We start from the raw sequence: 72089 nt of genomic DNA, 5'->3' as shown, positions 1-72089 counted from the left end.
GCTCGGGTGCTCCAGGGGTCAAGTGCAAGGAAGCGCCGCGGCACAGCCCCCAGCCTCCCAGAGCCCAAATAATGCACTGCACAAGTGTGTGGTGCATTACTGAGAGCCCCCAAGTGCACCCGCTGCAGCTGCAAGCAGCTGGGGCAGACACACAATCACTTAGCCTGGTTTGGGGCACGCTCATGCCCAAAACCCGGGTTAAGTGGCAGGCTAATTAAGAGGGCTCACCACCACGCTGACACCTGGAGCTACATGGCTCCCGGCGGTTCTCACATGCAGCAAAAACCAGGCTGGGCTTTCCTAGCCTAGTTTTCACTACCCATGAGAATAGCTTCACTGAAGGCTGAAAATGTTGCAATGCTGCCAGCTATTTTCCATCTCTAGGAGTGTAATGTAAAGGAGAGGTTTACCACTGCCATCTCCTGTGCAGTACGAGGTGATGCCTTTCAGCATCTTCCTATATCACTGCTCCTTGACAGAGGTGTTTCTCTGGGTTATTAACATACCAGCAGGGATTCCAACCAGCAACCTCTGGCTTGCTAGTCAAGTCATTTCCCTGTGGCACCATTAGGAGGCTAATTCTAGGGCTGTAGATGTTGTCAAAGATCACAACAAGAATTTGTGCCCCTCCCCACCCAAAGGTACTAACCAACCAAGCTAGCATCTGCCCTATGTCATCTACAATTGCAAAAAAAACTAAGCTATTTTCTCTCTTTAGAAAAAACACCTGCCATGGTTAATTCTCTCCATCCTTTTCTACACACAGAAAACCTGTGCTGGATGAGACGAGATGAGATGAGATTGAGGAGCCAAAGAGCATCTATCTATCTATATATTTATTTCACTAAGACGGTCCATGCGTGGATGAAGGGGAATGTGTCGCTGAAATCTTGCGAGAGCCATGGAACTCTCACAAGGAACTCTTGCAGAGAGGCAGGGCGAGAAGCAAACTGGCCCAGAAGGTTGTGGGGTGGGTGGCGAGGGGGCGGGGGTGGCGGTGAGTGAGATGGAGGCAGGGGGAGAAGCAAGCAAGAGGTGAAGGGAGACCCGAGGGAGAGCAAACTGGCCCAGAAGGTTGCTGAGTGGGCGGCGGTGATTGAGATGGAGGCAGGGGGAGAAGCAAGCGAGAGGTGGACAGAGACCCAAGGGAGAGCAAACTGGCCCAGAAGGTGGCGAGGGGGAGGCAGCATTGGGAGGCGGAGCCACGCCGCACCCGGTGGGGAAGGAAAGCACTGCTGGGCTGGCGGGCGGAGAAGGAAAGGTGAGAGCAGGAGGGTAGCAGAGCTGCGCCACTGAGAGGAGCCTGGCTGGGCAGGTAGCGGAGCCATGCCATGCCCGGCGGGGAAGGAAAGCACTCCTGGCGGGCAGAGAGGGAAAGGTGAGAGGAGGGGAAGGAAAGCGCGGTGACAAACTAGTGGCAAAGATGCTATGCGCCAGATCTGCTAGTTCATTGGTTAATGGTCCTGATCAAGCATTTAATACTTTCAGTCATAAGGAGTAATATAAAAGTTTTTTTCTTTCCTTTTTATCCCAAATGTGTTTGGTGAGTGCAGTGTTTTGATTAATCCATTCCTTGTTCCAGGCCAGCTTTTGAATAGGCTTTAGTTACTTGTATTTCAGTCCTGGTGTAGAGGCGGGGCTAACAAACAGCCGGCAGCAAGAGCACAGAAGAGCAGTCTGTATTTCATTAAACTATTAATATTCCTGGTTCCACTCCAGTGCCTTGTCCTTGCATACCACAACTCTATCCCTTGGATTCTTCACTGAGCACCTGGAAGACAGAAATGGTTTTGAACATAACTGGAGAAGATGTGTTGTGTTCTCCTCCTCTTTGCAAGATAGCAATCAAAGTTTTACAAGATATAAAAAGGCAGCTGAGTGTCAAACGAAAGAGAAAGATTCTGTTCCAGGCCGGTTGTACTGCAGCTGGCTTGTTTGTGTCCTGCAGGTACGCCAAGGATGAATTTGACAAGGTTCTCACCCCCACAAAAAGGGGGGAAAAATATAAGAAAAAGGGAACAAAGTTAAGCAGATGGGAAGTGATGTTGACCTAGAATTTTCAATAGGCAGTTGTGAAGTGTGAACATCACTAGCAAAATGTGTCACTGGATGCTGTACAGCAGCATTACAGATGTTGACTATTTCTTCCCTGTTATGCTGCTTTATTCGTGTGGCTAAATGACAGATTTGGCACTCGGTGGGGTGGCCTCCAATTGTATTGCTTTGATATGTATGTATTTCAGCAAACACCACTAGAATTACCTTGCAAAAGCAGCCAGTGATAACTTTACCTGAAGATAAAGCTCAGAGACTCTATTAAAAACCAACAAGAAATAAAATACAGGCAATAAACAATATGCCTGAGACCCTACATATTTGCCTGTGTGTCCCGCTCATGGACTTAAGAACAAAAAGAAGAGTTCTGCTGAATCAGACCTTGAGTCCATCTAGTTCTTTCTTTCTTTCTTTCTTTCTTTCTTTCTTTCTTTCTTTCTTTCTTTCTTTCTTTCTTTCTTTCTCTATGTAAACTGCTTTGGAAACTTTTCTTGAAAAGCAGTATATAAATATTTGTTGTAGTGGCAGTAGTAGTTAAGCATCCTAGTTCCAACAGGGACTAGCCAGATTTTCCAGAAAGCTAACATGCTGACAAAGCTCACTATATCTGGGTTCAGACACAACCATTGGGGACTCATAATATACATCTCAAAACAAACATTTGAAGCCCTGAATTCTTTTCTGGTTTTGATTAAAATCAGGCGTGATTGTGCTTAGGGCATTCACCTCTTCAGATGAATGCCCTAAGTGTGAAGAGAGCTGGCAGAAAAAGTCCTGCAGATGCGGCATGTGCCATGTGCCAAAGATGTGCTATGATTGATGTGCCATCAATGCCAGAGACACTCCAGGGGTGGAATTTCCGACCAGCCTTACCTGCTGTAAGCATGTACAGTGGGTTTGATTTTTATTTTTTTTAAGAACACCTGAACAGGGTTCAGCACTCACATGAGTGTGCACAGGTACAATTATTCACATATTGTGTTGAACATATATAGGAACATAGCCACCATATACCGAGTCAGACCATTGGTCCATCTAGCTCAATATTGTCTATACAGACTGGCAGCGGCTTCTCCAAGGTTGCAGGCAGGAATCTCTCTCAGCCCTATCTTGGAGATGCCAGGGAGGGAACTTGGAACCTAGATGCTCTTCCCAGAGCAGCTCCATCCTCTAAGGGGAATATCTTACAATGCTCACACATCTAGTTTCCCATTCATATGCAACTAGGGTGGACCCTGCTAAGCAAAGGGGACAAGTCATGCTTGCTACCACATGACCAGCTCTCCAGTAGTACACTTCCTATCGATTTGCATTTGAGGGGCCTGTACCCAGTTCAAATTTTAAAATGAGCTCAGGCACAGTTTTTCACACAAACACATGTACCGGTGTACAGACATCTTGTACAACATAATGTCTGAATAGGGTTAGTGATTCTGAGGCAAGGCTGGTTTAGGGTAGGATGTTCCTATATTCTTTCTCTTTAGGAAGACAGCCAATGGCTGGTCTCACTGGTCAGGGCCATACTAGAACTTTAAGATCTCTAAGGCTGCTGTAGTGCAATGACTTACCAGAAGGGGCAGCAGTGTATTGAACCTCAGCCTAGGCACTGCAGAACCTGACACAGGTTAAAGCTGGTCAAATAATTCCCTCCAGCACCACATATTGGAGTGAGTCAGCAGTTCCTGATGGTCAGCTGCTCAGATTAGCTATCTTTCTGGATTTATAAAAGGACTGCTGCCCTGTGCTCTGTGCCTCAGTTGCCAGAAGCCTTGTAGGGAGATGACTTTAACACCTGCTTCCCAGAGACAGTGGCTGCCCAGAGGTGGGAGCCTGTGTGGTTGCTGTCTGCTGTTGTCAGCTTGCCAGCCTGTGTGCCCCCTAGCGTGTGGGGCTGTGGCTGCCCTGCAGGTGAGTCTATGTGGGATCGGCGCCAGAGGGGGTGAGTCAGCAGTTCCTGAGGGTCAGCTGCTCAGATTAGCCATCTTTCTGGGCTTATAAAAGGACTGCTGCCCTGTGGTGACGGGCCCACCACTGGCAGGGTTGCCACCGAAGGGGCGACACCAAAGGGGGTCGCCCCTCTGGGGGAGCCACTTCTGGGGGCAATGAAGGCGAGGGCCTGGTGTTTTGGGATCCTGGGTGTTCCAGATGTGTCTTGGTTTGTCTGGGGATGGGGAGACAAGGGGTGTGTCCACTGACTGTGGGATGGCTATTCCAGTGGTGGTATGGAATAGATGAAGTAAAGTTGGCAGGTCAGTGCATCATTACGGGGAAGGGAAGTCAGAAATCTATTAGCTGTTTCCCCTTCCGGCTGCCCTGCCAGCTCTTTGACCTTGGGGAGCAGTGTCAACCTCCCACAGACTCTCACCTTGCTCCTCTGTAATGCCAGGTCTGTCCAGAGTAAGTTGGAAACCATCCATGATCTGATTCTGGATGAAGGGGCAGACCTGTTATGTATTACAGAGACTTGGTTGCGGGAGGCTGGTGGCCCAGTCTGGTCCCAGCTTCTCCCTCCAGGGTACTCTGTTGAGGAGCAGGTGCAGGGACGTGTGCGAGGAGGTGGAGCGGCTGCAGTGTTTAAGAATAACCTCTCCCTGACCAGGATCCCTGTGGAAGTGTCTGACCATATTGGATGTGTGTACCTAGGTTTTGGAGTCCAGAGATAGATTGGGACTTCTCTTGGTGTACCGATCGCCCCGCTGCCCAATGGAGTCGCTAACTGAGCTGACGGACTTGGTCTCGGGTTTGGTGTTGGAGTCCCCCAGGCTTGTGGTGCTGGGGGACTTCAATGTCCACTATGGGACCAATTTGTCTGGGGCGGCTCAGGAGTTCATAGCAGCCACGACGACTATGGGCCTATCCCAAAGGTGTGGCCACACCATAGTTTTGTATAAGGGCATGATAATATTAGCAGTTTTATTTTCAATCCCCTTCCTCATGATCCCAAATTGGCCTTTCCACAGAAGCCTCACATTGAGTTGACACTTTCAATGAGCTGTCCACCATGACCCCAAGATCCTTCTCCTGGTCAGTCATCGACAGCTCAGATCCCATCAGTGTATACTTGAAGATAGGGGGTTTCGTCCCAATGTGCATCACTTTACACTTGCCAACACTGAACCGCATTTGCCACTTTGTCACCCACTCACCCAGTTTAGAACAATCCTTTTGGAGCTCCTCACAATCCGTTTTGGATTTCACGACCCGAAAGAGTTTGGTACCATCTGCATATGTGGCCACCTCGCTGCTTACCCCTGCTTCTAGATCATTTATGAATAAATTAAAAAGCACCGGTCCCAGTACAGATCCCTGGGGGAACCTACTTCTTACTTCCCTCCATTGTGAAAACTCTCCATTTATACCTACCCTCTGTCTCCTGTCCTTCAACCAGTTAGCAATCCACACATGTACTTGTCCCCTTATCCCATGACTGCTAAGTTTCCTCAGGAGTCTTTGATGAGGAACTTTGTCAAAAGCTTTTTGGAAGTCCAGGTATACTATGTCAGCTGGATCACCTTGATCCACACACTTGTTGACACTCTCAAGATCTCCAAAAGGTTGGTGAGGCAAGATGCGGAAGCCATGCTGGTTCTCTCCCTGCAGGGCCTGTTCTTCTATGTGCTTTACAATTTTATTCTTGAGGATGTTTTCCATCAATTTTCCTGGAACGGATGTTAGGCTAACTGGCCTGTAATTTCCTGGATCACCCCTGGATCCCTTTTTTAAAATCGGTGTTACATTTGCTACTCTCCAGTCCTCTGGTACAGAGCCTGATTGCAGGGATAAGTTATCTATTTTAGCAAGAAGGTCGGCAATTTCACATTTGAGTTCTTTGAGTACTCTTGGGTGGATGCCAGCACTGGCGATTTGTTAGTTTTTAGTTTTTTCAGACAGTTTAGAACAGGGGTGGGGAACCTTGGCCCTCCAGCTGTTTTTGAACTACAACTCTCATCATCCCCAGCCACAATAATTGTGGCTGGGGGTGGTGGGAGTTGTAGTTCAAAAACAGCTGGAGGGCCAAGGTTCCCCACCCTGGTTTAGAACATCATCTCTTGTCATTTCTATCTGACTCAGTTCTTTAGCCTCCATCCCTAAAAAGCCTGGTTCAGGAACAAATATATGTTCAGTATCCTCTGCCATGAAGACGGGTGCAAAGAACTCATCTAGCTTCTCTGCAACCTCAACATCCTCCTTGATAATCCCTTTCACTCCCTAATGGCCCAACCGCCTCCCTGGTGGGTTTCCTGCTTCCTAAACATTTCAGTATTCCAAAATATTAAAATGAGTACTGCACTGCCTTGCAGATGGGGGCGGGGGGGTGGGCCAGACAGTCCAAATGAACAGAAGAAATGAAGGTGTGCAATGAATCCTCATAGGGATTCATTATGAGGAAAATTTATTATATACCAAATACTTGAAAAATAATGGCCACACATTTTGCTCCATAACTCCAGTCCTACAAGGGCTAGAGCTTAGCTTTTTTTAAAAAAAAAAAAGTGAAAGCTGGGGACTGTGTTAGGGTTAGGATATGGCAACTTTGAATCCCCATTGTTTCCTATGGCTGAAATTTTCAAAATCAGTAAAAACTAAAAAAAAAAATCATTAAAAATCAACCAAGTGTCCCACTGCCTTGAAATTTGGGTGGTAGGTGACAACCATGGGGACCTACCACCACCCAAATTTGGAGCCCCTAGGACCTTGTTAAGCAGTCCAAATTGGTCCAAATCTGAATCAAAGCAAAGCAAATACAAGTCAAATCTGGGGTGATTTGTGGGGGCGGGTAGATTTGGATAAAAAACAAATCAGAGGTGATTTGTTTTGGGCACAAATCAAATCAAAAAATCAATTTGTGCACATCCCTAGTGTTCAGTGCACTTAGAGGCAAACACAGGTTTACTGCTGCTAGTAGTAGTTGTAGTTGTAGTTATATACCACTATTCAACAAAAGTTCTCAACAGCTTACAAATAATGTATTAAGATGGTTCCCTGTCCCAAAGAGGCTCACAGTCTAAAAAGAAATGTGACACCAGCAACAGCCCCTGGCCTGGAGAGATGCTCTGCTGGGGATGAATAGGCCAGTTGCTATCTAAAAATATAAGAATCATTACTTTGAAAGGTGCCTCTTTGCCTAGTTATCGAGGAATCCCTCCATGGGGCATGAAATGGCCTCTTGCACTTACTCAGTTATACAGGGAACAAGATTTTGCTCTCTCAGAGCATTTCATAGTACCCTATTTTACACACACACACACACACACACACACACACACACACACACACACACATTTCCAGCCACTATAGAAAAGTTCTAGAGTCAACGTACAGTTTGGCACCTTCCACCAGAACAGTTAGCGGGGAAACCAGTTCCTGTATTTCTCTCTGTATTTCTTGTGCTCTGCAGCAGGGTCAGCTGTCCCAGATACAGAGTAAATTATGCACATCAGATGCAATGCATGCATGGAGGAAGGGCGAGTCAAATAAAAGTGAAGATATCACCTTTCCATCAGCATGCTGACAGGCAAGGTAGCCACCAGATTCCTCAGAGCGGAGAACTGCTGGACAAGAATGCCATCTGCAGGCAGTAGCTGACAAATACTAATACCTCTTGACTATAGCGTTTCTGGAAGGCAGTGCATAAGGAGCCTTCCACATGGCATGTTAATATGTGTTTCATATGCTAATGGGTAGTTCATTAAAAATAAACAAATACAAAAGGCGGGGGGGGGCCTCCCAATGACTTTCAGGAAGAATCAAAGACTAGAGTCCCTAATATACTAAATCTTTCGATGGAGTAACCAAGAGAGGATCATTATCATTACGGTGCTGTGCTCTGCATGCATATTTTATGAGGGAACTTTTTGTGTGTGGGCTTCAGAGGTTAGCAGTGCATTCCAAATCCTCTGCTGCTTGATTTAACTGAATGCAAAGCCCAATGGCATTTGTTAAAATCAGAAAAGGGGGGAAATGCTATTAGGAGTAACCCCCAATTGTAATGTATTTTCAGTCTTGCCTGTATAGAGCACTGCTATATGTATTAGGAATAAATGAGAAACATCCCTACTGGTCATACAAAGTTTAAATACTAGCATATGATATAGATGTAAAAGGATTTTTAAATCACAGAGAGAGAGACTCAAAACAAGCTATTTTGGGTCTCATTTTAGAAACTCATAGAAGTTCTATAGGGCAAGTTTAATTGGCACACATTAAAAAGCAACATGTTGCCAATACTGGAGGGGCCAAAGAGCTCGCAAAGTACTCAAAATGCAAAAGTACTGAGCTGTTAACTAAAATATGTAATTTAGCACCCAAATCCAGGGGACAGAAAGACAGCTAATGCTCCAAATGAAACATTAAAAACTGAAATAAAATGATCTATGCATGCTGTTCCTTACTTGATGGCTACAGATTCAGAGCCGGGCTATACATTACACTCACCACTGAAACACTGCCAAAAAATGGGTTACTAGTTTTGAATTGTCTCTTTCCTCACTATCTATATATTTAATTCTCCTGGGTGTGCCTTGGAATTCAAGGAAGCCTTTTCACTATTTGACAAGGATGGAGATGGTACTATAACAACGAAAGAATTGGGGACAGTGGAGGCAAGCGGCGGCAGCGGGCCCAGCCACGGAGGCGGCCGGAGACTGGGGCAGAATGCGGGGGAAGAGGTAACTGCCAGCCCCGAAGTGTGCACAGATGCTCTGTGCAGGGTCAGCTAGTAATATTTAAAACTGCTTGAGATGCAAGTGATGCAGTGTACTATCACCATCTTTGTGAGCACAAACTTAGGTCAGTAATTTCCATCTGTTCGTCTAGAGCAGGCCTGCTCAACTTTGCCCCCCCACACACACACTGTTTTTGGACTACAACTCCCATAATCCCCAGCCTCAAGGGCAATAGCCAGTGATTATGGGAGTTGTAGGCCAACATCTGCAGGAGGGCCAAAATTGAGCAGGACTGATCTAGAGCTTGGACCAATTTACATGTTTGTTTGATTGATTGATTGATTGATTGATTGATTGATTGATTGATTGATTGATACTGCCCTTCCTAAAGTGGCTCAGGGTGGTTTATGTTAAGTACATATAGTAGTTTGACCTTGTATGCTTATTTTATTTTATTTTACTTTATTTTATTTGGTTAAATATCAAGCAGGGGTCTCAGTCTGGATCAGGGCCTCTTACAGCTGCTATTTCTCATGGGAAGGAAGTTGGTACCAATCAGCACCAACACAGGAGAAATACCAGCTATGGGGGTCACAATCTAGAGCAGGACCAAGGCAAAGGGAAAAGGCTAAAGTCTCCTCCACCCCAACACAGTTCTGGTCTGAAATAGGCAATCCCATAGCTAAAATGGAATTTTTTTAAAAACAACAACACTGAGCACCAAATAACACATTAAATTAATATGTTATTTGGCCTTTTCTCTACATAGAGGGCAGGTTATCACAACTGGGCAATGTTTGTTTTGCTACCGAAACTCAAGAGGCAGAGGCACATACACTCCCATTAAAATCAATAAAGTGATCGTGTGTCAGCTCCAACTCACTTCCATGAGAACCGATAAAGTGACCATGTGAACTCCAATGTTGGCTGGCTACCATGCCCCATCGGACCTTCAACTGTGATAAGCACCATAAGTCAGATCTTCAATCACTGGCACCCAGCCGACACTAGAGGCAGCACACAGCCACTTTACTGGCTTTCACGGGAGCATGCATGCCTCCAGCTCCCAGTCTCCTGTGGCATAACTAACATGGTCCTATCATGAGAACCAGTCTATTATTTTTCATTTCTGATTACCACAGGGTTAACTGATGGAGAGTTGGTTTGTGTTCATGTTCACAGTTGCCAATTTTGGAGAGTCATTGATATATTTATGTTGTTGTGGTGCTGTTCTTCATGGTGCCATTCCCTTGTTCCCTTTTCTCCTCACTGTCTTCAGCCTTTGTCCTCACCACCATTTACTCTGATTGGCTGTGGATTTTGTTGATGACATCATGATACTCTGACATAATGACATCACAGACTCATATAATAGAGAGCCAGCATGGTGTAGTGGTTAGAGTGCTGGACTAGGACCGGGGAGACCCGAGTTCAAATCCCCATTCAGCCATGATACTTGCTGGGTGACTCTGGGCCAGTCACTTCTCTCTCAGCCTAACCTACTTCACAGGGTTGTTGTGAAAGAGAAACTCAAGTATGTAGTACACCGCTCTGGGCTCCTTGGAGGAAGAGCGGGATATAAATGTAATAATAATAATATTATAATAATAATCTGGGTCACCAAAAAATACCTTCAGATTATACCACAATGTGGGCAAATGAAGTTGAGGGTAGGGAGGGCAAAAGACGGAAAATAGTACTAAGAAAAAGTAGCATAATTTCTATCCTTAATTATGTTATATTATGTGTAATGCTGTAATTTAGTTGAAATAATAATTATTCTTTTTTTTAAAAAGTCAGGGTAACAAAGGTAACAACCAAACAGCATTAAACCAACACAAATTCTCTAACATGGGATGTGGTGATGGCCACTAGCTTGGATGGCTTTAAAAGGGGCTTTTAAAAATTCATGGAGGACAAATCTATGAATGGCTACTAGTTCTGATGGCTATAGGCTATCTCCAGGCTCAGAGTCACAATGCCTATGAGTACTAGTTGCCGGGGAGCAATAGCAGGAGAGAGGGCATGCCTGTGGGCTTCCCAGAGCATCTGATGGACATTGTGGGAAACAAGATGCTGGACTAGATAGGCCTTGGGCCTGATCCAGCTGGGTTGTTCTTATGTACATGTTCATCAAAGTGAATATTTCCCCCTGTTAATTTGTTTCACTACATTGAATGTGTTGAATTCAAGGTGAATATTGAAAAGGAATATTTAGTGCAATTCTAAGCAGAATGTTTAAAGTTTACATGTACAATTCATGGAGAACATTTCCTTGGATTCAAAATATCCTTACAAGCAACAGATTGGATGACAAAAAAGAGAAAAATATGTTGGTAGCATTTTCATTAAGTAGATCCGATTTCTTAGAAATGAACCTATAGAAAGCTACAACTTCCCTTTCCTTTGCTGAACAGATTTGCCATACTCACTTAATTCTGGCAATCTTTTTTCTCTTATACAACATGGTACCATTCTGACCTCCGATTTATCATCCACCTCTCTCTACAGCCTTGTTTTGCCTGAGGGCTGTAATAAACCAAGTTGCCATTTCAGTCTGTGTTATCTTCTTTCAATGAGACTGATTAAAGCCAACTTGCTTCACACTCATATATTTGCCCATTTTATTATCCGGCTTATATGGCTGCCAAGCAAATGAATTATCTTTCTTTTATTTGGATTCCATGGTATGCAAAAGTTATAAGTCCTTCAATTGTGCATTGTTTAATTTTGTGAATAACTTTTTGTGATGATTCATGAAGCAATTTGCAAATTTGCAAATAGATCTGAATGGGAAAGAGATACTGCTGGAATATAAATTTAACATATGACTGGATACACATACTTTACTCTTGTGCATATTATAGGTAGATCATTGCCATGTTTGCTGGGTATGTTATCTGTTCTTCTTGGATTTTATTTATAGCTGACAGTTATCTTACTATTCATGAGGGATGTGAAGAAATTTCTCCAAGTACTACTACGACTGCTTCTACTGTTAATATTTTTATACAGTACCTCTCCTCAACAAATGTTTTCAAAGTGGTTTAGGTAGATAGGTAGATAGGTAGGCCGCCTTTGCACATAACGCCAAACCGGAGGTGAACAAGGCAGAGGTCCGATTTCATGGCTGTCCAAATGCGTGAAACTGCAGTTTCATCACAAGAGTGACCCGAGGTTTCCCTCCCCAAACCATAAATTGAACCTTCAGTTTGTCGTGAGTTTTGCTGCTCGAACCTCAAGTTTGGAGGCAGTGGTGTGTCATCCAAATTCTGCCGCCATCGTAACCTAAGTGTTGTGCTGTGCCCACTCGCAAAACCATGGAGAGGGTGGCTCAGAGACCAACCCAGAAATGCCTGCCTGACTTCTCGCTGGCCACTTCTTGGAGCCCACACCCGTCCCCCTGCCATCTCCTTTCCCCTTCCTCTGTTGCCTGGCAACAAGGATGCCATGTCCCTCCAGTTACAGCATTTAAAGGGATAGGTGGATCCCATTGGTGAATGCCTGCTTCCAACTTCAGGATAGGGGTGCACCATGGCATGAAGGACATGCCAGACAGGAGTGATGACAGCAGTGGAGGATCTCCAGTTACCCATTAAATGTGGTGTATCATGGAAAGCAGACATGGGTCCCTTGCTGAAGAAGTAATTGAGCATGCCCCACATCACTCAAGTCCCTTTCACCCCCCGCCCCACCCTTCCCTCAACTTTACAGCGGGGGTACCTTAGATGATGTTTGTTTGTTTGTTTAACATATTTTTATACTGCCCAAAACTTACATCTCTAGGCAGTTTACAACAAGATAAAATCATTAAAACATTAGTTAAAAACAAAACCAAAAAATTTAAAACACAACAATTTAAAAATTTTAAAACAATATTCTAAAACAACATTAAAAACAATCAAAACAGTATCAGTTAAAAGCCTGGGTGAACAGATGTGTCTTTAAAGACTTTTTAAAGGCTGTTAGAGATGGGGAGGCTCTTATTTCACTAGGGAGAGCATTCGAAAGCCTCGGGGCAGCAACGGAGAAGGCCCGTCCCCAAGTAGCCACCAGACGAGCCGGTGGCAAATGCAGACAGATCTCTCCTGATTATCTCAATGGGCCGTGGGGTTCATAACGAAGAAGACACTCTCTTAAATGTTGCTATGTGACCAGCAACTATGGCATGCCAGTCTTCACAAATGTGTCAAATGTGATGTCACCTTGATGCACGAGATCAGCATGATGTACCCCTGCACCCAGGAAAAACACACAGCGTATTTTTCTGGGAGTACATAGAAGTGGGCAAGGAAAGGGGATGTTTTCTGTGGTTTCCAATTGGTGGACTAGTTAGGATTAGAAGGGCAAGGGACTGCCTGCTCTTTCTATACAGCCACCAATGCTGCTGATGCTCCGAGGAGGGGTGTCCACATATCAGAGCACAGTTGGGAGGAGGGGATGCTCAAGTTGTGGTGGGGGCAGAGGGCTCCATTTACCTTGAGGTGTCCTGCAAGTGACCCTTCCTTAACATCACACTCACAATGGCTAAAAGGTTACTTATTAACACCTAAAACTGTAGAGAGCATGGGATGAGGGAGTTTGCACAGGCCAACAGACAGGTGCTGGTTCAAGAAAAATGACAGATACGTGATGTCCATGCACCTCCTTGAGTTCTCCGAGGAAGCTTGCCTAGTAGGGATGTGCACCAAATTGCTTCGGTGCACATCCAAGGGTGGCGAGGGGTTCCCTGCTGTGGTGCAGTTGCTACGGAAAGACTTCTGTGCAAGCAGCAGCTTGTGCCGTTCACTCCTCCAAAATGCCGCACCACGGTGATTGGATGAGATGCGTCCTGGTCATCCCTTATGTGGCATCAGCACGTAAATGACACTTACATGCCGATGCCATGCAAGGGATGCCGGGGATGCATCCTATCGCCATGGCACGGCATTTTAGAGGGGCAAGCGGCACAAGCTGCCGCTTGCACAGAAGTCTTTCTGTAGCAATAGCAATAGCACCATGGCGGGCGGGCAGGGGTTTGGAGGATGGGGCAGGTAGGACCTGCACGCCTCCTCTTAAGAGAACCCCATGCCCTGCTCCAAAACATTTCCATGCCAGGGAACCAAAGCATTTTGGCTGATGCTGAAATGCTTCGGGCTCATCCCTATTGCCTAGCCAGACTTATCACCCCCATAAAGACCCTCGATGAATCTGTCCGCACTGTCCATACTGGTTCTCCTTGGTGCTATCTCCTGCCCTGCAGCTGCCTCTGAGAACAAAGCCTTCAAGAAGCCTTGATGTCTCCCATTCAAATGCAAACCAGAGAAGAGCCTGCTCAGCAAAGGGGACAATTCATGCTTGCTACCACAAGACCAGTTCTCCAGGAGGAGAGCTGATCTTATGGGAGGAGAGATGGTCTTGTGGTAACTAGCATAAATTGTCCTCTTTGCTAGGCAGGATCTGTCCTGATTTGCATCTGAATGGGGGACTACATGTGAGCACTGTAAGATATTCCCCTTAGGAGAAGGGGCCACTCTGGGAAGAGCACCTGCATGCTTGCATGCAGAAGGTTCCAGGTTCCCTCCCTGGCAATCCAGATAGGGCCGGGAGAAGCTCCTGCCTGTAACCTTGGAGAAGCCACGGCCATTCTGCATAGACAACACTGAGCTAGATGAACCAATGGTCTGACTCGGTATAAAGCAGCTTCCTGTGTTCCTATGTTCCACACAGGGTAACCACAGGGTAAGCCTTTATGTGACCACAGGGGTCCAGAAATGGAGTGACGGGTGGAAGCAAGCTACTTGTCTAGGTGGTAAATTTCCCCCCTTTCTCCCCCTCTGTAGTGCTGTCTATGTTTAAAAGCCCTGATTTACTGAGGTCCATCACACAAATGTTTGACACAAACATTTTCCATCATGCATGTAAAGTTGACGCTCACTTCAGCTGGCCACATGAGCCCTATTTAGACATTAGGTTGTATGTGCTTACAGGTGCCTGTACACATGCACTTCTTTTGTATAAATGATTGTACGTGCATTCAGAGAGCCAGCGTGGTGTAGTGGTTAGAGTGCTGGACTAGGACGGGGGAGACCCGTGTTCAAATCCCCATTCAGCCATGAAAACTAGCTGGGTGACTCTGGGCCAGTCACGTCTCTCTCAGCCTAACCTACTTCACAGGGTTGTTGTGAAAGAGAAACTCAAGTATGTAGTACACCGCTCTGGGCTCCTTGGAGGAAAAGCGGGCTATAAATGTAAAAATAATAAAAATAATAATAATAATTTTAAAAGTTAAATTGGTTACAGGCTGTATGAACACTGAACACAATGTGTGAATAACTGTATGTGCCTACAAATCTGCATGTTTGTACACAGATTGTATCTGCATTAACATAATATGTGAAAGGGCTATGCTAAAGTGGTGTTTGGATTATTTCCCTGCTTATTGAGTTTCTTCCATGTATGATGAGCTGAGTCCGCTGTTCTCAGCTCATGTGCAACTCTGACTTTTTCAGTTCACACATCTGTGTGTAGCATCTCCACTCATGAAGGGGTTACTGTTCGCTCTTGCTAAACCTAAGTGGAACTAAGGACAAAGCACAAGTCACATTAAACATGTGCTTGGAGTGAATGTGCTTTTTTTTAAAAAAAAACCGGGAGCAATCTGGATTGGGGCCCTTATTCTTTGCCCCCTCGTGGTCCCAATCTGAACTGATGGGCCCCATAGCTGCTATTTGTTCTGGGAGGGAAGTTTTCATTGACACCAATAGGAGCTTCCCTCCTGGAGCACACAGAAGAGCAGGGAGCAGACCTGGATCAGGACTACAGTGGAGACGAAAGTTTAAAACTCTTTTTCCCTCCTGCCAGAGCTCAACCAGGATCAAGCCCCCGGCAGCTCCTATTTAGAGATTGACAAGCAAGCACATCAGCTCCAAGCACGAGCTTGATCTAATGTGTGGTTTGGCCCTACAGCATCAGAATTAATGGATGAATTTGCTGAGGGAATGAACACATGCTTCTCCAACTGGTGGCGATTCCACAGAGAAGCGGCAAATCACATAATTAAGATGAAGCTGTGAGCACTTAAGCTGCATCATCATAACATGAGCTTTTAATGAAATTATCTCGACATGAAAATAAATATAACATCAAGTCTCAACTCAAGCTAATATTCCTGCTGAAAACACAGTGTGCACAATGATCTGTAGAGATGACTCTTTTACCAGTTTGGCCCACATCTGAAGTAGACATTTCCTTTCACTTAACTTTGGGAAAGTGGCCTAGAACTAGTGACAGATGGGCATCATCAGTAGTGTGGTTGGCCAGGGTACAAAACGAAAAATATAGAAATCTTCTGTTTTCCAGAAGAGGGAAGAGATTTAAACACCTGTTTCAAATTATCCAGACACTATAAACATTTTTGGTAATTGGAAAGCCCTGTGTTTTAAGAAAGCGAGAAGTGTGGTTGCCAACTCAACGAAATTGGATAGGCAGGAGTCCAGCAAGCAGCGAAAGGGAGAAAATTATATTATTTGTCACTGGCAAAAGGCTAGGAAGACAGAGTGAGCCGCAAGTTAGAACCTCCTACTGCAGAAATCCTGTCACATGGTGAAGCATGTACATAAATTAGAGATGCACATTTCTTAATCTACTCTCAATACTTTCCTTTTAGAGGTTGTCATCTTGAGGTGTCTCTCTCAGGAAGATGGGCATGTGAAGCTATTTGAACATGAGAAGCAATGGGCAAAATGTGTTCACCTTGCACTTATCTCTAGAAATGTTTGACTAACAAGTGGAAGGTTGCCAGTTCAAATTCAAATACAGGAAGATGCTGAAAGGCATCATCTCATACTGCGCAGGAGATGGCAATGGTAAACGCCTCCTGTATTCTACCAAAGAAAACCACAGGGCTCTGTGGGCGCCAGTAGTCAAAATCGACTTGACGGCACACTTTACCTTTATTTTTAAAAAGCAAGCAGTGTAGAGGAGCTGTTAGGTATCAAAGATGGAATCCTTATTTATTTATGTATTCATTCATTCTGCACTATCAGTGGACACATCACTTTACAGAGTTACACTGGCAACGCAGACAGACCCCTGCTCCCTAGAAACCTTTCACCTCTCCTGAAATGTCCCTGAAGCAACCCTGTATAGCACAGGAAGGAGAGTTTCTGGCATGCACTCCCTCAACCCTAATCCCCTTCTCCAGACTACCTCCCTGTAAGCTTGCAGGAGCTTGAACAGACCAATTGCCTCTCCCCTTCAGCACCCTTTCCTCCCCCAGAAAACTGTGTCTGAACTCATAGATACCCTTAATATTCCATAAAGGCCTGGAGGGTCTCAGGGTTGTTTTGGGGAAGAATTTAAGATTTTCTTTTTCATTTAATTTAGAAAGTTCTATCTATCTAAGGGGTCTACCCCAGTATGTAGAAATCACTACTCAGGGGTAGTCAACCTTGGCTCTCCAGCTCTTGTTGAACTACAACTCCCATAAATCCCAGCCACAATAGACTGGGGATTATGGGAGCTGTAGTTCATCAACAGTTGGAGGGGCCATGCTAGCCCTCATTTGGCACCCATGTCTGTGTGGAAGCCAATTGAGCAGCAGGGGCAGGGCAGTCTCCCCGCGGGATGCTGGGTGGGGCCCCTCTGCCCCACAGAACATTCCAGGTACCAGCAATGGGTAAGTTTGCAACCATTTAAGTGCTATTTTTCCACCCTCACTGCTCCACCTGGAGCAGTGCTCACTGGCTGCTACTGCACCCTACCCCACCCCTGGAGTCATCCTGTAACTAGTCTCTGACACCTTCAGCATTCTATAGCTCCTGGGGGCCACTGAGCACACTCAGTCTGCCTCAGACTGGTTTGGGGTTTATGTTTCCTTTCCAGGTCTTTTAATTTACAAACCAACCTAAGGAGCCTCCTCCTAACTACCCAGAATCCACTATCTTGTTTGTGAGTGTCCCCATTTTGCTTCCACTCTGATAGGTACTCCAATTTGCTATTAGTCTGTGTAATAATGATAGATATTGCAGTTGTGTGGCTAAGATCGAGAAAATAGCAACTCACCTAACACAACCAAACGAGTTCATGGCTAAGGGGAAATTTGAGCTAGAGACTTCCCATCTCACCTTTGTAGCCTAGGATGGCCAACTGACTGAAGCTTTTCCAGAAGGACCAACGCCCCCTATTTCCCCCTTCCCCCTTCTTCTTTTTTTTTTGGGGGGGGGGGGATTTCAAGTTATTAAAACCTCCAGAATTGCATTCAGCAGTTTCCTAGAGAGTGTTGCTGATTCCTGGAGATTCCAGGGCAATCCTTGAGGGTTGGCAACCTTATTTTACCCACTGCATTATATCCTGGAATTAAAATAACCAATAGTTTTATTCAGATATTATAGTCAAGTCAAGTTTTATTTACGGTCCTAGACCAAACAATCCATGCATACAAATAGCAGAACAATTTATAAAAACTCTATAGGTTCTCATTATACATCTTAAAAGCAATATAACAAAATTTAGCTACAGAGTTAAAATTAAAAACATTTTCATCAGAGAGTAAAAATTTAACAATTTGTTCAGCAGATCGGTCTGTCTGTTTACAGACCAGAGGTAGAATTAAGTGCTCCCTTGATTGCCTATGTATTTTACAGGATAATAGAATATGCTCAATAGATTCTATTTCCCCACTGCCGCATCTGCAGAAGCGTTCTTCCAGGGGAACACCACTGTATCTCCCGGCTAATAGTGCAGAGGGAAAAGAATTTGTTCTTGCCCTTGTAAATGCCCACCGGAATTTGCTGAGTGTAATATGGGACAAATAATTTGCTGGTGAAAGATCCCATCTAGTTCTTACTCCTTTATAGAATTGTGTCAAAGAGGCCCAGTTATTTTGCAATTCATTATCTGTCAAACGCTGTTTTACTATTCTTTTAGCATTTCCCAAGTCTAACTCCAGCAGTTGTTCAGGGTCTATTCCTAGAGCAGCGAGCTTTTTACTAACTACAGTGCACCACTGCGGTTGTGGGTTTAACGATAGAAACTGAGGAATTAGGCCCACCGGGCGTAGGTGGACTCTCAACCAAAAGTAAATGATTAATAGCCAGGCACGAGATTCGATCTTTATGAGGCCAGCCTCCATACGCAGTATTACGTTTGCGGTGCATCTTGTAGTCCCAAAGATAGCTCTCAAGAAACCGGATTGAATTCTTTCAAGCATATCAAAGTTCGCATAAGGTCCCAATTGGATCCCGTACAACAGCTGAGGGATAACCTTTGCTAGATATAGTTTTAAAGCCGCAGGAATAAAACCTGCTCCCTGCGTTCTGAAAAATCTGTTAATTGCCACCACACTGCGTTTTGCTGAGTCAGCTACCATTCTCATATGTGCCGCTTTCCCAGCATTTTGTTGGAAAACCACCCCAAGATATTTTATTTGATTGACCTGTTCTAATTTATGTCCATCCAAGGTCCATGTAAATTTCCTTGGTTTATTTTTAAAGCATATAATTTTAGATTTGTTATAATTGATCGTCAAGTGTTCCTCTTGGCAATAAGATGTTAGAACGTCTAAAGCTCTTTTGAGCCCGACCCTGGTTTGAGATAAAATAACCGCGTCATCCGCGTACATCAGGATCAGGATCTTTTTGTTGGCTAATTTAGGTGTGTGGATATCAACATTTTGCAGCCGTTTAATCAGATTGTTAATGTAAAGATTGAATAAATAAGGGGCCAACACACACCCTTGCCGCACACCTTTCTCTGTTGGAATTGAATTGGTGAAATTGCCGGCAGTGTCTAAACGTACTCTTAAAGAGGAGTTATCTTGGAGCTTGATGAGCAATAATAAAAGCCTTTGATCTATAGATGTACTAGCCAATTTAGTCCATAGTAGACTCCTTGAAATTGAGTCAAAGGCCATTTTAAGATTATATTGTACAAGTGTACAGATGTCTGTACACTCATACATGTTTTTGTGTGAATGACTGTACCTGCATTCATCAAAAATGAGCCTGGGGAGGGGCCCCTGGAAATGTGGGATACAGCTTTATTATTATTATTTCTTGTTTACACAGTCAGACAGGTGTTATTGACTGGTTTGTTTTATCCAGACATCGAGTCCTTCCCAAGGACCTGGGATGGCTGGATTTTATTATCAATGTTGTTGCTGTTATTATTATAGATATCGTCGCAGAATATAGGCTGTTCCCAGTAAAGCTGCTTTTTGTAATTGGCTGATGGTGATTTCTGTGGCCCCTATGGTGTTGAGGTGCTCTTCAAGGTCTTTTGGAACTGCACCCAGGGTGCCAATTACCACTGGGATTATTTTGGTCTTCTTCTGTCACAGCCTTTCAATTTCAATTTGTAGATCTTTGTATTTTGTTATTTTCTCTATTTCTTTTTCTTCTATTCTGCTATCCCCTGGTATTGCTATGTTGATTATTTTGACTTGTTTTTCTTTCTTCTCGACTACAGTTATATCTGGTGTATTGTGTGGCAGATGTTTGTCTCTTTGTAGTCGGAAGTCCCATAATATTTTTACATCTTCATTTTCTTCAACCTTTTCAATTTTATGGTCCCACCAATTTTTGGCTACAGGTAGCTTGTATTTTTTGCAGATGTTCCAGTATATCATCCCCGCTACTTTGTCATGCCTTTGTTTGTAGTCAGTCTGTGCGATCTTTTGACAACAGCTGATTAGGTGGTCCACGGTTTCATCTGCTTCTTTACAAAGGCGGCACTTGCTGTTTGTGGTGGATTTTTCAACTTTGGCTCTTATTGCATTTGTTCTTAGTGCCTGTTCTTGTGCAGCCAGTATTAAACCCTCTGTTTCTTTCTTCAAGTTGCCATTCTTAAGCCATTGCCAGGTCTTGGTGATGTCTGATTTTCCACTTATATTGTGCAAATATTGACCATGCAGTGGCTCATTGCTCCATTTTTCTGCTCGGTTCTTGACTTCTTCTTTCTTGTAGGCCTGCTTTGTTTCATTGGTGTTGAATAGTTTCTCATTATTGACCATTTGAAGTGCATCTTCTTCACTGTCCTTGATATATTCTTCAAGGCCTCTTTTCTCCTCCTCTACTGTTTGATGGACTTGCAGCATTCCTCTTCCACCTGAGCATTATTATTATTATTATTAGTTGTTGTTGTTGTTGTTTACACAGTCAGACAGGTGTAATTGACTGGTGGTTTGTTTTATCCAGACATCGAGTCCTTCCCAAGGACCTGGGATGATGTTGATGATTTTATTTATTTTACATTGTATATCCCGCTCTTCCTCCAAGGAGCCCAGAGCAGTGTACTACATACTTAAGTTTCTCCTCACAACAACCCTGTGAAGTAGGTTAGGCTGAGAGAGAAGTGACTGGCCTAGAGTCACCCAGCAAGTCTCATGGCTGAATGGGGATTTGAACTTGGGTCTCCCCCGTCCTAGTCCAGCACTCTAACCACTACGCCACGCTGATATGAAGTGCACTTCTCTACCTACGTTCAACATAATGTACGGCTAACTGTACTTGTGTACATACTTGTACCTGTGTACACTGTATACTTGTACAAGTGTTGAACATAATGTGTAGATAGGGCTAATGCTACTGGTGCTTCTTCCAAATCCAGTTTATGGGTGAATCCAAGTTCTTGTCAGCTTGCAATAAAGCTGTTGATGCTCTCTCCTGTTTCCTTTGGGGAAACATCAGCCTTCTTCAAATGAAATGCTGATAGATGATGAGGAAGGAGGGGGCTCTACAACATCCAGCAATTAACTTGGAAGGTTAATACCAGTTGCATGGGAGCAACAGGTCTCAATGCCATACAACTGGTCTCAATACTAGTTGCAGAGTCTCAATACCATGCAACTGGTCTCAATACCAGTTGCAGGGGAGCAACAGCTGGAGAGAGGGCATGCCCTCACCTCTTGCCTGTGGGCTCCCCCGAGGCATCTGGTGGGCCACTGTGTGAAACAGTATGCTGTACTAGATGGGCCTTGGGCCTGATCCAGCAGGGCTGTTTGTATGTTCTTTTTTGCCCATTGCAACATTCTGGGACAAGCACAAATATTGTGCCAGGTACCTACAGTACTTGCACATTGCGGGCCAAAGAACTTGGAAAATACATCAAGAAAACACTTTGCTCTTCTACCCTAAGTTAATACTGTTACTGCTCATCAACAAGTTTTTTAGGGGTCAAGGCTGGCTCTAGGGTTTTTGGTGTGCTAGGCAAAATTTGATTTTGCTAAGAAATGTCAAGTCCCATCTTTAACTAGAGCTGTTCATTTGTGAATGATGAGTCCACATGGATGGCCAGCAAATGAGTCGCCCATGCTGGTTTGAGGATACAGCTGACAGAGTTCCCACTCTACTAGGGAGGCAAAACCTGCACACTTCAGAGAGGGAATTATGCTGCTGTTAATATGGAAATCCAGTCTGAGACCTTTTCTTTTTGAAAATGAAAGCTGAGGCACGCAATTCCTGTTCAAGAAAGTAAATGCAGCTTATGAGACTAGAGCCACATTCACACATAACATGACCCGGAGGACCCTTCTGGTTTCACAGACCGCACGTCAGAATGCGAGCAACCACGGTTAAAGTGAAAAATGGACCTTCAGTTTCCCTCCCCAAACAAAGAGTAGTATCTTCAGTTTGCACAAGGTTTCATTACCCTCTTCTTCTGGTTTAGCGCTGCCAGCATTACGTTTAAACGCTGACACCACAGTTAGCCTTTTACCCAACTGGAGTTGAGGGAGGAAGCTCCTCCCTCGCTCCAGATGCTATTGGTTGTGTGGGCTGTCATGAAAGAAGTAAACCCACACAGCCAACTCCCCTGCCTCTCTGCAGTCTCACCAATTGCAGAGAGACGCTCTACAGTACATCTGAATGCAGACAGGAGAGCAGGGGGAGGGGGCATGGAACCGCGGGTCCATTGGGCACGTGGTTCTGCATTACATCCGAAGGTGCCCTTAGATGTTTATTGGGGGCTGAGGTGCAATGAGCAAAGAAGACTGTGTATTTTGGGATGCAAAATGTGCAGGCCTTGTGGGGAGCAGGGTGCAATATGACGTTAAATCCTCACACCCCTGTGCAGTACTACAGGGGTGAAATACAACAAGAAAATTAAAAAATGGCAGTGCTATATTCTGACACTGTTTATGTACTCTCTATAAACTGGTGCTCTAGTATACACGGTGGTGGTGGCGCTGGCAGTGGCGGCGGTGGTGATGGTGGACAAAGGCCAGCCATGTTAGGGGTGGTGTTTTTGGAGACTATTGCAAAAGAAAGAGGAAAAACACAGCTTTATCTCTGAGCAACAAAGTCACCCTGCAAGATTGGAGTGGAGCTGAAAACAGCTTGCCTGAATGTACTTTGACTGATCATGCGTTTTGTATTCATGGCAGTTATATGAATGCTGTAATCAGATATTACAGCAAAGCAAGCATCAAACACATAAGAGAGAAAATAAAAGAATTCTTCAAGTTACGGAGGCTACTGTTATGTTCACTTCTCCATACACAAGTCTATAGAAAGAACTTTGAAAGTGAAGACGTGAACCATTTGATATGAATTGTAAAACAATTTGTACACTGAAAAGGACCCAAATAAGTGAAAGTGAAACCTCTTTTCATATTACTGATATATAAATAAGATATGCAGTCCTGAAACTTGTATTCTTTGTTCAACATACAGGATTTATGCAGGGTTCTCATTGCACTGAGATTCCAGAACACGACTCATGATGTGTTGGGCTACTTCTCCAGTAAACTGGACTTGCACCTTCTAAAAGCAATTGCACCGCTCGCCTCCTAAGAGCCCTGCAACAAAAATGTCCAGCACAAGCACAATTCTGGTAGGGTGTGGGGATATGGGGGGGGGGGGTTTACTATTTCCCAGTTACTCCGGAAAGGGAAGGGAACATGATGACTTCCTAGGAAGTTATATGTATATGAAGGATGATAAAGAATCCTGCTTGGGATGGGGGTGTGGGTCATAACCAAGGATGTTTTTGTGAGGTCTGACCCCAGCAATGCAATCCATGCAGACCTAATCACACTCCTGCTCCCCTGGCAGCTTCCTGCTGACTACTCCTCTCATGAGAAGGCCAGTCTACTGTGCACTCATGAGTTGAGCAAACCCAACCAAGGGGCCCCCACTTGCGTTCCTCCCCCAGTTTTGCACTGCAACCCCTCCTCTCATGGGAAGCCTTGCATGGACCCAAAGGAGATTGTGACACTCCATGTGTCAGAGCCTAGCCGTGTGTGCAGACAGGGGAAATAACAGTCATGGGGACGGATCTTTACTCCCATTCAAAATTCAAAACGCGGGTGTGGGCAAACATTGCACCATATGCAGATCTGCTGCCATGGGAAATCATGGGAGAGGGGAGCCCCAATTTCGAGCAGCCCCAGGAACATGGTATTGCCGTACCAGGGCACAAGCAAGGGTGCACATGTACATATGGGCCGACAGGCTGCCAGGGGGCATGCTTTAACAACTATCTAGTTGCCAGGGTTCCCGTGGCTTTCCTGCATACAGCAACCTGGCTCGATGTAGAGGCCCCATAGCCTGACACTCTCATGAGAGAGCTGTATGTAGGAGAAAGGGTTGTTTTGTCATCATGCATTATTAGCAATTCTACTCAACACCCTGGTCCCCACAGATGGTTCTTCTCATGAGTTGTGAGTGGGTGTCCCCATGGTCTTAGACTCTCATGAGTGAGCGGTCCGCTTGGGATCAACATCCATCACCATCTCATCTGAAGAATCTCTCTTCTCAGTTTTGGCAATGCTGTTCCTGCTACCCAGCCTTTCTCATGAGTAAGCCTAGGGAGTGCACAGGTTCCCCAAGGAGAAGGGGCTGGGCCCTATTCCCCAACTTATTTGTGGGGAGAAATAGAAATTGTCTGTTCAAGAATCCCTGATCGAGGCTGCCATTTAAACCTGACCCTGTGGAACCACCCTCCCCCCCACCAAATGTCCCCATCCTGGAGCTGTAATGGGGTGTCCTGCTTGTGTGGCCACCTGGAGTGTTTGTGCTTGTGAACATAAATCATTGTCGCTTGATTCTTGCGGAGTGAAGAACTTAGTGCCCATCCTGCTTACCAGGAGCGGGGAGCAAGGGACAGATTGGGAAGAGGGGGAATGCTCCTGTGTGACTTTGCCGCTTGACAGGTTGACAAGCTTGGGATTGAATGTGGCAGTCTCTATTATTGTGGCTGTCTCTATTATTATGGTTTCAAAAACCTCACGGAACTGCAGTTATGGCACCATCCGTGTTCAGACATAACGCTTCGGTGGCCAAACCTCTGATCACAGCAGTAAATCTTACTGCAAACTGAAGGTTCAAAATGGACTTTGGTGAGGCAAACCGCAGGCCGGTTTCTCCGCAAAACCATGGTTACACACACTTGGATGTGACAGAGTTCCAACCTCTGCCCTGTTTAATTCCGGTTTCATGTTACATCTGAATTCAGCCATATACAATTTTGATGAAACGTCAATATGCAGTCTCCCTGAAAAAACAAAGATCTACTTTTATTTGAGATAATCTGATGAACTGTTAAGGGGATTGATCTTTTTTAAAGCCTCAGATATTGTCATGACTGATTAACTATCCTGTTTTTTTAATGACTATTATAATCCATTATTGTAATGACCTTTAGTTAATTAAAAAATAAATTATGACTGAGGGATAAATCATTATCCATCTTGGGGGGAAGCCAAGATTTATCACCATCCCAGCTAGCCTCTTGCCAAGTCAACTGCCCCCTACAGACTCCCCACCTCTTTCCACTAGCTCATCTTTAACCTGTCCCTAGCCCATTTATATAAACCACATTCTCTTCCCTCTCCAAAATCTGTTGTATTTCTGCACCACAACTAACATCTGCAATAAAGCCCCATTCCCAAGCAGGAGCCAGTGAAGAAGAAACCAGTGAAGAAGAGCCTGTTCTCAGGTTCTCTCTTCCTCGTCACTGTTGAGTCATCATCTGCTAAGCAGGCAGAGAGAAGCCAGGACCAGTGAATGCATGCTCTCCCCTGCCCTGATCCTCTGCTGAAGGCAAGCTCCATACTGTCCCTTGGGCAGCACACCTCAGTTGCAGAGACTCATGGCAAGAAGAGGATGGCACATCAGTATGGGAAGTGGGGGCAGGGCTTCTGAAAGCGCATGGCAGTGGCACACTGGCATCCTTTTGGGGGATAGCAAAAATGTATTCTTTGTACATTCCCTCCAAAAGCTCCCACAGATGCTGCCTGAGTCGATTGCCTCAGTTTGCCTCACAGAGGAGCTGCGCCTGCTGTAGCTTAGCAGTCCATCACCCTTCTTAATTCTCTTCTGGTACAATGCCTGCATTGGTAAGTGGGCACTGGGAAGTGCAAGGTCCTTGGTGTGGAAGGGGCCATTCTCTGATGGGAATCTTATCTGACTCAGAAGGTGCCAGTTAGGCAGTCTCAGGTTCAAAGGGTTTCTGGCTTTCTCAGGGCATGGGTTCAACATTTCCACAGCTTGTGCTGCAGGCCCTCCCAGGTTTACAAGACCTCAAGTCAGAGGCTTGGCTTCTGCTCATGGTTGGGGGTCATGATGTTTGGCAGCAGTCCCACATTCACACGAGCTATTCACATGAGCAGCCCAACCCTGTCAGACCACATTCGCCCATATGAATCTGCCAGGGCCCTCCACTCATCATCTCAGGCCCTGCTCATGACCCTGCCACTAACAGAGATCTGGCTGGCGGGGACTAGAGACAGGGCCTTTTCGGTTGTGGCCCCTCGGCTTGGAATGCCTTCCCTGAAGAGCTTCACCATGCTCCCTCCCTCACTGTTTTTTTTTTTTAAATCTCAAAACGCACCTTTTAAAGGAGGCCTTTTAATGCTCCATTATTGTTTTATTATATCTGGTAGGTTCTTTAGCTTTTTATAATTTTCAGTTTTAATTTGAACCTAATAATTGTGGGTTTTAATCTGACTTTTTTTTAAAAAAGTTAATTTTATTACTTTTATTATATCTGTATCTATCTTATTGTTGTGAGCCACCCCAAGCAGAAGTGCATTGGAGGGGCAGGGTATAAATATTTTAAATAAATAATAATAAATAATATTAGAGGGGCAAATCCCTCTAAATAAATAAAACCCAGGCTAGGGCAGCCTAGCCTGGGTTGGGCTGCTTGTGTGGAGCACCGGGATTGCTCCCAATCCTGGCACTTCTGCCCCGCTAGCCCAACTTCTAACCCCAGCCCTTAACTGGGGTTAGGGGTGTGCACCGGACCGCGGACCTGCGGCTCGGCACTGGGGTGGGGGGTTCCATTAAGGGCGGGGGGGGCTTTACTCACCCCTCCCGCACTTTGCTGCTCTGGCGCCATAATTATTTTTAAAAATGCGCCGCAGAATTGCTCGTTGCTCGCCGCTCCGGGGCTCCTTCTTGACTTCAAAATCGGGCGGCAGGATACTTCCCTGCCGCCCCCGAAGCCCCCTCAAGCCATTTGAGCTCTTGAAATCTCGCCCGGACCGAGTGCTAAAGCGCTCGGGCGGGCGGCGGGGAGATGTCTGTCCGTCCGCCCGCCCCCTTCCCTGCCTTCTGCGAAGTGCAGGGAGCCTTCTGCGCGCGCGTGCGCAGAAGCAGGGAGCCTTCTGCGCACGCGCGCTCAGAAGGCTCCCTGCACTTCGCAGAAGGCAGGGAAGGGGGCGGGCAGACGGACAGACATCTCCCCGCCGCCCGCCCGAGCGCTTTAGCACTCGGTCCGGGCGAGATTTCAAGAGCTCAAATGGCTTGAGGGGGCTTCGGGGGCGGCAGGGAAGTATCCTGCCGCCCGATTTTGAAGTCAAGAAGGAGCCCCGGAGCGGCGAGCAACGAGCAATTCTGCGGCGCATTTTTAAAAATAATTATGGCGCCAGAGCAGCAAAGCGCGGGAGGGGTGAGTAAAGCCCCCCCCCGCCCTTAATGGAACACCACCCCCCCAACCTTCCCGAACCAAAACCACCCCTTGTCCGGATCGGTTCGGAGTCCAGTGGAATGGCCTCCGAACCGATCCGTGCACACTACTAACTGGGGTTAGAGGGCACGAGCGTGCCCTCAACTCCAGGTTCAGGATCATGTGTGTCTTGGGCTGCATACACAGAGCTGGATGCCTACAATGTTCGATTCATGAGGAATCTACCAATGCATTGTGCTTGCCATGTGGTGCATTATGGGATACCTGGAGGCCAGGACTCATTTTCCTGGGCTCCAGTCACTGCTGGGAGCAGTGTGCATTGTGTAGGGGTGTGACAGTACACCAAAGAAGAGCTCCTTGCTCATTGGTTCAACCCTGCCTTCCCTCCACCTGCTCTCCCCACCTTTGTTATGGCCATGAGAACAACCTCATACAGAGATTGAGGCTGAGAAACAATGGCTTACTTAAGGCCATCCTGTGATATCACAGTTGAGACAAGACTTGAAACATAATTTCTTGTGGCAATTGCTGTTCTTAAACACTGCACTCATCCTTGTTTTATGTAAAATAGCTTGACTGATCCCAAGTGAGCATAGTGTTTCAGTGTTTCATAGTGTTTCCCATGCCTATAAAGCTATGGCAACAATTGTGTGCATAAATTTCCCTTCCACAGTTAAAAGCAGGTTGGAGGGGTTGGACTTTAAGTCAGGGATGTGGTGCAGAGGCAAAGGGACAGAATCTGACACACACACCGCTCCCGTGGCATTGATCCAAATTGGAAGTCCCTGTGACTGTTCTAGGCGGGGTGGGGATGAGATCAGGAGCTCCCATGTCGCATCCAGTTCAGCTTTTTAGAAGCCCTTTCCTGACCATCTGGGCATAGGAGGAAGAAAAGTATATTGGCTCATATTTAGACTAACAAAGCTTACTTAAGTGCTATGGAAGAAAGATTTTTATCACTCTCCCCTTCCCTCTGAAGCTGGCTGTGACAATACGTCGCTGAGGGTTGTTCAGTCCTCTGAGACATATTTTTGGAAGTCACAGTGGAAGGGGAGGTTGACAAAAATTGCCTCTCCTGGCAGGACCAGTTCAGTGTTAACCACACAAGCACTATGTTAATATGGAAGTTAGCCAGTATTTTTAGCAGTTTAATCCTGAATACATCCAAGAGCAGATGTATTCCAATGTTGAATGTCTGGTTCCCCCCGATGAGAATCTTCCCCTCTCACCAATGAAGTCTCTTTGCCACCAATACAGTTACCTTCTTGACATTAAAAACCATTGAACTGGAGCCTATTTCTTCCACAAACAGAAGGCACATATATTCATGCACGGGGTGGGGGTGGATTTTTTTGCTGATCTTCCATTTCCTCTTCATCCTCATGTGCTTCTCCAATCTTCTCCTTGGGGATGGGGAATCCTCCAGAAGAGCTGGGCATGTGGTATTTGGGGGTAGCATATAGGGTTACATTGAAGTGGGGAATCACCCAAAATCACCACTCTCTCTTATGTGAATGAAAATCTCTTTTGGTCACAATAAACCTTCTTAGGATACAACTCTTGCTTCTTTTTCAGTGCTCGGGAGACAGAGTGAACTTGTTTGGGTCCTTTTAGACCTTACTGTACATTTTTTTCTATGTGATTTCAAAATACTTGAATATTGTTGATAGATCATCTCCCTGTAACTTTTCCTAAGCTAACCAAAACCAATTATTTTAGGCTTTCATCACATAACGTTCAATGTCTAATTACTCTGAAATGAAAACCTAAGCAATGGTTTTCTTTCTCTTTTAGAGTTGAGTGGAGAAAGGAAACTGGCAATCAGTGATCAACTGCTCTCTGGGTTTAAATCCATGCTCAACCCGAAGACTAAATCAAGAATGAAACCAGAAAAAAATAGAGAGAGGGCACATAAAGGGCAAAGTGCATTTTGTGGGGAGGCAAATATTGTCCCATAGATTTCAGAAGAAAAATAATATGACTGTTATAGTAACACTGCACCTGCACAGGGATGTAGCACTAGCACAAGGTTGTTGTGCTAGTGAGTTGTGCACAGGCTGGAGCTTGCATGGAGCTAGCACATGCATGTTCACACTTTTGCCTCAAGGTGATAACCTATGGCATGCCGCATATGGTTTTTGGGAAACTTTGTGCAATAGTGCAAGAGTTCCATTCCAAAATTTCCTGGGCCTTCATGCAGCTACATAATCTTCTTGCACTACTGCAACTTTGTTCATTGCACAAACATAGCCACCGTATTTCACATTCACATGTCCATCCTAAACATAAGCAGAAGTGAAACTAGGGAAAACTGGTTTCAGGGGTGTAACTATCATAGGGCAAGGGGAGACCGTTGTCTGGGGGCTCACTGCCTTGGGGCCCCCAGAGGCAAGTCACATGACTGATCCCCCAGCTACTATGCGTTTTGTTACCACTATTCAGCCTCATTTAAGATTTCTTTACTTCATGAGCTGAGCTTCAGTGGCGGGGGGGCACTTAATAATCTTGTCTCTGGGCCCACTCCAACCTTGCTACCCCCCTGACTGGTTTTAATATAGATTGACCGACATTCTGCACTGTGAAACACCAGCGTTAGGGACCAGTTTCCAACAGTAGTAGTGCTATGGAAGTGCCTGTGTGCTGTTTTAGGTAATTGTATGACTTCCCACCTTTGCAACATCACCAGGGCCCCCTGCTACTTTGCCTTTCATGTTGCACAGCAGCCCCACAAAAGACAAAACAGAATATCTACTATTGATTCTCTGTATATATAATATTATGGGCCACCATCATGTGGCAGATGCCTAGGGTCCAGAGTCCTCAGAATGGTCCACTGCTGATCCTTGAGACTGTCTCTTCATCTGCTGAAGGCTCTGCCCATAGCCTTTATGTGATGGTGGAATCCATCAGGGCCCATCAATGCAGGATGGTCCCATGGACAGCGGTTGCCAACAGCACCCTGAAATATGTGGCCAGTCCTGTATATAGTGTATGGTGATAATAGAGAAAAACACTGAGCCGAAATTGCGATGGTCTCTAAACTGCGCAGGTGCGCCTTGCACTTTGTTAAAGATACTAGACCGAATGGACGTGGCCAGCATCCCTCCGGTCTCTCCACTGCAGGGGGAGGGGGGAGAAGGGAGAAGGACTGCTCTGCTTCCCCCCTTCAGGTTTCCTTCAGTTTTATCACAGGGGTCCAGCAATGGGGAATGGCAGGGGGACAAACTAGAGGCCACTTGTCTCTACCTTGCCACCCTCTGGTGCTGCCAATGAGCTGAATGGATGATCTAGGGCCAGCCACAGTCTATTTGTGATTATCACAAATATGAGGGGTTTTGTGAGGTTATAATGCAAGGAAGGGACCAATGTACACTGACCTGAGCTCCTTGAAGGATAAGAATGTAATAAATAAACGTTAAGAACAATGTGTTCAGGCTTATGCTCCAGTATATTAATACTAGAGAATTTTTACATTTTACTGAGTCATGTTCTTAAGCACAATTATTATTTTTTTAATTTTCAGGATTTATATCCCACCTTTCTGGAAAATCCAGGGTGGCAAACAATCAATTTCAAAACGATAAAATGAAACACTGAAAATAATGCAAACCACAAAGCAATGGTCTCTACAGTGGCTGTAGAACATTAAACAGCCAATATCCCTCCAATTGGATTGACAAAAGAAATTACTAAAAGTTTTGTAGAAAAGATCTTGCAAAGCATTCTCTCTTTCCGCATATACTCTATGAACTCTCTTTAAAAAGAAAAAAAGAAAATGTGAGCAGCAAACATCTTTTCTTTCTTATGATGAGAACAAAGTAGGGGAAACAAATTGGACTCTAAATTTAAACCTGCATTATATTGCTAAGGCAACAGGGGGGAAACCTACAATTACTATACAGCATATCATACTTCCTTATGCAACTGAAAAACCCATCCTAGAGAAGTTAACTGCAGGAGATGACTGGCTGAAATCAACATTTAAGACATGTAAGCTACACTATATTCCCAGTTGGCTAAAATGGTATGGAGAGTGCGATCCACATTTTCTCACAAGCATTAATTTGCCACTAGCAAAAAGAATCAGCAACTGCATCAGAAAAAAAATCATTGACCCTTCCAAGAGCAGTATGTGGCAGAGGCGTAACGATAGGGGGGGCAGGGGGGGCATGTGCCCCCGGTGCCATCTTTGCAGGTCATGTGGGGGGCGCCGCCATGACCCCCGCCGATCCCCCCCCCATTTTTTTAAAAAAAATTTTAATAAAAAATTCTCCAGCCAGCTCAGCAGCAGCAGTCCAGGGAGCGCATCGGCGCCCCCCCCCATTGCTTTGCTGGCCTTGGACCCGTTTCGCGCCACCACCGCCCCGCCCCGCACTCCAGCCTGCCTGGCTCTCCTCCAAGGCTCTTACACCACTTCCTTGAGGTCTCCCATTGGCTAGAGCCGCCCCTCCCCTGAACGGCCCGCCCACTTCCCGGGGGCCGTTTTAGAATCAGCGGGTTTTCACGGCGGTAAAGATACCATCTGGAGCCTTATAAGTCCAGTCCCCGCTGCGGGGTTGGCACTTCATTACAACAAAAGATTTTAGTGCACTTTACAACCTCCCCGGCCGGCGCCGACAGCACAGCAGGTAATTAAAGCAATAATTGCTTCTGATGGTCCTTCCTTAACGAGGAAACTTTGGTGTTAACCCTGAGGGGAGAAGAAGCGAGGGGGTTGGCCAAGTCACTAGAGTGGAGAGGGAGGAGCTTTAACTTGTTTTACCCACTACGTGCAAACAATATGTATGCCTTAAAACCCGCTCTTCCGCGTGTTTGTTCGAAAGTAAGCCCCTGTCATCCTCTTCGCTGAGCAAAGAGTCCCTTTGCAATGAAAGTTCAGGCTTCAGGGCGCAGCTGGAGGCGTAGGGCCTCCCACGCTGTTTCTTGGGCGGAGCACTGCCGCCGCCTTTGGCCAGCGTCTGTGTGTGTGTTGTGTGTGTCCTGAGCCGCTCACGCTTTGCAAAATCCTCCGCGGGGCTGGCTGGAGAGAGGGTGCTCTGGTCGGAAAAAGCATAGGAGGGGCGCTTGCTTGGTTGTTTGGCCAAGAGACACCCGCGTCCTTTCTGAGTGCCGCCCCTGCGCCTTCCCTCTCATTCTCAAAAAAAAAACAACCACCTTGTATAATATGATGCCTAAAAGGGGCTCTTGCCCTTTAAAAGTAAGCAGCCTGTGCCTGAACCTCATTCCGCTCGTTTGTTCCCCTCCCTCCCCAGCCCTCCGCAACAGTTCATACGCAAAAAGAAACATCACAGTACCTCTATCTGGATTTTCAATGTGTGTCTTATTATCGCATTCAGATTTAAGATGGGTGCGATGATCGCACTGCAATCCATAAGTCTGTTAAATTGAAATTTAGGTTGCTAGCATGACTCTAATTTAATCACACTGAACTGGTCTAAAAGCAGATTCAAATGCCCTGTGGATCGGCTGTCTGTTATTCCTCTGTTTTTCATTTTCATCTCCATTGGCGATGCTTTATTTTTCAAAAGCCTCTAAGAGTAATCAAGAGAACCCAAGCCACAGGTGGTGCCCTCCGTTCTGACGGAGAAAAAGACTTTAAAGGCTGGCAAAAGAGGGAGGGAGGGGAAAGACCCGCTTTCAGATATTCCAAGAGAATTATCCCAAATCCTATGTTTCAAAATTCTGCCTGCAATTTGTCCGAAAGGCTGGTAGGGTACACGGTCTCACATCAGGTAAAAAAGCCACTAACTAGTGACGTTTAAAACGACATCGCTTTCATGTTTTCATAAAGAGCAGCTGTCTGTAACCCGGGAAGGGGGTAAGGGTGGGGCTGCTGCTCGTTTTGATCTACCCCTCCTCAATTCACAGCAGCACACAGATTTAATCAATTAAATAAAAGGCACAAATTGTGCCGAGAGTGGAGAGGGAGGAGCTTTGGAAAGGCAGACGCTCCACCCCCGCAGTTGCCTTGAGGAATCTTAACAAGGTGTCAGTGTTGTGTCTAAGGAACGAGCATGTAAGAAGTTCCACTTTGATTTTCAGTGATGTCTGACTCTGAGCAATATGTACGTGAGAGAATATGTTTATTGGTGTGTATATATGCTAACTGAGCAAAGAGGTACCTTTTAAAGTTGTTATTCTTTTATATTTACAAGGGGAGAACAGTGTCCCTATTCAAACACTGCACAACATCCTTCCTTGCAGTGGTTGTTGCTGGTGCCTGCCAATGCTTTATGTTCTTTTTTAGAGCCCTTTCTAGACAGGGAACTATTTTATTTATTTATATTTATTTTTTCTGTGTAAAGTGCTTTGAGAACTTTGTTGAAAAGCAGTATAAAAAGATTCAGAGATGTATTACAACTGGATGCAATTTCTCTTCCCCAATGTATGTCCCTGTAAGTGATTGTGTTTGGATGTGTGAAATATGTGCAAATGACATACTTTAAAAACAGCAACAATGAATCTTTGCGTAGGACTATTCACAAGGGAGTTTATAAGCAGATTATCTCATTTAGATAGACAATTTGGCTCAGCAAGAAGAAGCCCCAATTTATTTGATGCTTGTTGATTACATTATCTATTATATTTGTTCTCTTCCAAGTTCAGAGCAACCTGCATAATCTTCCTGCTTTGTTCTCACAACAACCCTGTAATGTAGGTTAGGCTGAGAGATCATGACAAGCCCAAGACCACCCAGCAACTTGGCTACCTCATGATTCTTCCTGCCTTACTGCTCTATTTCAACATCAAAGTGGCAAAAGAAGTTTCATGAAAGTTTAATTAACACAGCATACAAACTTGGATGTGGTGTTGGTTCATAGCATTCCCACTGCTTTGTATCTGACTGTGGACTCCTTTAACTGCTGCCAAACTGAAGATTAATCCCGTGTTTACAAAGCACTAGGTTTATCCCTGCCAAAAATGCTGTTCCATGTTTTGTGGTTTATAACGCCATCCACAATTCTCTTCTTAATTTTTTAAGGTGATTAACGTGCTATATATTGAAGCAAGCAGCATCTCCACAGAAACTCATGCGGCAGGCTCACAGAGTTGTGCAAAAAGCAAGAATAAAACACACTTCCATGGCTGCAAATGAAATGTGATCACTTTCTGTACCAGGCAGAATGTGAGCATAGGCAGGCACTGGTGGAAGAGTAGATTACGTGTCAGTCAGATGTATGTTGGGTGGGCCACGGGGGGGTGGGGGTGCAATTTCAGTGCTTGCCCTGGGCGCCGTTTTCCCTAGTTACGCCTCTGGTATGTGGGAAACCCTGTGGGGAAGCAGGCAGCAGCAGACGCAATGCACATCTCCCCATAGGTGCCATTCTGCTCTCTTTGGGACATGCCAGCGAAGGACGCATTATGCAACATGACATGTGCTTCCTCAGTGCATTCTGGGAAAATGGCACCCTGTGGGGAAAGAGGTGGTGTATTTGTTGCTGCTGCTGTCAGTTTCCCCAGAGAACTATTTAGCAGGAGGAGGAGGAGGAGGAGGAGGAGGAGAAGGAGAAGGAGAAGACCACTGCCACCACTTCTAGTGAGTGCCCACCCTTTCAAATTTCTCTGAAGCCTTCATCCCCCTCCCACCCAAAAACTGCAGGAATTCCTATCCCCTTTGATCTCAGCAATAATGCTAGAATTCTGGGAAATGCTGGTGCTGGGGTCGAATTATTTGGTCCCAGCCCAACTTCATACAAAAGCCCCAATTCACACAGGAGTCAGTGAGATGGGCTCTCGCCAAGTCTTCTCCATGACATGCAAGTTTTCTATGGTGGAGTTTGTATATGGAGAAGCATTCAGTCACAGGTGAGCCTTCACCTAAAGTGGCACAGCCCAGTCATGGATGTACCAGCTCAATAGGAGCTGAGTCAGAGCATGCTTAAAGACACAAATATGTAGAATTCAAGGGAAAGGGTTGCGGTATGCAAGAAAAAGGCAGTGAGTGGGATCAGGAATATTAATAGTTTAACAAAATAGATATTATATACAGAGAGGCAAGTGCAGACTGCTCTTCTGTTCTCTTGCTGTTGGCTGTTTGTTAGTCCCGCCTCTACTCCAGGACTGAAATACAAGTAACTAAAGCAACTGAGGCTGAATCCAGATAAGACGGAGGTACCTATTGTGTGGGGTCAGGGAGATGATTTTGATCTGCTGGTTCTGGATGGGGTCAGGCTCCACCGGAAAGAACAGGTACACAATCTGGGGGTGCTCCTAGATCCGAACCTCTCCCCAGTGTCCTAGGTTGAGGCGGTGGCCAGAGGTGCTTTTTATCATCTTCAGCTGATACACCAGCTGCATCCATTTCTTGAGATGAATGACCTCAAAATGGTGGTACATATGCTGGTAACCTCTAGGCTGGATTACTGCAATGCGCTCTACATGGGGCTGCCTTTGTATGTCATCCGGAAACTGCAGTTGGTTCAGAATACGGCAGCCAGGTTGGTCTCTGGGTCATCTAGAAGAGACCATATTACTCCTGTGTTGAAGGAACTACACCGGCGGCTGACACATTTCTGGGCAAAATACAAGGTGCTCGTTATTACCTATAAAGTCCTAAATAGCTTAAGCTCTGGGTATTTAAGAGAACATCTTCTTCGCCATGAGCCCCACCGCCTGTTAAAATCATCTGGAGAGGTTCGTCTGCGGTTGCTGCCAACACATTTGGCAGCTTCTCAGGAATGGGCCTTCTCCGTTGCAGCCCCTGGACTTTGGAATGTGCTCCCTATTGAAATAAGAGCCTCCCCATCTCTGGCAACTTTTAAAAAGGCGCTGAAGACATGTATTCACCCAGGCTTTTAATTAGATGTATAGTTTTAATACTTTTAATATTGGGTTTTAAATGTTTTTAATGATTTTAATTGTTAATTGATTTGATGTTTTAAAAGATTTTAATTGTAAACCATCTGGAGATGCAATTTTTGGGTGGTATAGAAATATTTTAAATAAATAATAATAAATAATAAAGCCCCATTCAAAAACTGGCCTAAATCAAGGAACGGATTAACAAAAAATAGCACAAAAAGAAGAGGGAAGAATTGTGTAAACAGTAGGGTCAAAAAGCCGTGAAATGCAACAGGTAGTAGTAGGTGTGATTGCCTGGTGACTTCAGAAAATAACTGTTCCTCTTTGGATTTAGTGCTACCTTTTGTGCTATACTTGCTTATCACCAACAGCAGCTGTTGAGCTTTCCCTGCATCCATGTGGACACTACACAGAAATATAACAGTAACACACTCACACTCACCATTCTGCATTTCAGCCATTTGGTCTTATGGCTTATATGGTTATATGGTTTCTGTTCTCACATATATATTACCTACCAACCTAGGATGCTACTATGTGTATCTGAGGAAATGGGATTTAGTCCAGACAACCTATTTGCTCAATTTTGAGGTGACAAAGGACACCTTGCTAGACCCTGAGGTGACAGGACACAATATCCAAAGGCCATTGTGGCTGGGAATGATCGTTGAAGTCCTGCAATGTCTGGGCCTCCAAGGTCTACAGCATTGGTCTCAGTGATCAGAGCTTTGGAAGAAGCAGAAAACCTGTGAAGTCAATGGGGCAGCTGACACCAGAGGCAATGAGCAATTCAGATCCCTTGCTGCTCTTTGGAGCTCCTGTCTCTGCCAATATAGGCAGCGGTGAAGCAATAATGTAAGTAAGTAGTTCTGTATTTGGCTTCACCTTTAAAGGTGGGGGGGCAATGTAGGGGACAAATAGGGACCCCATGAATGGGTTCAAAAACATAGTTCTGAGCCTGAATGGGCTCAGTGAAGAATAAAGCAGAAGTTCTGAAAATGAATGGGGCTTCCAAAGAGTGGGAGGGAATATCTGTGCACTTCTGTTCAACATGTCTCTGGCCATCCAGGCATCTTTGGCCAGCTCATGGGTGTGGTGTTGTTTGGTCAATCCATTCCTTGATCTAAGCCAGTTTCTGAATGCAGCTTTAGTTACTTGTATTCCAGTCATGGAGTAGAGACGGGGCTAACAAACAGTCAGCAGCAAGAGCACTGAAAAGCAGTCTGCACTTGTCTCTCTGTACATAATATCTATTTCATTAAACTATTCCTGATTCCACTCGACTGCCTTGTCCTTGCATACCACAACTCTTTCCCTTGGATTCTACAATAAGCTCTACATTCGGAAGGTCAAACTCAACATCTATATATATAATTCTCCTGGGTGTGCCTTGGAATGTGTGTCCCAGCTCCCAGCTGATTGGTTGGGCGGCGGAGGTGCCTGATTGGCTGAGGCACACCCAGGAGGATTGGTTGCTGGCGGGCCCAGCCACGGAGGCCAGGCGGCAGGGGGCGCGGGCCGGCCGCGAAAATAGCTGCCTGCCGCCCGCTACTGTAAAATGCTCAGTGCAGGTGGAGGGAGGGCAAGAGGGAGTGGGGCAAGAGGGAGGGGAGGGGCAGGAGGGAGGGGAGGGGGCAGGAAGGGGAGGGCAAGAGAGAGTGGGGCAGGAGGCGGGAAGGAGGGTGAGAGGGGGGTGGGAAGGAGAGGGAGGGCGAGAGAGAGTTGGGTGGGAGGGGAGGGAGGGCAAGAGAGAGTAGGGCAGGAAGGAGGGGTAGGGGGCAAGAGAGAGTGGGGCAGGAGGGAGGGAGGGGGAAGGAGAGTGGGGAACAGCCGGCCCCAAAGAGCACAGAGATGCTCTGTGCGAGCCGACTAGTAATATTAAATGCATCTTTATCATTATGTTTTTGCTTTAAAAAAATATTTTTTAAAGCTGCCTTCAGTGTTCTTGATCTGAACTAGGACCATGGTGTTGGGGGAGAGATTTAACCTTTCTCCTGTGCCACAGCCCAATGAAACTCACAAGCCTTGAAGCTGCTATTTGTGTCCATATCCATCCGTTTTATGTCAGATCTAAACAATGACATGGGCTTTTTACTAGATATGAACACCAGAAGCAAACAGCCCTTCACTTCCAAAAGTATGAATGTTTGCCTTCTGTTAATGAAGCCATAATTACAGTGAGTTATAAAAAAGAAAATAATCACGCCCTTTTAGTAATACTATTTCAGCAATCTATTTTTGAAAGTATCTGAGAGCCAGCCTTTGGGGGCTTCCAGTTCTGCCTGGGTTTTCCTGAAGGCATCTGGTTGGTCACTGTGATCTTTGGTCTTTCCTGCTGGTTTCTTCTTCATGTTCTTAAGAGAAAGAATCCCATTATCTCAAAAACTATAGGAATGACTACATGCATCGTGAAACAACATCTTAATTCTTATTAGGTAGTTTAGAGGACAACTAAAGCCACTGTGAAGTGTTTAAAACTGCTTTACTTTTTTCTTATTTATTTCTTCATCTAGCAATAAATCACATGGATCAAGTGTACAATTCAGTTCTATTCCATGCTACAATAGTCAGCTTTAAGGAATGGCATCTCAAGGCAGAATGCACTCATAAGAGCATTCTATGTGCTCATAATTACAAAGACCACTCAGCTCCAGCACAAGGGAAGATAGATGATAGAAGAGCTACTCTTAGGTTAAGATTAATGAATGGACATATTGAAAAGGAGGCCTGCCTGCCAAAGGCATTTGGGAAAAAAACCTGAACATTCCCTTCACACTGTATATTTCACTGCCAGGAACACCAGAGGCTTTCCCCAATTTGACCTTCGACAATTTCAGAAACTCAAATGGGCACAACATTTGCTAATCATCTGCCACCATCACTAGAGTTGCAGCAACAGCCTGAAATCAAGATGGATGATGGGTAAGGAAAATCAGTAGTTCATTTGAGAAGGGTAGATTTTACTCTTCTGATGATGGATGGAAGCTATTTCTGTTACGTTAGCCATGGTCTTCCATTATTGTCATGCAAGTGCTCCACGTAGGAAACGCATACCATTTCTGAGACCTTCTTCCCCCTCAGACAGCTTAAAGACAAAGTTTTGTACAAATAACCTCACCGGTCCCTTTTACTAATAAAGAGGTTAGTTTGTTTTTGCCTTTGACTGAGTACATGCATGAATAAAGCTGACATTAATAATGAAAACTGCTGCGGGTCAAGCAACATGAAACCATCTTCTAACTACCTTCAGGCTATTCCAACCAAACCTGTAGGGATTTCATCTTGAGAAAATGGTAGCTTGAGCATATGACCCTACATCTTTCACCCAGGGGAGTTGCAACCAGATCATACTGATTAACCCATTATCCATTATGCAGGGTCTGAAGCTATGGGCTAGGTAGTATACCTGTAGTGTACTAATTAGTACACTAAGCAGTTCTTGATTATTTTAACTAGATGCCAGAAGAGGAGTCTGGAAAGCAAAGTCTCTTCATCTTTTTTTATTGGGCTTGCATCATGGAGGGGGAAGCCTCATGGGAGAAGTAGTACTCCTGTAGAGACCTCTCCTCCTAATATTGAGCTTTTTGTGTGAAAGGATTCATTCATTCATCTTGCCTAGAACATTCAGTCATGTGAATCCCCTCTTGCAATTTGAAGAGGGAAAACACAGGCACAAGTTTAACACCTCAGCAAGATCCAGGACCAAGTCTCCGATTATGATGTTAGAGCTATGTCTTTTTGAATGAGGAAATGCTTCCTTTTAACATCTCATAGGAAAACCAGCCTGCAGATGTTTCCAACATTTCTCAAGCAATGCTGACATTTTATGGCCCTGATTGCATTGTTAAAGTTGAAGAAAAACCTTTATGTTGAAAGATTTATTAGAATGGAGGAGTCATACACAAATAAAAACTTCTGTACTTACAACAGAATGGGATAGGAATGACCTTGAACTCCATGAAGTTCAACAACAGCTAAGAATGATAAAGGAAGGCACCAGATGAGTCTTGAACGGAGTCTCCACCAGCTAGTCTCCAGTGGCTTACGACGCATCTACACCATCAGGACAGCTTTCAGGGAGGGAATGGATGGCCTGAGGCTCTGCATCCATACCACTCCTCTGGCAGTGGCAGGATGGGGAAATGGACCGAGTCAACCCAAACCAGGTGACCTGGGTAGCCAATAGAAGTCCTGCTGGCCCTATATAAGAACTCTCCTAGAACTGGATTTTCTCTCTGAGTAACTTCTCATACAGAGTAGGCACCCAGACCCCTTTCCTCTTCTGTCTTTGGCCTCATTCAGCCTCATCCACCTGCTCTGGAACCTGACCCCAGCCTTGCCCTATTCAGACATTACATTTTTTTGCACATACAGGTATCTTAACATATGTACATGTGCTCATGTTAAAAATGCACTGGAGTACAGGTCTCCTCAAATGTAGAGAACAGATAGGAAATCATCTACAACAACATCAACATCAACAACAACAACTTCATTTGTTAGCCACCACATAAATTGTTCTCTGGGTGGCTCACAACACAGCATTAAAACATCAGAAGTGTTGACCATAACATCTGAATAACATAATATAACAGTACAGTACAGTACAGTACAGTTATGGTACGCAGATTGTATGTTCATTGACTCTTACATGAGTTCCAAACCATTCCTAACAAGAAGGAGAACCTCTGAGTGGAACTACAGTACCTAGCCATCCCTTGCTTCCTCCCAGTCTCCCCATGCACTTACCCAGGCTGCCTGGCATCACTCTCCAGCCACCCCCCAGATGCTCCCAAGATTCAGTTCAGCCACCCAGCCACTCCTGTGTCAGTGCTAGGTCAGCAATTAAAGAGCCATCACCACCACAACACTATTGGGGCAATTGCCCTCTGTTCTGTCGCCTCCTTGGGATGGGGGCCGGGATTTCCGACACCCTCTCCAAACTTTACTGACTTGCACAGGCTTAGAAATTAATAGGAGAAGTAAACAGGCTCTTACAGGGGAAGGGAAATCAAAAATCTCCTAGCTGTTTCTCCTACCAGCTGTCCTGCCAACTCTTTGACCTTGGAGAGTAGAGCCAACACCCACAGAGCCTTACCTTGCTCCTTTGTAATGCCAGATCAGTCCAGAATAAATCAGAAATCATCCATGATCTGATTCTGGATAAAGGGGCTGACCTGGTATGTATCACAGAGACTTGGTTGGGGGAGGCTGGTGGCCCAGTTTGGTCCCAGCTTCTCCCTCCATGATATTCCATTGAGGAGCAGGTGAAAGGATGTGGGTGGGGACGTGGAGTGGCTGTAGTGTGTAAGGACAACATCTCCCTTTCCAGGATCCTTGTCAAAGTGTCTGACAATATTGAATGTGTATACTTAAGTTTGGAAAACAAGGATACACTGGGTCTTCTGTTGGTGTACTGATCACCCCACTGCCCAACAGAGTCTCTAAATGAGCTAATGAACTTGGGATTGGGATTGGCATTGGAGTCTCCCAGACTTGTGGTGGTAGGGGGACTTCACTTTGTGACCAATATGTCCCCATCACATAGAATGGCTAAGAAGTGCATAGTGGCCATGACAACTATGGGCTATTCCAAGCAGGTTCACATACTTGATCTGGTCTTTTACTCTGATCACGGTGGTGTTCCGTGGGTGGAGACTCCTGTGATTTCCTCATTGTCACGCACAGACCACCATCTGGTTAAGATTGAACTAACAATCACATCCCACCTCCACAGGAGTGAGGGGCCTATTAGGATGGTCCACCCAAGAAGGTTATTGGATCCAACAGGATTCCAAGAAGCCTCAGAAGGATTTAGTGTTGGCTCTGCCAGTGATTCTGTTGATGCCCAGGTGGATAATTGGAACAGCAAATTCACCAGGGCAGTAGACACAATCACTCCTAAGGGTCCTCTCTGTCCCTTCTTAAAAATTGGCTCCTTGGTATATGGAAGAACTATGGAGGTTGAAGTGGCAAGGTAGACATCTGGAGCAAACGTGGAGAAAGACTGGACTCAAAACTGATATTACAACATAGAACAGATTTGAAGACCTATGCTCATGCAATATGTGTAGCAGATAAGTTATTCTGTTCTGCCCATATTGTATCCACAAGCTCACATCCAGATGAGTTGTTCAGGGTTGTGAGAGGGTTAGTACATATCCCTCCTCCCTTGAATCAGAATTTGGAAACATAAATTACTCACTGTAATGTTTTTAATGAGTTCTTTGTGGATAAAATATCTTGTATTCAGGCTAGCTTAGACTCAGACCCAACAATTACTGAGGTGTCTGATGTGGAGGTGTCTAGCAACTCTTCTTATGTGGTTAGGCTGGATCAGTTCCAGTTTATGACTCCTAAGGAAATGGATAAGCTGCTTGGAATGGTGCGGCCTACCATCTGCTCTCTTGATCCTTGTCTGACATGGCTTTTACTATCTGGCAGGGTGGTTGTTGTAGAAGGCCTGGTAGATATTATAAATGCTTCTTTGAGGGAGGTTAGGATTCCTCCTTGCCTTAAGGAAGCAATCATTAGACCTCTTTTGAACAAGCCTACATTTGATCCCTAATGTAGATCTATAGGTCTGTCTCCAACCTTCTGTGTTTGGGCAAGGTAACTGAGAGGGTGGTGGCCTCCCAGCTCCAGGCAGTCTTGGAAGAGATTGTTTATCTAGACCCATTTCAAACTGGCTTTCGAGTGGGCTATGGAGTGGAGACTGCCTTGGTTGGCCTGATGGATGTTCTCCAATTAGGAATTGACAGAGGGAGAGTGACTCTGTTGGTCCTTTGGGGTCTTTTGGCGGCTTTCAATACTATCGACCATAGTATCCTTCTGGACAGTCTAAGGGGTTGAGGGTGAGGTGGCTCCATTCCTACCTCTTGGACAGATTCCAGATGCTATCCCTTGGAGACAGAGTGTGGCAGCCAGGATGGTCTCTGGGTCATCTAGAAGAGATCATATTATTCCTATACTAAAAGAGCTACACTGGCTGCCAAAAGGTTTCTGGGCAAGATACAAGGTGTTGGTTATAAAGCCCTAAACAGCTTAGGGTCTGGGTGTTTAAGAGAATGTCTTCTTCGCCATGAGCCCCACTCGCATTGAGATCATCTGCAGTTGTCGCCGGCTCCTCGGGTGGCTACTCTGGGATGGGCCGTCTGGACGGCTACTTTCAGATTCTGGAATGAGCTCCCTGCAAGATAAGAGCCTCCTCTTCTCTGACAGCTTTTTAAAAGTCTCTAAAGACTTGTTTTTTCACCCAAGCTTTTTAACTGGACTGTGGATTTAAACTGTTTTAAGGCTTTCATTTTAAAATGTGTTTTATGTTGTTGCAAACTGCCCAGAGACAGAAGTTTGGGGCAGTCTACAAATTCGTAAAATAAATAATAAATAAAAATAAACATTCTGTTTATGAGTAACTCAAAACCCTCCTTGCCTTCCCCCACAGCTGGCTATGTGCTGAAGCACAGCATCCCCCTCCCCTCAGCCTGACTGACAGGCTTCAGCAAATTAGCACTGGGTACTCCCACTGACTAGACTTGTCCCATGAATTTCAGTAAGACTGCTTATTAGTAACTTCATCTGGATGTATACTAGGGATGTGCATGGAACCACGGCGGGGAGGCTTGAAGGCAGCAGAGGTGCTGCTTTAAGAGCAGGGAAGGGTGCACTTACCCCTTCTGCCACTTTCCCCTCGCCGGCGCCCATTTACTTGCAAGCCAGTCAGGATGGTAGTGTACCTCCCTGCCACCCCATTGTCCCCATTGTCTGGATATGGCTGCAAGTCTCCGACGCACCTGTGTGCGCCGGCACATGCGCATGTGCATGCACGACATGCGCGCACGCAGGCACGTCAGAGACTTCCAGTCATATCCGAACAATGGGAGCAATGGGGCGGCAGGGAGGTACACTGCCGCCTCAATGGACATGCAAGTAAACGGACACCGGTGGGGGGAAAGCAGCGGGAAGGGTAAGTGCACCCTCCCCTGCTCTTAAATCTAGAGCAGCTAGAGCTAAAGCTAGAGCAGCTAGTAAAGCTAGAGCTACTGTCGAACTGACAGCACTGGCGGTTCTTCGGACTGGTTCAGAGGCCCATAAAGGACCTCCAAACTGGTTCCGTGCACATCCCTTATGTATACCAGTGACCGGAGTAGGAATGTCCAAACCCCTCCTATCTGGCCATTTGTGTGACTCCCCCAGGCCCTTTTCCTCCCATCTACCAGTATACTAGGCTTCCTGATCCTGTTGTAGTAGTACTGGGTAGGAAGAGGAGATTTTTTTCCCCCGCTCTACCCCACACATAACACTTGGCACTTTGCTGTGGCTATGAACCAGGAGCTAAAAGCTCTGAGAAATGTGTCCTTTCAATACTGCTGGCACCTTCTCCAGTGGGAGTAGCACTAGGATGGAGAAAGGGAGAGAGGGGGCTGTCTTTCTCCTCTGTTTCCCTTCTGGTGCCTAGAACACAGAGGTGAAAGCAGGAAGTCAGGAGCTAAAAGTTCTGGGGAATGTGCTTTTCCCAAGGCTGCAGGTGCGATAGCTGTGTGCCAAGTGCTTGTAGCGGGTGGAAGCTGTTGCTGCCATAGCACCAAGGCAGATAACTGAGTCAGTGGGAAGGGAAATGGGTGCGAGGTTTAGAGCTGTACAGGAGGGAGGATTTCATTTGTTCTCCAGCTCAGATTTCAAGTTCCAGCATCAATTGCCAAGAGTATCCTAGTAAACCACCCAGAGACTCAAGTGTTGGGTGGTATGGAAATACACTAAATAAAATAAAATAAAATAAATCACTAGTTTTCTCCCTCAGTAGAAATCATTTTCTGCTTCATATCTACACTGATATGGGCCCTCATATCACTACCCTCACATCTACACTAAGAACATAAGAAAAGCCCGGCCCAAGGCCCATCTAGTCCAGCATCCTGCTTCACACAGTGGCCCACCAGATGCCTCTGAGAAGCCTAAGGCAAGAGTTGTGGGCATGCCCCTTCTCCTACTGCTGCTACTCTCCTTCAACCAGCATTCAAAGGCATCTGAGGCTGGAGTGGCCTATAGCCCTCAGACTACTAGTCATTGATAGACCTGTCCTTCATGAATTTATCTAAACCCTGCTTAAAGCTGGACAGGTTGTTGGCTGTCACCAAATGGTGATGGACCCATCCTCTATAGAAGCAGAATTTCTGAGAAAATTTGGTGCCATCTTCACAGCTCATCTAATGCCTAGGAAGACTCACAGGCTAGCAGGTTTTAGACTTACATATATACAGTGAGGGAAATAAGTATTTGATCCCCGGCTGATTTTGTCCATTTGCCCTCTGACACAGAAATGACCAGGCTATAATTGGAATGGTAGGTTTATTGTAGCTGTGAAAGACAGAATAACAACAAACAAACCCTCAAAAGCCCAGTGCCCAAAAGTCAGCGATGGATTTGCATTGTAGTGAGGGAAATAAGTATTCGATCCCTTCACAAAAGGGATTTTCTATGGGATTAAGGTCTGGAGACTGGCTGGGCCACTCCAGGACCTTCATGTGCTTCTTCTTGAGCCACTCCTTTGTTGCCTTGGCTGTGTGTTTTGGGTCATTGTCATGCTGGAATACCCATCCACGACCCATTCTCAATGCCCTGGCTGAGGGAAGGAGGTGCTCACCCAAGATCTGACGGTACATGGTCCCGTCCATCGTCCCTTCGATGCGGTGAAGGTGTCCTGTCCCCTTAGCAGAAAAACACCCCCAAAACATAATGTGTCCACCTCCATGTTTGACGGTGGGGATGGTGTTCTTGGGCTCATAGGCAGCATTCCTCCTCCTCCACACACGGCGAGTTGAGTTGATGCCAAAGAGCTCGATTTTGGTCTCATCTGACCACAACACTTTCGCCCAGTTCGCCTCTGGATCATTCAGATGTGCACTGGCAAACTGCAGACGGGCCTGTACATGTGCTGCCTTGAGCAGGGGGACCCTGCGGGCACTGCAAGATTTCAGTCCTTCACGGCGTAGTGTGTTACCAATTGTTTTCTTGGTGACTATGGTTCCAGCTGTCCTGAGATCATTGACAAGTTCCCCCCGTGTAGTTCTGGGCTGCTTTGTCACCGTTCTCATGATCACTGCAACTCCACGAGGTGAGATCTTGCATGGAGCCCCAGACCGAGGGAGATTGACAGTTATTTTGTGTTTCTTCCATTTGCGAGTTATCGTGCCAACTGTAGTCACCTTCTCACCAAGCTGCTTGGCGATAGTCTTGTAGCCCAGTCCAGCCTTGTGCAGGTCTACAACCTTGTCCCTGACATCCTTCGACAGCTCTTTGGTCTTGGGCATGGTGGTGAGTTTGGAAGCTGAGTGATTGCTTGCTTCTATGGACAGGTGTCTTTTATACAGGTACTGTAACAAGCTGGGATTAGGAGCACTCCTTTACAGAGGGTGTTCCTCATCTCAGCTCGTTACCTGCATATAGTGAAAAGACACCTGGGAGCCTGAAATCTTGCTGGTTGATAGGGGATCGAATACTTATTTCCCTCACTACAATGCAAATCCATCGCTGACTTTTGGGCACTGGGCTTTTGAGGGTTTGTTTGTTGTTATTCTGTCTCTCACAGCTACAATAAACCTACCATTCCAATTATAGCCTGGTCATTTCTGTGTCAGAGGGCAAACGGACAAAATCAGCAGGGGATCAAATACTTATTTCCCTCACTGTAAGATAAAACTCATAGCTTGTTCCTATTGATAGTCTCTCAGGACAATCATGTTTGAGGGACTTTATTTTGTCCTTCAAATAAAGAAAGAACTCTTTCATTATTTGAGGGACAAATTATACATACTGTATGAACAGGTTACAAATGCAATAATCTGAACTCTTCAGAAAACCCTCATTTTACTGAAATGCTGTGTATCCTAACCTAATGTAATCCAAAATTGTCCTCAAAAACATAAACAAACCAAATTTCTTTCAAACCGATTCGGTAAATTTGGCATGATCTACTCAATCAATTTGGCATGATCTACTCCTTTGAAAAAGAATATTCTTCTTGCCAGTAGCATCGGAAACAAATTATAGCTGGCATCGTCATCCAAAATAATACCTCTCTAATAGTCCCAGGAACAAAACATTCCATGCATATGTAACTTATTTCAGGATCTATAATTTTTGATGACTACTTATCTACCTCCTCTCCGTAACCTCTTCACGTACTGAGGTCACCTAGATACAGCTTCAGCAATATCTACACATGCAATTCACTTCTAGATTATGTTCAAACTAGTTTTCACTTCCTCTAATCCACGGAAGTGATTTTAAAACTGCTTGCCAAAAATGGGGAAGAATCCAACAGCTCCTTATGAAAGCTTCATGGTTCTCAACAGTGCCTTATGGTCTGACTTGGAATAGTATATACATATAATATGGAAGCATCTAGTTACCCATTGTTGGAAATGGGATGATGGACCTTTTACCTGATCTAGCAGGGCTCTGCATATGTTTGTTAACATAGAAAGAGCCCTGCTAGAGCAGGTCAAAGGTCCATCATCCCATTTCCAACAGTGCATAGCTAGATGCTTCCATAGGTACATATTATACCAAGTCAGACCATTGGTTCACCTAGTTCAGTATTGTCCACACAACAAATATTTATATACTGCCTTTAAACAAAAGTGTTCAAAACAGCTTACTTAGAGAAACAATAAATACACTAGTTGAACCAGGCACAGATCATCTGTGCCTCTAGTCCCCCCCCCCCCCGCCCCGCCGGCTTTCTCCCCACCAAGCCTACCCACCAGTCGCTGCTTTCTCCCGCCCGCCAGCTACTTTCTCCCCGCCCCCGCCAGCCGCCGCTTTCTCCCCCCCCACACACACACAGAACCACCTTCTGGCTGCCAGCACTTTTTTCTCCCCCCCCCCCCCGCTGCTGCTTTTTTCTCCCCCTACCCCCCACTCACCCACCCGCCTGCCCACTGCCACTGCTGCCGCAGCTTTCTTCCCCCTCTCCTCCCTCAGCCGGACCAGGCCACCTCCATTATTAATGCCGGAACTCTTGCAGCGTGTCACAAGAGTTCCGCCACCAAATCCTGGGCACACATGCTGGCTAATATAATTAAATTGTTTGTTTGTTTGTTTGTTTATTATTTATTAGATTTATATACTGACCTTCCAAAATGGCTCAGGGCGGTTCACAGCATGATAAAAACAATTAAAACAAATTAACAATTAAAAACTATTAAAACACAATAAAACCAATAAAACAGCTAAAAGCCCTGAAAATCAGGGCAACAATTTAAAACAATTTAAAACAGTTAATCATTTAAAACTCTGGAAGGCCAGACCAAATAGGTAGGTTTTAAGGGCTCTCCTGAAGGACGGCAATGATCTCAAACTATGAATTTCTGCCGGGAGTGCATTCCACAGCCCAGGAGCAGCTACAGAGAAGACCCACCTCTACGTCGCCACCAGACGAACCGGTGGCAACTGGAGGCGGACCTCCTCAGATGATCTTAAAGTGCGGTGGGGATCATGTAAAAAAAGATGCTTTCTTAGATAACTCGGACCTAAGCCGTTCAGGGCTTTAAAGGTAATAACCAGCACTTTGTATTTTGCCTGGAAACATATTGGCAGCCAGTGTAGCTGTTTCAAAACAGGCATAATATGGTCTCTCCAGGTTGCCCCAGAGACCAACCTGGCTGCTGGATTCTGAACTAACTGAAGTTTCCAGACTACGTACAAAGGCAGCCCCATGTAGAGTGCATTGCAGTAGTCGAGCCGGGAGGTTACCAGCTGATGCACCACTGTTTTGAGGTCATCCTCTCCGAAGAATGGGCACAGCTATCGAATCAGCCGAAGCTGATAGAAAGCACTCCTGGCCATGTCCTCCACCTGAGATACCAGGGTGAGGCCAGGGTCCAGGAATACTCCCAAGCTGCGCACCTGCTCCTTTTGGGGGAGTGTAACCCCATTCAACCTCATCCAGATAACATATATATCTTATCAAATATATAGATAAGATGGATCCCTGTCCCCAAAGGGCTCACAGTCTAAAAAGAAACATAAAATAGACACCAGCAATAGTCACTTGAGGGGTCCTGTGCTGGGGGTGGATAGGGCCAGTGGCTCTCCCCCTGCTAAATAAAGAGAATCACCACATTTAAAAGGTAATCTTTGCCTAGTTAGTAGGGGTGCCTGGCAAGAGCTCTCCAGGGGAAAGGAGTCATTCCCAGCTCTACCTGGCAATACCAGGGATTGAACCTGGGACCTTCTGCATGCAAAGCAGATGCTCTACTAGTAAGCTAGGCTCCAACTCAACAAGAACTGCACAACAAGATCCCAAGTACTATGCTTAGTAATTCCATATCAAGTATTGAACCCAACTATTATTATCCCTATATGCCTCATATGATCCAGTAGCAACAAATCAGTGATTTTCTGGACACTCTGAAAAGGATGATTCCCTTGCCCATAAGCAGACCATGAAAGCAAAAGTCCACCCCTATTTTTTGTTGCCAGTATCTGATATGCAGAGGTACACCACCTCCAAACATGAAGGTTCCATTTAGCCATCATGACTCATAGTCATCAGTAGGCCTATCCTCTAAGCATTTGTTTAATCACCCTTTAAAGCCATCTAAGCCAGTGGCCATCATGACGTCTTTCACAGTGAATTCCAGACATTTATCATTTATTGTATGAAGAAGCACTTTCTTTTGTCTGTCTCAGATTTTCTGCAGCCCATTTCAATGCATGACTCTAACTTCAAGTATTATGGGAAACAGGGGTGGGGGGATCTGTCTTCATGCTGTGCTAAGTCTGTTGTCTCGCTTTATGAGTACAACTTAAGTGTGTTCATTATGGCAGCTTAAGAGTGTTTGGGCAATGGAATAAGCTGCTTATGCTAACTTACAGAAGTTCCTTCACTGGGGATTGTTGACAAGACTGGGAGAACATCTCTTGAAGATGGATCAATAATAGTAAATGTGTCATTGGAGCTACTCTTTCTTCTATACTTAAACAGCAATTTGAGGGGGGTTGAATTAGGATTGAGACTATAGCATCTAAGCTGTGGGTATTTAATGCCTTCCCTTTGTGCAAGTCCCAATGAAAATACCCCCTGAAACTGCTATTAATCCTAAGAGGTGCTTATGGAAACTTCTTTCCCAGGACTAATAGCAGCTTCAAAGAGCAACTTTCACCAGGACCATGGTGCAGAGGGAAAGGGTTAAATAACTCCTTCCTATGTACCATGATCCCAGTCTTGATCAGGCCCCCCATGCAGCTTTATTTTTAAAAAAATCCGAAGAACAGAGACTGACATACTATGCAACATTCCATATGCCTTTTAACAGAACATGTGCACAGCTGCACAAGAGTGCTTTTGTGCAACACAAGAATTGCACAAACACAGTTGCACACTGGAAGGCCATTGGGAAGCATTGCCATCCATCATGCAAATGCATTTCTGCAATTCTTGCATGTTGTACAAGAGCACTTTTGCACAACTGTGCACATGTTCTGTTATAAGGCACATGGAACAGGGCACAGCATGTCAGCCAGAAGTTCTAGTGATGTGTTAGCTGGTTTGACCCTTAGACTACCACTGATATACATTTCAACTTTCTTTCGAATCCCTGGGCAGTTTGCTGTGCTATAATGAAAAGCTCTCTTTCTAATTTCTCTCATTGTCCTGAAAAATAAAGATGTGCTGAAGTCATTCTGGGTTATAAAGTTTTGAACGGAAGGTATGAAGTAGTTTTTCTTTTAGGTACTGCCAAAGTCAAGCTGCTTTGACTGAAGTCACAGAACATCTTTTTTAAATTTCTTGCCCTATTGATTGTGCCACCAGGTTCATTATCTTTTAGTCAGATTTAAGCACCCTCCTACAGTGAATTGAACCTTTCTCAATTCAATACATGTCAGGGGGGGAAACCCATTGAAAAACAGAAACCCTGTTGGATCTGGTGCCATAGATCAATCTCAAGGTGACCATATCCTCTTCCAACTATTCTTTGAAAAAGAATGGCTTTTCGCTGCTAAGATACTCCAGCTGAAACACAGCAGAGTTATTGGTGAAAAGAGCAGGTTAAAATGTCAGAATTTAATTCAACAAATCATTGCAAGGTGTCCTATGAATAAAGGTGTTGCCATTATCCCCTCTCATTGTATCAAAACCTTGGTTTTAAAACCTGCTGTTAAGCTGTAATGGATGACGTTCCAAGCAGTAACAGGGACTGCATTCATGAAAGACTTTGCAACAGACCTCTGCCCAGCATGTGTGCAGAGTAGGAGGGAGTGGCACTTTTTGCTGCTCTCCCCTCCATCCAAAAGAAATATGTCCCCGCGGGCTGCATAGCCCACAAGGACATGTTTTAATTTTATTTAAAAATCAGGTTGTGAAACTCAACCATCCTCACTACTGAAGATTCTAGCCATGTTATCTCTGCTGTTCCCATCTCCACCCATTCTCTCTCAATTTTCCTTCTCCTTGAAAAAAATCATATATCGCATGTTGGTCCATTAGAAAAAATCCAAATGCTGCAGCACAGTAATACCTTTATTAGGACCAGTCAAAATGTGATAAAGGAGTGAATTCAAAAACTTGCTCATTACTTTGTGACATTTTATTATGACCAACTAAAATGTCACAAAGTAATTGAGCAAGTTTTCAAGTATTATCCTACTGGCACATTTGGAGTTCTCTCTCAGGCCCTTTTCACACCTGATGCTCAAAACATAAAAAATCTGTTTAGAGTGTATATAGTACAGATCTGCATGCAGGTGCAATTATTCACATGTTATGTTGAATACTGATACAGCAGTAAACTTCCTATCATTTGAGGGGCCTGCACCCAACTTCACTTTTAAAGTGAATGCAGGTACACTCATTCACATAAAAACATATACAAGTCTACAGACATCTCGTGTACAGGTACAGCCTAACAGCCCTATTCAAACACTATGTTAGACCTCCAATCAGATGTCTGTACACTCGTACACACCTTTGTGTGAATTCCTGTACCTGCATTCCTTTTAAAAGTGACCCCTTGAAATGCAGATGGAAAGTGTACTGCTGTAAAGGTAAAGTGTTCCGTCAAGTCGATTTCAACTCCTGGTGCCCACAGAGCCCTGTGGTTTCTTTTTGGTAGAATATAGGAGGGGTTTACCATTGCCTCCTCATGCACAGTATGAGATGATGCCTTTCAGCATCTTCCTATATCGCTGCTACTTGATATGGTTCTAGCGGGGATTTGAACTGGCAATCTTCTGCTTGTTTGTCAAGCATTTCCTCACTGCACCACTTACCTGTGCTCAACATAAAGTGTAAATAACTGTAGTTCTACTCATACGTTAAAATGAAAAGCACCCTACAGGTTTACAGGTGCTGAACCAGCTCAGTCCTGCCTTGATGTGCCACTCAACCGCCTTGATCTCACCACTCATAGTTACAGTGGTGTTTGTGTGAAGAGGAAAGCACTGTAACTGTGAGGGCAAGCACTTCTTTGCTAGGCAGCCAGGGTAATTCAAACTGCTGGTCACAAAAGTGCCTGCTCTCATGATTACAGCACCTCCCCCTCAATACAAATTATTTGTTTGTTTGTTTGTTTGATTGTTCGATTTCTAGACTGCCCTTACAAAATAGCTCAGGGCAGTTCACAAATATCACAGAACAGTTAAACTCAATCAATGATTGGGAACAAAGATTTTAAAATACAATAAAGCAGCTTAAATAAATAAATAAAACAATTCAAAACCTTATAAAAACCCGATACATTAAGAACCCTTTAAAACAATTTAAAAACCCTGGAAGGCAAGGCCAAACAGGTAGGTCTTTAGGGCTCTCCTAAATGCCAATAAAGAATTCAAATTATGGATTTCTGCAGGGAGCACATTCCAAGTCTAGGAGCGGCTACAGAGAAGGCCCACCTCTTGGTCGCCAACAGACATTCCGGTGGCAACTGGAGCCGGACCTCCTCAGATGATCTTAGCGTGTGGTGGGGATCAGACCGAAGAAGGCGCTCTCACTCTTGTAATTGTGAGCAACGAGGGGGTGAGTGACATGGTAGGGCGGGACTTCTGACCTGCTTCGGCACCTGTAACCATGTGGTCCTTTCATCCTTCTGCCCAGCACCAGTGAACCATAAGGAAAAACTGTGGCATAAGCTTGATGTTCAACAGGCCCTCAAGGTCTATATCAAACATACCAAAAAACTTCAAAAGATTGATGCAATGTTCATCTCCTTCCAGCCAGCTGCCTTAGGGCACAAAGCATCTAAAGTTTATCTGACAAACTGGATTAGAATCTGTATCCTTCTGGCCTAAAGAGTCCTTAATCTTCCATCCCCAGAAAGGGTGTTGGCACATTCAACCCACAGCACAGCGGTATCCTCAACTTTCTCGGCTCACTCCTCACTCTTCAACATTTGTAGGGTGGCTACATGGGCATCGGTTACCCCATTCATATGCCATTATAAAATCTCCACCTTTTCAGTGGAGCAAGCGGCTTTCAGCCGTAGAGTGCTTCAGCAAGTGTTGTAGAACATCCTCCCTCCCAATCAAATCATTCCACTTGGGCATGTCCCAGCAATGAGGAGCTCCAGCACAGGGGGGAAAGGAACATTGGTCTTACCATGAAGGGTTCTTTTTCCCTGGGTCTGGAGCTCCTCAGACCCACCCAGATGTACTATGGGTACTGGGGATTATTCTAACAAGAATGGAGGATATTGGTGGAATTAGGGTTGGTTAGGCAGGTGGAGTCAGCTCCTAGGGGTAACCCTAGTATTAGGGCTGCCTGCACCTGTGTGTTATTTCTTGGTGATTATTGTTACTATTATATATGTTAGTGGTGTGAATTTTGGAATTTTGAAACACCCCCGTTTTGTTTTGTATCCAAATTTTCTTAATCCGAATCAGCCCTGTTTTGTTTTGTAGCCGAATTTTCCAAATCCGAATCCAAATCGATTTGGATTTTTAAAAAGGGTCCCAGGGCAAAAAGAGTGGGTGGTGGTGGTAGTGTCCAATGGGTGGAAGCTACTAGCCAAATTTCAAAGGAATTGGGCAAAGGGCTGATCTTCTGTGAATTTTTTAAGTTTACACATCTTTAAGAATTTTCCCATAGGGAATAATGGAGATTCCAGCAAATGTATCGCTTTAAATCAAGGGGAAAGGGATGACCCAGAGCAGAGTGTGGTGGGTGGTAGTGCCCAATGGGGGCAAGGAAACTTCCAGAATTATTTCAAAAAAATTGGGCAAAGGGCTGATCTTTTGTGATTTGATGAAGTTTACGTGTCTTTAAGATTTCTCCTATAGGGAATAATGGAGGATTGGGTTTCAGCAGCCCCATAATTCCACTTAGGGGGCACTGGGGTTGCCCAGAGCGAGGGGTTGTGTAGTGCACATAGGGTGCCAACCACCCCCATACCCACAAGCCCATGGGGTACTGGATTTTGTTGTTTCTGAGGTGTTCATTGTAGATTCTCTGGTAGCATATGAGATTGTGAAAAACAAGAATCCACTCTCATATGCTACCAGAAAATCTACACTCAGAACACCACAGAATCAACAGAACCCAGTACCCCATGGGTTAGCAATCCTTCCCCTGGCCAATGTGGGGTCAGTAAAGAGTGGCAAGAAGCAAAAGAGCCAATGCGGAAGAAGGAGGGAATTGTCAGCAGGTCAGCCCATGATTTAGGTCACCGATCAGAAGGCTGGAAGGGTGGGAAATTCAAAGAGATGTCAAACACAAAATGGAGACTGACTCAGAGATCACCACAAAATGGAGGTCCGAAACAACAAAAAGTTTTGTAGCCGAAACAGGGACATTTTGTTTTGTATACAAAAATTTTGGATCTGGAAAATGGGTGTTTTGTTTTGTCTACAAAACACCCGAAACATCCCTAATATATGTTACTATGTTTGTTGATTCAGCCTGTTTAGTGCCATCTAGGCAATTCTCTCATTCTGTAGTGCCACTCTTCACGTCAGTCCTGGAACTGGGTTAAGGCACCCTCTGGTGGCAGGAAGCTAGCCTGACAAAAGATCTCCAGTCTTGTCTCCGGCATGCAATCTATTCAATTCCAGAGCCATTTCCATTTTAACATATGAATACACTTTCCATCTGTATTTTGCATTTCAGGGAGCTTGTTTAGCTCCAGCAAGATGGCTGTATTGTGTTCCCTTAGAGTCAGACCATGCTCCAGGACTGGCTCTAGGCTTCAGGGAGTTCTCAGCAAAGTTGTGTGATGCGATTCCCATTATTTCCAAATGGTGTCACATCGCACAATTGTGTTTGTACAACTTTGAGCTAGAGAGGAACAGGCCTATTGCACAACACCTTTGGTGGTGTTCACACGTGCAGCATCACAGGTGATGCTCCAGCCACCCGCAGTTTGCTGCACAATAGGTCAGTGCATACTTTTATAGGCGTGGGGGAATTTTTTCATATGGATGATTTCAGTCAGGCAATCCTCCACCTGCAGTGTGAAGTTTTTCACAGAACAATTTGACTGCCTCGTCTTCTGTTTGAGTGAACTAGGCCAAAACTAGGGCTCATATTGAAGGTGCATCATGCATCCTGATAGTGAAGCTCTACACACAAGCAGAGTAGAGAGACTGCAGGGCTTCTGTAGGGACCTGCCCTCCCCACACAGGAGCACTCAGTGAACCCTGGGTGGCCGGATCAGCCACCCACACGATTACCGTCTCCGTCACAGAGCTAGTAGGGACAGTGGGGCTTGGGGGCCACCTGGCCCCTGGAAGCCCCAGAATGCCCTGCACAAGTGCATGGAGCATGCTGGGGAGCCCACCAATGATGGGAGGCTTTCTGTAGCCTCCCGGTCAGGGGTCTCCTTGCGAATCGCTGCGGTGTGGAGCTGTGCCATGGCAACTCACGGTCCAAAAAAATGGGGTTAGTGGAGTGCTCATTCCACTAACCAGGGGGGCAATTCGGTTGGTTAGCCGCCGGGAGCCGCGCAGCTCCTGGAGGTTCACACACACGGGGGAAACCGGGCTGGCTCCAGCCCCGTTTCCTCCATGCATGTGAATAGCCTCATTGTCTGCTTGACACACACAGTTCTTTTAAATGAGGAGATTTCAAGGCTCTGGGTGACAGTGAGCATTCTTACCTTTGCTTATGATTTGCAAAGAAATGTTGCATCCGTACAAAAGTTCCCATTAAGTTGAAAGAAAGTACTGATGCTGTTGAGTTATGCAAATTAACTATTAAATGCTGGAGAAGTCAATGTTATGTTGCCTGCTTGATGGATAGAAATGTGTTTAGGGTTGACAGGCAATCTGAACATTACTATTAAATCTCATTTCCTCCTCAGATAGTTTTTGCTCTTGCAGAATGAGGCGATCTTTAATATCCTGATCAAACAACAGAAATTGGCTGCCATCTTCTGACACTCCAGCGATAATGTACCGTAATTTTGCTAAAGTAATTGTCCTGATTCCATTGTAGAGAAACCCTTTTGCCATTTTTACTACAAAAAAATGAGACATTATTCAAGAGATGGAATATGACTGGTAATGGCCTCAGAAAATTACCGCACGGAATCATTTAGCACCTGATAAACTATCTAAAGTTTTCACACTGAAAAGTCCTACCAAAGGCTGCGTCTACCATGTGGGACAGATTGTGACATTGAAATTTCAAGGCAGCAAGGATACATGAGTTCATTCTGTGCCATTTTTTCATTTATGTACAGTGAAAAAGTGCAACGCATTCCACAATAAATTGGCCAGTTATACTTCTTTGGGTCTCATTATAAATGTACAAAAATATTGAAAACTAATTTGGGTCCCTTACCTACAAGAACACCTGCATGTCCACCATGAATAGAGGTGTCTGGTGCTGAGTTCAGATTACTGCTCTATAATGAAGTTTGGTTATCTTTTCCATAAACTTTGGAAATAGGAACAGTCCAGCAGCAACTTTGAAATGTTCTTATGACTCCAAATGATGACAGTCTTTGTGGGCCCTGTAGGTGAGTCAACAAGGTCAGGACAGAACAACATGTTATTGTCAAGAGAGAAAACCTCCTTAGAAGTTCCTCATTACATGTGAATTGAATGTGACAAGAGAGAAACAGGAGCATGCTGGTCTCCCCATGTTTGAAATGCAGACATGCATGCAAGGCAAGACCGAATGCAGGGAGAATTCCTCCATGTAATTTAGAACCGGCTAGCCAGGGTTCCAAACTGCACAGCCTTCTGGGCTGTCTAGTGCGAAATACAGGAATGCCAGAGGAGAGTGGCCAGCCAATGGGGTGTGGCTAACAAGCCTGCTTCCTTTTCTCCCCATGTTCAATGAATGCAGGGAAAGTAATTTCTCAAGAGGGCTAGAGATGTTGCTAAATGCCAAAGATTCCACTTCTGTTTCTAGGGTTTAAGGGAGTTTCAGATCTTGGACACCCTGAAGCAATATGCCAAGATTGAGCATACATCTTAACCTACAAACAAAGTAGGCATGCAAGCAGGGAGAGGAGGGGAAGCATGCACTCCCAGGACTGAGGGAGAGCAGGCAAACCTCAGGTTCTATGTTTTATGAATTCACTTCCCCATGTCAGTCAGCAAACCATGGTTTATTTCAGGCAGTCAGATCATAATGTGAACCCAAGGCTTGACGTTGGTTTGTTAATCCTAATCATGCTTTTTATGTGATGTCTGAACCAGGGATCTGCATGGAACTGGTGGGGGCAGGTTTGACAGCGGCGGCGGGGAGATCCCTTTAAGAATGGAGGAGGATGCACTTACCCCCTCCCCACTGCGTTTCACCCATCAGCATGCAACATCTGAAAAGCCCGTCAGGGCGGCAGCGTACCTCCCTGCAGCCCCGTTGCAATGTTTACCGGATATACCGGGAAGTACGAGGTGTGCCTGCACATTCTGCACATGTGGCGCATACGTCACCAACACCGTGCACGTCGTGTGCACGCACCCAACGTGTGCGCGCAGGCACACCTTGTACTTCCTGGTATATCTGGTAAACGTTGCAATGGGGTGGCAGGAAGGTACACTGCTGCCCCAACAGGCTTTTTGGATGTTGCGCACCGGTGGGGGAAATGCCGTGGGAGGGGGGGTAAGAGCATCCTCCTCTGCCCTTAAAGGAATCCCCCCCACACCGTCAAACCTTCGAGCCGGCCAGGGTTTGAACTGGGCCTTCAAACCAGTTTGTGCACATCCCTAGTCTGAACCCACAATTATGGTTTAATCCTGATTTGTTTCACTAGCTCCCCATTCACAGGTCTCTCACACAGAGAGACAAGCCTAGATCATGGTTGGTACGGAGAAGAGGCAGCACCTGAACAAAACATGATATGGTGAAATGAACTAAGATTAGGTGATAGTCTGTGGCACTAGTCCAGGTTTGGTAAATACACCTTAGTTAAAATAAATAATAGTTCTGCAAGATGTCTGAATCCACCCAACAACAGTAGATTTCTGTTAGTCACTTCCCAACTGTGGGCAATCAATGGTCATACAGTGGAAGCTGTGGCCAGAAGTGCTTTTGCCCAGCTTCATCTGGTTCACCAATTACGCCCTTACCCTTAATGACAGTGATCCATGCCCTTGTTATCTCCCATTTAGATTATTGTAACACGCTCTATCTAGGGTTACTTTTGAGGACGATCAGGAAGCTGCAGCGGGTCCAGAATGCAGCAGCTCGCCTACTCATGGGTGCCAGAAAATATGACAGGGTAACACCTCTCCTGCAGTCATTGCACTGGTTGCCTATTTGCTTCTGAGCTCAATTTAAGGTCCTGGTTCTGACCTTCAAAGCCTTGCGGGGCCTGGCGCCTGTCTACCTACAGACCCACCTCTCCCATCCAGTTACATCCCATCCGGTTAGATCATCTCAGATGGCCCTTCTGTCGGCCCCTGATTTCTGAGATGTTTGGGGCTCTAGGACCCATGAAAGGGCTTTTTCAGTTGCTGCTCCATTCCTTTGGAACTCTCTCCCCCTACAGATCCAGCTAGCCCCTTCCTTACCGATCTTCAAATTGCAATTGAAGACTTTCCTTTTTTGCCAGGCTTTTGCCCTGTAGTTCATTTTTCTGTTCTTTTGTAGTTACTTTAGTGTTGGTTTTTAAAACAATTTTTAATTATTAATGTAATGTAATTTTTAATGTTGCCTGTTTGCATGTTGTTGTGCACCGCCCGGAGTCTTCGGAGTGGGGCGGTATATTAAATGTCTCAAATAAATAAATAAATACATACATACATACATATATACAGCACCCCTATCTACACCCCACCCCGGGTTTCTCTTCACACTAACCTTATATTTAGACCATTTGATTGGGATGAGACAGATAATCCTATGCTGGTTCCAGTGTGAACTGATTTCCTTGTGGTACACACAGTTCTATATGCTTGATAAGGTTTAGATAATCATATCTTTTTTGCTTGGAACAACGGGCACACTAAGAAATACCTGGAGAAATTCAAGCTCCCTCATTTCTTGGAACAGATTCTGAGGAGTGCTTTGAACACTGACTTCCCCAAGCAAGGGGCTTCTTATACCATATTCAAAATCATTGTCAAATGATTTGACAATGCTTGTATTTTTGGTGTCTCTGAAAAGCTGACAATGATCACTGAGAGCATCTTCTATTCCAGACCTTTAAAGTCTGGCTTCTAAGTGCATTTTATTTCATTCATATACAATATCCCTTAATGTAAATCCTCCTTCTTCAGTTTATCAGAGTTGATGGTTGCCTACCCCTCTTTGTCCCTCCTGTGTTTTCCTAATGTGATTTATTCCCATATAGGGTTATGAATCACACCACCTTTAAAGCAGCTCATTAGTCATTCCAAAAGGTGACCCTGGCATACTTGAATATAATAAGGGAAATTAATGGAAAGATCTCGGCAGCTCTCAGCAAAGATAAGAGATACAAAAATATTCCCTGTGATTATTGTCAAAAATGACAGAGGGTAGAGTTTCAAGGAGATATGGGGTGGAGAGACAGATGAGAAGAAATAATGGCAAGAGAAAAGGAGAAATGAGATGGAGAGATATTCCAATGATTTTATTTACACTATGTTATAATTAAGACATGAAATAGTGCAATCTAATGTATCAATATGTTGTCCAAGGTCCTACTGAAACATAGGTAGTTGCCTTATACTGAATCAGACCATTGGTCCATCTAGCTCAGTATTGTCGCCATTGACAGGCAGCGGCTCTCCAGGGTTTCAGAGAGGGGTCTTTCCCAGCCCTACCTGTAGATGCCAAGGACTGAACCTGGGACCTTCTGCATGCAAAGCAGATGCTCTGCCACTGAACTATGGCCCCATCCAGAGTATCATTGAATGAACAAATAAATTTGATAGTTGCGGTATTTGCAATAACTCATCACCAAATTAATTATTCCAAATTGTAACTTGTTTCACATTTCACCAAGTTTAACTTTGGCAAACATTGGGAAACCCCACAGGAAAGTAAGAAGCTGCCTTATAGCGAGCCAGACCATTGGTCCATCTAGCTTAGTACTGTTTACACAGACTGGCAGTGGTTCTCCAAGGTTGCAGGCAGGAGTTCTTTCAAGCCCTACCTGAAGAAGGGATTATACCTGGGACCTTTTCAATGCAAAGAATGCATGCTCTATCACTGGCCCCATCCTATGTTTTACAGAGAGAAAGGGTGGGGGGAGGGAGAAAGAAAGAGATCTGAAAGTCAGGAATGATCTGCAACTGTCCCATTTACAAAACTAGTTTCAGCAGACACCTTTGGTCTCACAAAGGCAGAAGAGCAGCCTTTCTTGCTTCCCTGTTCTCTTGACATATATACCTACAGAATCCTTTATGACTGCATTTTCTAAGAATCTCCAGGGGGCCTCCACAGCCACCCTAGGTAGCTCATTCTCTTGATGCATATTTTCTCTCTGCTGTATAATAAGGACATAGTTTCAAATGATTAATCTACCTCCCTGTAGTTTCATCCCATCACTTCTTGTCTTATTCTCAGGGTAAAAGATGAATAATTGTTGCCCTTCTTTCTGAGATCCTTTTGATTTGAAAACTCTCAGTGCATCGCCTTTCATATTTTTTTCCCTCTAGGTTAAAAGTGCTCACCGATCTTCCTTCAAGCTTGTTTTCGTATATTTTTTCTCCCATACCCTTTAACGTCCTTGTAGGTCTCTAATGGTGATTCATTATCACTACTGAACACTTAGACTGTGCTAGGCACTGTACACCTGTTAGAACTGATAACAAGGCACCATCTCAAAAGCTAATGATCAACAAGATGAGACACGAGGAGGAACAAGAGGGAAGAGGCTAGGTTGTCATAAGGAAAGTATTAAAGTCCAGATGAAATTCAACAGAATTAGGATTTAGAAAGTGATTTTTTTTAATGACCAAAAAAAGAGAGAGAAAAGGAAAACTAAGATGGAAAAGCAATAGGAAAGAGTTCAAGCTTTTAAGCGAAGGAACTAAAAAGAGCCAAGAGAATGTCCAGGTGGGGAAAACTCTAGCCATAAGGCACAGCACAGCTTAAATAGTATTGACTTAATGATCTGCAGAAACTGCATGAGAAATTTCTCGTATGATCAGAACTTGTTTGGCTTCGCTTGAAAATTCTCAGAGATTTTGCTTTGGAAGAAGCTCTGATATTTGTTTAAAATTTCACTAGGCTAGTTCACATGACCAAAATCTAGGTAGGAGCAGCACCCACCTAGGGTAGGGCAGTTGGGTGTGCTCCCAATCGGCAATTGTGTAAAGTCCAAGATCAAAGTAGGAAGATGGGAGCATGACCATGTGGGAGGTGGAGCTAGGTCGGATGGTTTTTCCATCACCCTCGATAAAATGCTGGGGAGGGAATCTGAGTATGGCACACAGGGGTGTATTTAGGGTAGGGCAGGCAGGGCATGTGCCCCGGGCAACACTTGAAGGGGGCGCCATTTTCTAAAGTTTAAAAAATCTAAAAAATGGCCACCAAAAACAAAATGGCACATGCTCAAATGGACTCTGTGAGGCCCTAGGCCAGGCCACGCCTCACAGAGGCCATTTGAGCATGCGCGGTGACCATTTTGTTTTGAGCAGCCATTTATTTTTTAAAAAAATATATTTTTTAAAATGGCCATGACACATGCTCAAATGGTCCCTGTGAGGCCCTAGAGGCCAGCGCGGGAAGGGGGAACCTTTGCAGACCCCCCCCCAGCCTTTAGAAAACCTCCTGAAGGGGCTACAGGTTAAAAAAAATTAATATAATATAAGTCACTGTACACATATTTAGTTTGGAACTGTGTACAGAGAATCAGGGCTTGTGAATACTGAGCTGACGCATATGAGCTAGGATTGTATTCATTTGCTCTTACTTTGCTTCTTGTGATAAGTGAGTTAAATGTGATGTCTTAATAATATGGCTATTAATGGTGAGTTTGTCTTTGAATCAGTGTGAAATCCTTAGTATTAAGGCCCACTGGGAGTTTCTTGCTCTCTTTCTCTCATTTTAACTGTCTTTATGAAATACTACAATATATTCCAAGCAGTGACAAGTTTACTCTGAATATCCTTTAATTATTTTCAGAGTATCTTGGAAAAGTCAAATTCTCCATTTATTTTTAAAACTTACATAATAGTGATGCTACAATGCATAGTAGAGAATTAGACAGGCACTTCTGTTTAGTTTTCCAAGTACACCTCTACATAGTATTTGGGTATTTCATTAGCCCCAGCATACTGAAATTTGTTGTTTTCCAGCATTTTTAGGTCTGGCTACATCCACTGCTAAATAGTTTTTGAAATATTAAAAGATTAACGAGCTTGACTTGTATTTTTCAGCTGATATTATGGTAAAGTTATCTGAAAGATGGGTGTCAGATGCTTGGACAGTGGGTGCAATTTCAGTGCTTGCCCTAGGCGCTATTTTCCCTAGATACACTTCTGATGGCACACCTGTCCAACCTATCTCCTGGCTCCAAACAATCATGCTCCCATCCTCATGTTGGGAATTCTCTCTGGTAAGAGAAACCCTTTTTCATTATAGCAGAGTGCACAGAGGCACAACACAGCGGAATTTGGTTAGGCATGCGTGTATGCTGAGAGTAAAATAACTTGGAGCCAGTTCATAGTTTCAAATCAATATATGGAGTATTTATTACAGAACTCCATTCTAGATAGTAAAGTGAAGAGATAGGATCTCTAATCTAGCTAGCTAGCTGGATGCAGATGGATTCTGCATCTCTGCACACATGATGCAGGGAGAGAGGAGCTTACATGTTGCAAGGTAGAGGGAAGGGAAGAACAAGGGAAGAGGAAGTGGCAGGAAGGAAGGAAGTCTCTGAGATTAGCAATCTACATATCAAAGGGATAGTGTCAGAGCAGTAGAGAAGAGATGACCAATGTCTTGACCCTCTAGCCCTCTGACCATAAGCGGAACTACCATTAGGCAAGGGGAGACAGTTGTCTGGGGGCCCCCTGCCTCGGGGGGCCCCCAGAGACACCTCACGTGATTCCCCATTGCCCCCTGCCCAGCCCCAAGTCCCCACAGCCACTTGCCCTGTTTGCCCTCTCTCCTGCTTGCCCTCCTGGCCAGCAATCTAAGCAGCAGGCCCGCTGCAAAGAGCTCCTTTTCTCCCCGCCTCTCAGCTGATCGGCGGGTGGGCAGGGCTTGCAGGGAGGCCTCCGTGTAGGCCTCAGTGAAGCCTGAACTGGAGTAGGCTTGCAGGGAGGCCCCAAGCAAGCAAGGAAGGAGGCAGGCAGGCAGGTATAGTGGCCCCCACAGGTCTCTGCAGCAGACCCTCTGCCCAGCCCAGCATTTGCCAGGTAGAATGTGGACTCCTTTTTGTGGTCACCCACCCCCCAGGTATATAGGGATCTGCTTGCCATAGGGCTTTGATATGGGGGTGGGGAGAGTGAGAAGTCTCTGAATATTTAATTTAAAACAGCTTGGGAAATTTGCTGTCTTAAAAAACTATCTAAAAAGTCCTATAGGTGGCTTGTTTCATGGCAGAAAATTATAAAAACTTCTGGAACAAACAATATTATACTTATTTTATTTATTCATTCATTCATTTATAAATGCACTTATGTTCAAGTTGTTTTGCAACCCAGAAAGTCTGAGTGAGAACTATGAAGCATGTGTTGTGCTTTTATTTTATTTTCTTGCGTGTGAACTGCTCCCCAATAACTCGCAGGGACTTCAGGGTAAATCTGGCCAACATGTGAATGCAGCACCTCCCTTCCAGAGGAGATGTGTGTTAAAGGGCTTTAAAAGCCTCCTGTGAAAAACCTCCTGCAATCAAACTTTACTGAATCTGTTCAAAATTCTGAGAAAACATACATAGGCTCACACTGCATGGTTGAAAGTCTCCTTTGCTAATCTGCAGCGAGGGTCTCATTTTAATAATTAGTGTTTCTAGTGTGTTCTAGGCATTAAAAATAGCACAAATATATAGTACTCAATGTATATCACTATATATTGTGAAGTGTGCATGTATGTATTCAGTGAAATGTATTTCTAGGCAGCATACTTATTTTGAAATATCAGACTTAAATCCTTGGGGGCCTGGGGTGTGCAGAGGCCCTGGACTTTGGAGGGGGGGGCATTTTAAAATCTCATCTCTGGGCCCACTCCAACCTTGCTATGCCCCTGCCTCTGACTCACTAGTCTGTCCTCCTGTGTCATTGAGACAAGAGAGAGTGCATAGTCCTTCACTTCCAACACCTCCTACCTTGATCTGGGGTTCATATGACTGGTGTTTGGGAGCACACCCAGCTCCCCTACCCTGGCTGGGTGCTCCGCCTACCTGGATTTCCATCACGTGAACTAGCCTACTGTTCGTGAACTGTTGGTGCTAGGAGAGTTGTTGCAGTGCCCGCCTTGCAGAACTGCCTCAACTCAGAATGACATAATGCGAAGTAGGCTTCATGCACCCTTCACTGAATTATCTTTTGTCAACACCTTCTGTTTCCAACACACTTGGAGCCACAGGCTTATATACTGTGCCGCACCCTGCCGATCCAAGGGCATGGCATGTGCAGCTTCCCCACCCCATACATGCAGTCCATCCTCGCGGCTTGTGAATCCAGGACTGTTCCCTGCCTCCTAAGGAGTGCATCATCACTGCTGCACCTCTACTGCCATTATTACCCAAGGAAGTCTCAATGCAGCAGTGACGACACACTGCTTGGAAGACGTGGAACAGCTCTGCCTTCACAACCAGCAAGGACAGGCTGCTCAATGGTGCAGAAGCTGCACACACACCCTGCTCTTGGATCAATGGGGCGCTGTGCAGTATGTAAGCCATGTTGGGAATTCTCTCTGGTAGGAGAAACCCTTTTTCATTATAGCAGAGTGCACAGAGGCACAACACAGCAGAATTTAGTTAGGAATGCATGTATGCTGAGAGTAAAGTAACTTGGAACCAGTTCATAGTTTCAAATCAATATAAATGGTATTTATTAGAGAACTCAATTCAAGATAGGAAAGTGAGGAGTTAGGATCTCTAATCTAGCTAGCTAGCTGGATGCAGATAGATTCTGCATCTCTTCACACATGTTGCAGGGAGGGGAGCTTGCATGTTGCAGGGTAGAAGGAACAGGAAGAGAAGGAGGGAGAGAGGAAATGCAAAGCAGGAAGGGAGGAAGTCAGTCCCTAAGAGTAGCAATCTACATTCCAAAGGGATAGTGTCAGAGCAGTAGAGAAGGGATGAGCAATCTCTTGACCCTCTAGCCCTCTGACTCACTAGTCTGACCTCCTATGTCACTGAGACAAGAGACAGTGCATAGTCCTTCACTTCCAACAAGCCACATACCTGTGCTTGTGCAGTCATATTCAAAATAGCAGTTCTTCAGTGTCCTGAATCGGTTCACTCCCCCACAACCCTATATGTGACTGTTGCTGGGGGGTTTTAAAGAAGCACTTTTGATCAGGAGCACACCTCTAAAGCACTTTGTTGGCTGCGTCTTCCTGGGTCTAGTCGAACATCCTGATCACTATACCATGATAGACAGAGAGGCAGATAGATAGAGTGGGTTCACACAACTGCAAGCATGGCAACAAGCCATTATCTTCTCAGTAAAATGTTGGGATGCAAGAATGCACGTTCCCTGCAGGCATGACATTTGGACCTGTCCAAGTCTATTCCCAAGATTCTCCACTTGACATTTTCCCTAGATTCTCCACCCAACTTCCAGATCTTGGAGGGCAGAAGTTGAAAGTTTGTTAAGTGGAGAATCTCGGGAAACAGACTTGGCAGGTTTAGACATCACATCTGCCAGGAACACATGCTCTTGCATTTTGACATTTTACCAAGAAGTTATTGGCTTAATGCTGTGCTGGTGGTTGTGTGAACCTGCCCATCAATAGATATGCATTTCAGCTGTCTTTTCAATGTATTCATTTTTGCAACTTTTTCATGCCTCTCAGGTATGATTCTCAATCTCTACTCTGACCTTCTTAGTCTGATTTGACACTAGAGAAGGGTCTCCTCTTCAGTGTTTAACTTTTATGCTTTGTTTGTCTTTACTTTACCTCCTCCCACTCATGGGTTAATCATATAAGTCTCTTCATTTCAGTTCAATGAAGTCTTTTCATTTCACACATCCTTGGAGCTGGGTTAATATCCCATAAAGGTGTCTGTCATATTTTTGTGTGTTTTGACCTCCTGCTCTAAGTTAATGCTTCATAAAAGTCCTCAGGTTTGATTTAATTTATTTCAAGACTGTTAGATCTCTTTTCAGTGTTTGTCAGCACTAGGGTATATTAAATGTGTATTTTAAAAATATTTTTTCATCATGACAGGTAGTAAACATGCTTAATAATACTGTAAATTCAGCTGGATATATGCATACATGCCATGTTCTGTGAACATATATTGCTGTGCTCCATTTTCCATTATATGTAATTTTGTCAGCTTATGTTTATAGTTGTTTGTTCTTGGGTATTTGAGAGCAGAGTTATTTATTCTTGCTAATAACCATTTCTACAGCACTTACCAGTGGACAAAATGCTTTACAACAGGGATGGCCATCTATTAAACTATTCTATATATTACATTTTATCCCACTTTTCCTCCAAGGAACCAGTGTTGTATACATCTGGTGTACACATAAGGTAGATCAAGATCTACTGATAGGTCTCTGGGTAATTTGACTAATGAATTGCCCCCTGCTCTCTTTTTAAATTGTAGCTGTGTTTGTTTTATTTCCATGTTTTTTGTATTGAAATTGTATGATTGTTTTTATCTTGTTGATAACTGCCCTGAGAGGTCTTAGAATGAAGGGCCATATAAAAATACAATCAATCAATCAATCAATCAATTTCAGTGGATGGTGGATAAATTTCTCCATGCCTTCTCCTTCTCTAGGAAGCCCCCTATGCCACCCAAAAATATGTCCCCATGGGCTATGTAACCCTTAGACACATATTTTCAGGTGGTACAGAGGGCTTCCTGGGAAAGGGGAGAGGATCAACTATTTCTACTCCTCCAGTTCACCAGTGGAAGTTCTGTTATGCTGCTTTTTTGCTGCCCTGGTGTTTCCTTACTCTTAATGTCAGCCAGTGATTTACCAGGAACAGGTAAATCACTGAATCTGTCAATACCCTTCCTATCTGCCTGGCTTTGACATTGGGCTCCTATGCATGTGGGCTTCTTCCAGCCATTGCCTACCTACTGAGTTGCCCTTAAACCTTAGACCCAGAGACTCATACATCCCTCTTCCCACCTTGCCAGCTCTCTATAATGCCTGTGGCCCATATGATGGATCAGACCTTTGATCCATCTAACATAGCATTATCTCCTCTGACTAGTAGTGGCTTTACAGGGTCTGGAGTTACCAGGAACTAAAACTGGGAACTTCTGCATGCAAAACATATCCTCTAAACTGAGTTATGGCCCAGCATCATATTTTAAGTACATTGCTTTTGAGGAAGGCATAAATATATTCCCCCATATCCCCTTATTTCTTGGATGCCATCTTAGGAAATGTCATACTGTCTCTGCTTAAATCTGACCAAAGTCATACATTTGTTCAATGCTTGATCCCTTCTACTTTCTATTATATATTCAAGGCATTCTCCCCACCAACTTGAGTTTTAAATTCTTCCTAAAAGCTGTCTATTGGACTACTTTTTCTTCTTCTTTAAATTTCACATGGCTTGCGACTTGCCCCCTCAGAAACAATCCCCATGGTAACCAAGCACATAGACTTGTAGCTGCGTACTTTATATTAGACGTTTATTTCGTGTTTTTTTAAATGCTCCTTGTTCATTGTTCTTCCTTTGCTTTCCCCACCTTCCCTTCATCTAAATTAGATTGTGTGGCCTTCAGGGCAAGGATTCATCTCTTTTATGTTTGTAGAGTTTCAGGGACAGTGCCATAAATAATAGTAATCTGCAAGGAACAACTCGAGACTCATGTCACATTACCTAAAGGAAAAACCTGGAAGCAAAAGGCACGTGCTGCGTACCATCAATGGGCTGCTGCTGAGAGCTGCAACCCTGGCAAAGGAGCTCTTTGGGATTAAGGTTAAGAGTTGCCGTGTCAGTAGAAGGAAAGGAATGATGCCACTGGTTTTGTTGCTAGCAGCGTTTGTCTCCTCTCCTTAATGCTGCTCACGAGGACCATGTGAGAACACAGGTGGGAGTGGGAAGAGGGCAGAAATAGCATCAACATTACAGGATCCCAAGGGTCTTTTGAGCAGCAGCAGACCTACTTGACAGTACAGGTGTTCTTTTGGGTTTGTTTGTTTGTTTGTTTGTTTACCACAGTAAAGGATTCAATGGATTATGGCGCTCTACGTGGGGCTGCCCTTGAAGAATATCCGGAAACTGCAGCTAGTGCAAAATGCGACAGCTAGGGTTTTATCTGGAGCTGCCCAGTGGAAGCACATCACACCCATTTTGAAAGAGCTGCACTGGCTACCAGTTTGTTTCCAGGTCCAATTCAAGGTGCTGGTTTTGAACTTTAAAGCCCTTAAAGGTTTGGGCCTGGGATACCTGAGGGACCACCTGCTCCCAAGGGTTGCTGCCCGCTTGACGAGGTCATCTGAGGGGGCTCTGCTCCAGGTGCCAACAATGAGGGAGGCTCAGTTGTCGTGCACGTGGGACAGGGCCTTCTCTGTTGCTGCCCCCAGACTCTGGAATGCTCTCCCGGTAGCTATTCACTCTTCGGTCTCCATCACAGCTTTTAGAAAGCATGTTAAATCCTGGCTTTTTACCCAGGCTTTTATATGATAGTCTCTGCTGTTGCTCTTTGTATTTTGTACTATTTTTATGCTTGTGTTTTAAATTTTTAATCAGATTTATTTTATGTTTTTAGCTTAATATTTTAATTGTCTTTTTTACAATCTTGTTTTTAAATTCTGCTGTGAACCGCCTTGGGGTTGTTTTGATGAAAGGTGGTATATAAATGTAACAATAAATAAAATAATTATTTATTTATTAAATAAATATACCGCCCATCCAAAAATGGCTCAGGGCGGTTTACATTACATTATTATGGGACGCAGCCAGTTGTCTGGCTTCTATACAAATCACAGAGAGATTCTGCAACATTTTAATCCAACCTGAACTGGAAAATAAATCTGCTATTCAAGCGCAGAGTGCTTGTACAATCAACCCCATGTTTCCTGACCATCCTACGAAGTCGGTAAATGTTCAACTTGCATAAAGTATCCATTTGTTTCTGATTTTCAAAGGCTTTCTTTAACTTCCCAGCATGGAAATGACTTACACTCTTGGAGGTCGCAGCTTTGTACAACTGGGGCTGCCTTTGTACGTAGTCAGGAAACTGCAGTTAGTTCAGAATGCGGTGGCCAGATTGATCTCTGGGTCATCTCGGAGAGACCATATCACTCCTATCTTAAAACATCTACACTGGCTGCCAGTAAGTTTCTGGGCAGAGTACAAGGTTTTGGTTATAACCTATAAAGTCCTAAACAGCTTGGGCCCTGAGTATTTAAGAAAACATCTTCTTCGCTATTTATTTATTTATTTATTTATTTATTTATTTATTATTAAAACTTTTATACTGCCCTTCCAAAAGGCTCAAGGCGGTTTACATTAAAACACCATTAAAATCAGTTAATAATTAAAACAAAAATTATAAAGCATAAAAATAATAATTAACAATTAAAAACATCGTAAAACAACAATTAAATAATCAGAAGAATTTAAAAACAGTTTTAAAAAGCTGAGAAAGCCTGGTTGAAGAGATGTGTTTTCAGGTGTTTTTTGAAAATTGCCAGAAATGGGGGGGATCGCATCTCAGCAGGGAGCACATTCCACAATCTCAGGGCAGCCGCCAAGAAGTCCCGGCTCTGTGTAGCCACCAAATGAGTTGGCGGCAACTGGAGATGGACCTCCGCAAGCTATGAACTGCACCGCCCATTGAGATCATCTGGAGAGGTTTGTCTGCAGTTGCCACCAGCTTGTCTGGTGGCTACTCAAGGACAGGTCTTCTCCATTGCTGCCCTGAGGTTTTGGAACACACTTCCTGCTTAAATAAGAGCCTCCCCATCTCTTACAACTTTTGAAAGGGCAGTCAAGATGCATTTGTTCACCCAGGCTTTAAATTAGATACTGTCTTAATTGTGTTTTAATTGTATTTTAATAGTTTTAACTTTTAATGTTAATTGTTGAAATGTTTTAATCTTTTATTGGTTGTTTTTATTGTTTTGGAATCCACCCAGAGAACTTGCATTTTGGGCGGTATAGAAATGTATTGAATAAATAAAATAAATAAATATGAAATAGAAATGTATTGAATAAATAAAATAAATAAATAAACTTGCAGAGAGTGGTAGTTCATATGGAGATCAGAGTAAATATATGATTGAAGGTGATGAACGCTGACAGATACTTCACTAGGCGAGAAAATCTGTGACTTTTCAGTATAGAAAACTGTTTACACCCCTTCATCATCCCCTCCTAGTACACTCTGGAATCGAAACTAACTGGAAGCTGAGCTCATTTCACAGGATTGATTGGCTGAGAAGAAAAATCCTCCTAGTTCACACAATCAGGTGTTTCTGAGTCATTCTATGGCATATAGTCTAAATATCTCTAGTCAGTTACATAGGCATGTGGCTAGACTAACACAACAATAATACAGGGCTATCAAAAGGCTAACACATCTATTATATATTTTGAAATTGGTTAGTTGGTTGATGCAAAATAAAGTGTTACATGTTTCCACATGGCTGCATCAGAGGAAGAAACGGCATCAAGGCCACTTTAATTAGCCTGGCTAGGACCAATTGCCCTTGGCTCCTCCCCTCCAAGAACTGTCTCCTGCAGCGACCATGGATTTGCTGCCATATTAAGAAGACAAATGGCGAGTTGATATAACAGTTGTGCGCACTAATCATTGGGTGCAGTCTGGTCTGAATTTGAACTGAACCGCAGGTATGCAGACCAGTTCGGTCAAACTGATTGACTGGGCTAGTCAGTTTGACGAACCAGCCTAAACCGGTTCGCAGTGGTCCAGTTTGATCATGAACCAGTTCTGCACATCCTTATCATATAATACTCTGATTCACACAACCTAATCACATGGGGCAGAGCATAAGCATGCATGTCTGACCCCCATCTGGCATTCCACCCCACTGCTTCCTAAACACACAGATTAATACTATGTAAATACTATAGAGATTAAATACCAATTCTTCCATGCAATTAGGCAACAGCAAGATAGGGTACTGGTGGGAAAGAGTGTGCAAACATGCTCCTTCCCCAAATGATTAGGACAGGCT

At 44.7% G+C, this 72089-nt stretch overlaps 1 long non-coding RNA gene across 1 annotated transcript; it reads left to right on the top strand.

Annotated features, from left to right (window-relative positions):
• Nucleotides 1-17288: 17288 nt before the first annotated feature.
• LOC128351592 (uncharacterized) lies at nt 17289-57116 on the top strand. The gene is made up of 3 exons (XR_008319899.1): nt 17289-17379; nt 53267-53433; nt 56711-57116. It is a non-coding gene; the product is annotated as an uncharacterized LOC128351592 (long non-coding RNA).
• Nucleotides 57117-72089: the final 14973 nt, after the last annotated feature.

This window comes from Hemicordylus capensis, chromosome 3, assembly GCF_027244095.1.
Source record: "Hemicordylus capensis ecotype Gifberg chromosome 3, rHemCap1.1.pri, whole genome shotgun sequence".
Classification (NCBI taxonomy): Eukaryota; Metazoa; Chordata; class Lepidosauria; order Squamata; family Cordylidae; genus Hemicordylus; species Hemicordylus capensis.
Note: the sequence above shows the minus strand (reverse complement) of the source record. Positions and strands in the feature narration are given on the sequence as shown.